At 47.9% G+C, this 71,701-nt stretch overlaps 2 protein-coding genes and 1 non-coding gene across 4 annotated transcripts; 2 read left to right on the top strand and 1 right to left on the bottom strand.

The window, feature by feature from the left end:
• Positions 1 to 8,259: 8,259 nt before the first annotated feature.
• LOC132389363 (NACHT, LRR and PYD domains-containing protein 3-like) lies at positions 8,260 to 31,230 on the top strand. 2 transcript variants are annotated; one of them, XM_059961881.1, is made up of 7 exons: positions 8,260 to 8,672; positions 9,507 to 9,681; positions 16,700 to 16,862; positions 20,112 to 20,203; positions 23,731 to 23,897; positions 26,616 to 26,787; positions 30,429 to 31,230. In XM_059961881.1, the coding sequence occupies exons 4-7, from the start codon at positions 20,194 to 20,196 to the stop codon at positions 31,217 to 31,219; spliced, it is 1,140 nt and encodes a 379-aa protein (XP_059817864.1). In that variant the 5' UTR covers positions 8,260 to 8,672; positions 9,507 to 9,681; positions 16,700 to 16,862; positions 20,112 to 20,193; the 3' UTR covers positions 31,220 to 31,230. The 2 variants fall into 2 exon arrangements, with proteins under 2 accessions (XP_059817864.1, XP_059817865.1); XM_059961882.1 differs by lacking the exon at positions 8,260 to 8,672 and having other exon boundaries at positions 9,196 to 9,681.
• Positions 31,231 to 31,588: 358 nt separating this feature from the next.
• Positions 31,589 to 41,271, top strand: LOC132389364 (ribonuclease inhibitor-like). The gene is made up of 4 exons (XM_059961883.1): positions 31,589 to 32,180; positions 38,891 to 38,977; positions 39,133 to 39,300; positions 39,461 to 41,271. The coding sequence occupies exons 1-4, from the start codon at positions 31,603 to 31,605 to the stop codon at positions 39,582 to 39,584; spliced, it is 957 nt and encodes a 318-aa protein (XP_059817866.1). The 5' UTR covers positions 31,589 to 31,602; the 3' UTR covers positions 39,585 to 41,271.
• Positions 41,272 to 70,252: 28,981 nt separating this feature from the next.
• trnav-uac (transfer RNA valine (anticodon UAC)) lies at positions 70,253 to 70,325 on the bottom strand. Its single transcript has one exon. It is a non-coding gene; the product is annotated as a tRNA-Val (tRNA).
• Between the last annotated feature and the right edge of the window lie 1,376 nt (positions 70,326 to 71,701).

The following is a 71,701-nucleotide window of genomic DNA, read 5'->3' on the forward strand; positions in this document are numbered from 1 at the left end:
CTACCTGCACCATGTCCATATCCTCAGTCTTCCTTACATCAATGTGCCTATCCAAACGTCTCTTAAAAACCTCTAATGTCTCTGCCTCTCCCTCCACACCAGGCAGCACATTCTCTGAACACGACTCTGAATAAAGAAGCTTACCCCTCACATTCCCCTTGAAGCCACCCCCTCCTGCCTTCAATGCATGTCCTCTGGTATCAGACATTGCAACCCCGGGAAACAGATAACCCCTGTCCACTCCATTTAAGCCTCTCATAATATTTTCAACCTCTATCAGATCTCTGCTCAGCTTTGTTGCTCCAGTAAACAACACATTTATTCAGCTTCTCATGATAACTCATACTCTTTGTACAGGGTAGCATCCTTGTAAGCCTCTTCTGCACACTCTCCAAAGCCTCGACATCCTTTCTCCAGTGGAGAGACCAGAAATGTACCAGTTCTCCAGATGTGGCCTTATTAGAGTTTTATAAATTTGCAATATAATCTCAAACTTTTGAGCTCAAGGCCTCGACTGATATTGCCAAGCGTTCCATAAGCCTCCTTAACCACCTTAGAATATAGAACAGTACAGCACAGTACAGGCCCTTCGGCCACAATGTTGTGCCGACCCTCAAACCCTGCCCCCCATATAACACTCTACTTAAATTCCTCCATATATCTGTCTAGTAGTCTCTTAAACTTCACTAGTATATCTGCCTCCACCACTGACTCAGGTAGTGCATTCCACGCACCAACCACTCTCTGAGTGAAAAACCTTCCTCTGATATCCCCCTTGAACTTCCCTCCCTTTACCTTAAAGCCATGTCCTCTTGTACTGAGCAGTGGTGCCCTGGAGAAGAGGCGCTGGCTGTCCCCTCTGTCTATTCCTCTTAATATCTTGTACACCTCTATCATGTCTCCTCTCATCCACCTTCTCTCCAAAGAGTAAAGCCCTAGCTCCCTTAATCTCTGATCATAATCCATACTCTCTAAACCAGTCAGCATCCTGCTAAATCTCCTCTGTACCCTTTCCAATGCTTTCACATCCTTCCTATACTGAGGCAACCAGAACTGGACACAGTACTCCAAGTGTGGCCTAACTCGAGTTTTATAGAGCTGCAACATTACATCGCGTCTCTTAAACTCTATCCCTCGATTTATGAAAGCTAACACGCCATAAGCTTTCTTAACTACCCTAGCTACCTGTGAGGCAACTTTCAGGGATCTGTGGACATGTACCCCCAGATCCCTGTGCTCCTCCACACTACCAAGTATTCTGCCATTTACTTTATTGTCTTGGAGTTTGTCCTTCCAAAGTGTACCACTTCACACTTCTCCAGGTTGGACTCCATCTGCCACTTCTCAGCCCACTTCTCCATCCGATCAATGTCTCTCTGCAATCTTCGACAATCCTGTACACTATCTTTCTGAATACGCCTACCGTGTGGAACCTTGTCAAATGCCTTACTAAAATCCATGTAGATCACATCCACTGCACTACCCTCATCTAAATGCCTGGTCACCTCCTCAAAGAACTCTATCAGGCTTGTTAGGCACGATCTGCCTTTCACAACACCATGCTGACTGTCCCTGATCAGACCATTATTCTCTAAATACCCATAGAACCTATCTCTAAGAATCTTTTCAAACAGCTTTCCCACTACAGACGTAAGGCTCACTGCTCTATAATTACCTGGACTATCCCTACTACCTTTTTTGAACCTTATCGACCTGTGTAGCCACTTCCATTGAGTTATGACTTTGGATCACGGATCTCTCTGCTCAGGAAAACTGTTAAGGATCTTGTTCCTGACAGTGTACTGTCTTCTTGCATTTTGCCCTATCGAAGAGCTGCACCTCAGATTTATCTGGATTAAACTCCAAGTGCTATTTCTCAGCCACATCTGTGACTGTTCTACATCACGCTGTATTTATTGACAGTCGACAATTCCACCGGTCTTGGTATGATACGTAGATGTACTAACCGACTCTTCTGCATTTTCTGCGGATCATTTATACACAGCACAGACAGCAGAGGTCCCGATGCAGATGCCTGCGGAGTTCCACTAATTCCAGACCACCACCTCGAGTTAGTCTCTTCAGCCGCTACAACCTGTCGTCCATGCACAAACCAGTTCTGAATTCAAACAGCGAATTCGCTGCGGATCCCGTGCATCCTCCTCTTCTGGATTAGCCTCCCATAAGGGATGGTCAAATGGTTTACTAAAATCCATGTAGACAACATCCAGTGCCCCACCGCCATCAATCTCTCTCATCATCTTGTCAAAAGCTTCAATCAATTTGGTACGACACGACCTAACAAACACAGAGCCAAGCTGGCTCTCCTAAATTAGGCCATGGTTTCCTAATGCTCAAAAGCCCTAACCGAATAATTTCCTTCCGCAACTTCATTCCACCTGACGTGAGACCCATCGGTCTACAGTTCCCAGGATTTTCTCCTTAATCCTTTCATAAAGAGATTTGCAAAATTATCGGCTTGCCTGTTCTCCGGGGCCTCGCCGGTGGCTTGAGAGGACAGAAAGATACTGGGCAAGGACCCAGCAATCTCATCTCTTGCCTCGTAAAATAAAATGGAGTAAATCCCAAAAAGCTCTGGGGACCCATTCACCTATCAAATGTTATGGGTAGTACACCAGGGAGTGGGGTTGAGGAGGGGTGAAAAAGGATCAGACATGAGTAAATGGCAGAGCAGTCTTGAAGGGCCGAAAGGCCTAATTCTACTCCTATGTCTTACGGTCTTTAGCCTTAATACTCATTAGGAGGCCCAACACCCCCTCGTGTGTTTCTCTTTGATCAAAACTTCTGGAGTTTAACTTTTCCTTCCTGACTATTTTTGATCAGATTTATTCCAGTTGAGTGTGAATACATTTAGCCGAACGAGTTTGATTTAATTTCAGAAGAAAGTCAGTTCCCTGTACCTGAACAGGTGAGGGACGTTTGAGCTGAAACGGTACCTACGCCGGTCAGTCCTGTTTACACACGGGGCGGAGCTCAGATCCTCCCAGAACCGGGACTCGATCAAATCCGCATCCTGGGATTGGCTGAGTTAAACAGAGAAACTCCGCCCCACTGGTTGCGATGAAAGAAAAAGGAGAGATCCACACGGAAATCCGGACAGAAAGGTTAACGCAGCCTGTTTGTTTTCCTCTTCGGGGTTGCTACATTGATCCCACTTCCGCCTCCTCCCGCTTTCAGACCCGTCCTGAGCCGGTGAGAGTTAGTGTGACCCGGACTGCGGCAGTCCCGCTCTACCCCGGCTCACCCGGCCCTGTCCATCTGTAATGAGTGACCAGCCCCGCCTCCTCCCGCTGTCAGACCCGTCCTGAGCCGGTGAGAGTTAGTGTGACCCGGACTGCGACAGTCCCGCTCCACCTCGGCTCACCCGGCCCTGTCCATCTGTAATGAGTGACCACTCCCGCCCCCTCCCGCTGTCAGACCCGTCCTGAGCCGGTGAGAGTTAGTGTGACCCGGACTGCGGCAGTCCCGCTCTACCCCGGCTCACCCGGCCCTGTCCATCTGTAATGAGTGACCACTCCCGCCTCCTCCCGCTGTCAGACCCGTCCTGAGCCGGTGGGAGTTAGTGTGACCCGTACTGCGGCAGTCCCGCTCTACCCCGGCTCACCCGGCCCTGTCCATCTGTAATGAGTGACCACTCCCGCCTCCTCCCGTTGTCAGACCCGTCCTGAGCCGGTGGGAGTTAGTGTGACCCGGACTGCGGCAGTCCCGCTCTACCCCGGCTCACCCGGCCCTGTCCATCTGTAATAAACGGCGGGCACATCACAGCCGAGTGGCCTCGGGAGCAGCAGCTCAGACTGAACTCTCCGTACAGGGTGAGCACATCGGTGCAGGAACATTGTCGGTCACCCGGGTAGTCAGACTGTGATTTCCCGGGACCATATTGAACGCCGTCCGGTTACAACATCAGAGGTAAATGTTGCCTATGATTCTGTAAAATTATTCAGCGTTTACAGCGAGGCTCAGCTTTGGTCGGGATCGGGAGTGAATTTCGTGGGAGAAGGGAGTTCATGATAACGAGTCAATTACTGACCAAATGGATTCAGAGAAACGAGGGTGGTTTCTACCGATTGGGAGCAGAGGGCGTCTTTCACCCCGGTAGTGAGATGTGAAATATCCCACGGGCCAGTGACCCGTCACCGATTTCTCTCAAACAAGAGGAAAAAGCAAATGCTAGAAATCCGAACAACAGACACAAAATGCCGGAGGAACTCTGCAGGCCAGGCAGCGTCTATGGAAAATAGTACAGCCGACATTCGAGAGCCCAGTAATGTTATTTACATTGTGCCTTTGGTTCTACTGTTCTTCCCTGTAGAAGAAGGGGTTAAATGCAATATTAAACTTTCTTCATATTTGAATAACAGTGTTTTGTTGAACCGGTTTGGATTTGAATTCAGTGGAACGGCCGCTCCCTGTTCTAAGGAATGTGACAGACAGGCAGCTGCTTGCTCGCAGACCCTGAGCACCGAGTCTCACAGAACAAGCCGCACCTTCCAAATCAGTCAATCATCTGCCCTCTTCCCCATTCCAGTCCAGTCCTGATGAAGGGACTCGATCCACAACGTCGCCTGCTTACGTGTGGGGTTGTGGGCGGGATTACTTGTAAGAAACGGTATACAGTATTTACACTGTCAGAAAGCTCTCACACTCTTGGGGAATTGGCTTAAGAATAATTCAGCTTCGGATATTTATTTCGGATCTTTATTTCCAAACAAGTTGTCCCTGTATTGAATCAGCGATCAAGGAGATATTTGTTTATTTTGAGCCATTTCTGGCGGCTTTGCTTTTTCTGTTCCCAGTGTTAGAATTTTCTGAGCTTGTGACTCAACACATTTCTGAAGTAAGAAATGCAGATGTAGTGTATGTGCATTTCAGCAAGGCATTTGATAAGGTAACCCATACAAGGCTTATTGAGAAAGCAAGGAGGCATTGGATGCAAGGGGACATTGCTTTATGGATCCAGAACTGTCTTGCCCACAGAAGGCAAAGAGTGGTTGTAGCCGGGTCATATTCTGCATGGTGACCAGTGGGGTGTTTCAGGGATCTGTTCTGGGACCCTTACTCTTCGTAGTTTTTATAATTGACCTGGATGAGGAAGTGGAGGAATGGATTAGTAAGTTTGTTGATGACACAAATGTTGGTGGTGTTGTGAATAGTGTGGAGGTCTGTCAGAGGTTACAGCGAGACATTGATAGGATGCAGAACTGGGCTGAGAAGTGGCAGATGGAGTTCAATCCAGATAAGCGTGAAATAGTTCATTTTGGTAGGTCTAATATGATGGCAGAATATAGTATTAATGGTATGATTTTTGGCCCCGTGGAGGATCAGACGGATCTTGGGGTCCGAGTCCATAGGACGCTCAAAGCTGCTGCGCAGGTTCACTCTGTGATTAAGAAGGCATTTGGTGTGTATTGGCTTTCATCAATCGTGGAAATGAATTTAGGAGCCAAGAAGTAATGTTGCAGCTATATAGGACCCTGTGCTCAGTTCTGGTCTCCCCACTACAGGAAGGATGTGAAAACCATAGAAAGGGTGAAGAGGAGATTTTCAAGGATGTTGCTTGGATTGGGGAGCATACCTTATCAAAACAGGTTGAGTGAACTCTGCCTTTTCTCCTTGGAGCGACGGAGGATGAGAGTTGACCTGATAGAGTTATATTCGATGGTGAGATGCAGTGGTCGTGCGGATAGTCAGAGGCTTTTTCTCAGGGCTGAAATGGCTGCCACAGGAGGGTACATGTTTAAGTTGCTTAGGAGTAGGTAAGAAGAGATGTCAGGGGTAAGTTTTTTTTGATGCAGAGAGTGGTGAGTGGTGTAATGGGCTGCCGGCAACGGGGGTGGAGGTGGATATGATAGGCTCATATAAGAGACTTTTGGATAGGTACATAGAGCTTAGAAAAATCAAGGGTTATGGGTAACCCTTGCAATTTCTAAGGTAGGATAAATGTACGGCAAAACTTTGTGGGCCGGTTTTCTCGGTTCCATGTTTTTCAATGTTACTTGTTTGCACGATTGACATTTTCCACAGGTTAAGTAAAGTTTAAGAACATCTCTGGAACAACGGCACCTGTTTCAAAGCAAGGATGCGGGATCGGTGCAGCAAACACCGTTCCGTTTTCAGAATTTCTAATTTCAGACAGATACATGTAGTTCCTGTGTTGACTGAGGGTGTTCTGAACTCTTCTCCTCAATGGCCAGTGGAAGCAAAGCCTTTGATTCTGTTGAAGGCCGAGATTCCTGATAAACAGTGGGTTACAGGGATGGACATGGGGGGATACGGAATGAAATTTCAGATCAGATCAGCCGTGATTTCATTATCTACAGCTTCAATTTTGAGGTATGTGTGGTCCAGTTATGCGTACGGTATTGATATGTCGACTGGAAAAGCTCTGACCATTCAAATAATGTAAGCTGGTATAGTGACTGCATTCGAAGAGAGACATAATTTTATTTATATGGTGAGCTGAAAACAAGCATTAAATTGATGAACGATTTACCTCCAACTTTGTGCTTTAAGTATGTGCCCCAGCTACGTCAGGGGATTCAATTTATGACCAACTCGGTGAGTTGGACAACACGGTGTTGGACCGACAGGCAAGCTCCTGTCCATGACAGAGTTGCCGATGGCCCTCTATTTTTCTGAGCTCCATGTACCTATCCAGGAATCTCTTAAGTAATCCTATCGTATCCGCCTCCACCACTGTCGCCGGAAACCCATTCCACGCACTCACCACTCTCTGCGTAAAAAAACTTACCCCTGACATCTTCTCTGTACTGACATCCAAGCACCTTAAAACTATGCCGTCTCGTTGTAGCCATTTCAGGCCTGGGGGAAAAAAAAGCCTCTGACTGTCCACACGATCAATGCCTCTCATCATCTTATCTAGCTCTATCAGGTCACCTCTCATCCTCCATCTCTCCAAGGAGAAAAGGCCGAGTTCACTCAAACGCGCTGCCTGGCGGGCTTTCAGACGTGTAAACGGCTGAGGTAACAATCACGTCATTCCACCCCCACCGTCACTATCAACAGAGTATTTACAAACTACGTTATTTTCATTGATGCGAAGAGATGTCAATCACTGGTTACACCCAACTGCAGAGGCGGACCAGCCGAGAGGGTGGTACCACCTGGGAGACGGGTCTCCCGCTCCCGTTCTGAACTCACTGTCAAAGTGGAACAAACTTCAAACTAAATGTCCCCCTTTTTTATTTATCTCCATTTCCCTCTGAGGGAAGTTGGGGGCGTTTGTGAACCGTCTTCTGCAGCCGGTGTCTGATGTATGTTTGAGAAGCAGGAGGAGACCGCTTGTCCATCGGCTTGCTGACGGCTCCCCGGAGTGGGAGAGATCCCGCCTGAAGAAGTAGGTTCAGTGATCTATTCTGATCATTATGATCTTCCAGTGATACAGTTTTATCCCTTGCAATCCTTTTGCTCGGATCCTGTTTGTGGAGTTCTCAATAACTCTCTTGTCTATCAGAGGAACTTCATGTCTTCCTTTAGTTGCACGGATTTCGCTTTTGAAGTCATCACACCTTCCAAGTACACTTTCGCCACAAACAGCGGCCTGTCTCAATCCACACTTGCCAGATCCACTCTGATACCACCAAAATTGTGCTTTCTCCAATTCAGAATTCCAACCCACGGGTCAGACCGAACCTTCTGTATATTTAGGTGCATATTATTGGCATCGTGGTCACCGGATGCAAAGTGTTACTATGCACAAATTTCTGAACCCTGCCCTGACTCATTCCTTAATAGCAGATTCAGTATTGCACGCTTACTTTTGGGCTTCTGCGTACTGATGAAGGAAAAGTTCTTCGACACACTTGACAAACTCTATCCCACCTGGTCCATTTACAGTATGAGATTCCCAGTCATTATGTGGAAAGTTAAAATCACCAAGTGTAACAACCTTAAGTTTCTTGCAACAATATACGATCTCACAAATGTGTTCCTCTAAATCCCTAGGACTGTCGGGTTGTCTTTAATATCGCCCCATTTCCGTGGCCATACCTTACTTATCTCTCATTTCCACACGGAATGCCTCATTAGTCGGGTTCGACAATTTGTCCTGACGGAGCACTGCCGTGACATTTTCTCTGACTGGTAACGCCACCCCTCTTTCATTAATCCTCCCCGCTCTGAAACGCCTTAACTAATTTTATCTCGAAATAGCTGTGCTGGATGTGGAATGTTTGAGCTGAAATTCGCCCTGCAGCTGACAGCCACGTTGACAAAGAGGGTGGAGCCTGAACCTGGCTGGATCAAATTCACAGCCAGGGATTGGCTGAATAAACCGGAGAATCTCCGCTCAGCGAGTTGGAAAAGTGAGATCGACACGGAAATCCAGACAGAAACTTCTTGCGACGGTGAGGGAACGTTCACACAGCCTCTGTAATTCTGTCTGTTTTTGCTGCATTTGTCCTAGTCCCCTCTCCTCCCGCTGACCGACCTGTACTAGGCTGGTGAGGAGGTGTGGGATCAGAACTGCGGAGGGCTTCATTTACCCCGGATCATCCGGACCTGCCCATCTGTAATGAGCGACTAACGCATTCTAACCGAATCGCCCCGGGAGCAGCAGCACCGCCTGAGTTCTCGGTGCATGATCGGCTATCCAGGACCGCGATAAACCCCGGCCGGTACCAACATCAGAGGTAAATGTTGTCTCCGATTCTGCAGATCAGTGAGCGCTTACAGCGGGGCTCGGCTGTTGTTCGGAGTGTGAGGGAAAACAAGGGGAGAAGGGAGTTCTGACACGTTCAATGAACCAGTTGTTGACCAAATGCATTAAAAGAAACGACGTCGTCACCTTCAGTCAGACACATTTTCTAGGGCGGTTTGTACTGAGTCGGTGCGGAGGAACCTTGCTCACGGATAATGACATCCAAAATGTCTCTCAGGGCAGGGCCGGGTCCCTTCTCCGATTTCTCTCTCTCTCTCTCTCTCTCTCTCTCTCTCTCTCTCTCTCTCTCTCTCTCTCTCGCTCTCTCTCTATCTCTCTCTCACACACACACACACACAGTCTGGGGTGAAGTTCGTTTTGTATTTTCTTTACTTTTAATTGCCATCGTGCACTCTGTCCCTCTCTCTCTCTCTCTCTCTCTCTCTCTCACACACACACACACACACACACAAAATAAAAAGTCACCACTCAGAATAACAGAGCGACCGTGAGAGTTTACTGTTTTACTGTCCGGGACGTCGCAGTGGAGAATGCCACAGAGCAATTTATTTAATTAACTCGCAAAATATGATATTAAAATTTCAAAAGATGGGAGTTTGGTGTAAAATTAAATGCTGGAATCTCACAACATCTGGTAGCAATTGTAACAAGTAGTCATTCAGATTGCAGACACTGTGGGACCTCTTCTTTTCTCTACCATCTGGTGTTTGTTGCTTTATTTTCTGTAACAGAAGTAATTAAATACAATATTAAGCCAACTTGGTGCAGATTAAGAGGAGTGTCAAACTGGTCTGTTTGGTTTCAGCAGAGAATCCGCCCTGCGGACAGGCAGCCGCTTGACACAGTGAGTCTCACAAACAGCAACCCGGCCCCTCCCCCGCAGCTACTAACTGAGGTCCGCCTGATTCTCTGATACGAAATTGGAAGAAAACGACTTGAAAATATATCCACACGGAGACTGAACATTCTTGGTGAATTAGGTGAGAATAATTCAGCCTCCGATATTTATTTCGATCTTTATTTCAAATCATTCTGTGCTTTGGATTAGTGATCAATAGCTCATTCGCTCCATTTTAACCCCCTTCTGTCCGCGATTGTATTTGTGATCCTGCAGTTTCCTGTCAGCGCCATTGAGATTTTCCACAGTTTATGTCAAGATTAAAAACAGATCTCTAACCAGGGTTGACGTTTTCAAAGTAAGCATGTGAAAAACCTATTCGGACAACACGAGTTCCATTTCCAGTACTTGTCACTTCAGATGTTTGAGACAGTGTTTGCTGTGGGTGTTTCGAAATGATCACGCTGACATCCTGTAGCAGCAAAGATTTTGATTCCTTTCAAGGCCACGGGAGACAGTAAACTGCGGGTGTGGGCCGGTGGTGGGAAAAGGTGGTGTGACCGGTTACAGAAAGAGGCAGGCGGCAGGCGGGATTGCGGAGCGAAAACCATGATTTCATTGCAAGGGATAGAAGGCTGGATGGGATGAGTGGCCGATTTCTGCGTGGTATATTTACAGTAAAGGTCTGACTCCAGAGTTATTGGAAAACAATTTAAAAAGTACGGACTATCTCTCATGCAAAATACCTGTCTCTGAACCAAAAATAAACATTGCAGCAATTAAATCAACCAGAGTGCTAACAGAGTTTATAAGCAACAATGGACCCAGCACCGATCCCCGAGGAACCCAGTCAATGGTCTCCAGTCAGAGGACCAAAAGATTTTCTACCGCTTACTGGCTTCTCCCAGGAAGCCGATGCCGAAGCTATGTTACCATCGCTTCCTTAACGTTAAGCCACTGAGGCTTCTTAACTAACCTCCGATGTGGGAACCTGCCGAATGCCCTGGTAATTTTTTCTAAATGATTCAAATTATTTTTCATTCGGTGAATTACCTCTTCCTTTACCCCCGGAGCAGGAAGTGTCACGGTGTTCCAGTCTGATAATTCATGAACAACATTTTTGATTATTCGCGCACAGTTGCACTCAGACCCCACCCACTGCCTTAGTGTGTTTACAGAATTCACGTTTATATACCCTACTACTGCACCCCTTTCGCCACGAGAATTATCATGATCTGGCTCTGTTTTCCCCGCCCTCCCTCCATTCACACAGTTTTCTGAACTTGCCAATTAGCGTCCTCTCCGTGTTTCTCAAAATCAAAACCCTACTTTTTATTTTGTTCTTCTTCGTGTCAGCTGTATGTTATGCAAAACTGTATCTAAACTCTTCTGTGTGTTGATATGGAGGCCTCGATAGAATTTTTTTACTATTCCGAAATCGTCATATTTGAGTTGGGCCTGTTTGCGAATACGGAGATACGGCTGTAAGATGCCCGGGTCTGGGTGCTCATTATTACAGATCACACGAACGCTGTGAAGGAACAGCAGCCCAAAAGCAACGATGCGACGTCGACATTAAGTGAGGGTTCCGAGTGTTTTCAATTTTGATATAAATTTGATGCAAAGTGGGTGTGATTGTAAATCAATGTCAGCAGGGAAATGATGCTGCGACAGGAGTGAACACCAGAGAGTCTGCAAGAGATGTTTGAGATTTGGAACAGTTCTCTAACTGGGTGTTACAACTGCAAAGCAAGCGTGCAAAGAGCTGTTTGAGTTGGAACATGAGTTCCCTTTTATCAGAACTTGCCGTTTCCGATAAATGTTCGTTGTTCTCTCTTTGAGAGTGTTTATTGTGGGTGTTTTGAGCTGATCTCCTGAAAGTCCTGTAGAAGCAAATACTCTGATTCTGTTCAAAGGCTCGATACACAGCAAACAGTTGGGGAGGTGGGGGTGTGACCAGTTACAGAAAGCAGCCGGCGGCATTGCGGAACGAAAGCCATGAGTTCACTGCTTGGGGCAGAAGGCTCGGTGGGGTAGTGGCCAATTTACTCCTGCTATGTTTATAAGAAATGTTCTGACTGCAGGCTGATTGTAAACCAATTTAAAGAGGTCGACCAAGCCTCAATAGTTTTCTTTACTTTTCAAAAAGGGAAAAATAACTATTTCGAGGATGATTGTACTGGCGTGGATGTTATGTAGCCTCTTCCCTGATGGACTGATGTGAGTGGGACAAACAATCCCGGACTAGGGTGTGTGGGACCTATGGTACATTTTCCACCACCTTTCTGTGAATATGTGCTTGATGGCAGGTCGGTCTTGCTCAGGAGTCTGGATTCGCAATCGGGTGAGCAGAGTGGACAGCAATGGTCTCAGCACAAGGCTGAGGGTCACAGAGGTTGACGATGATGGGAAGCCAGTACCAGTTGTGCACTCTGACTGTCTGTCGTCTGTTGGTTAAGGAGTCCACCACCCAGTTGCACAGTGGTGTGTTTAGACGGAGGCGTGGGAATTTGTTCACCAAGGTTTGTGGGACAACAGCGTTGAATGCCGAAATGAAATCCAGAAACAACGTTTTGACCTAATTGTCTTTTTTAAGGCATATCAGGCCAAGGAGAATGAGAGATGCAATGCCATCTGCCACTTAGCAATTCAGTCGGTAAGCATACTGGTGAGTGACCAGTGAACAAGAGTGACCAGTGAGTTTTTGATGTGTGCCGTTATCAGCCGATCAAAGCACTTAATGCTGGTTGGCGACAGCTCCACTGGGCAGTAGGTCACTTTGTTCCGAATATGTAGAGTTCCGTGGTACAGGGATAATGGTGGTTGATTTGAAGCACATGGGAACAGCAGCCTGGATGAGTGAAGTGCTGACGATAGCTGTGAAGACATCAATGTGCACATGTACACTCTTTCTGTGATCTCAGTCTGGATGCTTTCTGGCCAGAGTCCTCATTAACTTTGCTGTTACCGACATTGGATGCTCAGCTCTGAGGGGGGTAGCTTTCCTAGCTGGCTTGTGTTGTGTGCTTCGAGGCATTGCTTGGAGTGCCAGTGAGGGGGTGTCATTGGTACAGTCAAGCCTTGTGTAGTCTGTAAACCCTTGATGCCCAGCCACATACACCAGTGTTCGTTTCCCAGGGTTAGTGAGTCCAGCCTTGTGTAGTCTGTAAACCCTTGATGACCAGCCACATACACCAGTGTTCGTTTCCCAGGGTTAGTGAGTCCAGCCTTGTGTAGTCTGTAAACCCTTGATGCCCAGCCACATACACCAGTTTTCGTTTCCCAGGGTGAGTGAGTCCAGCCTTGTGTAGTCTGTAAACCCTTGATGCCCAGCCACATACACCAGTGTTCGTTTCCCAGGGTGCGTGAGTCCAGCCTTGTGTAGTCTGTAAACCCTTGATGCCCAGCCACATACACCAGTGTTCGTTTCCCAGGGTGAGTGAGTCCAGCCTTGTGTAGTCTGTAAACCCTTGATGCCCAGCCACATACACCAGTGTTCGTTTCCCAGGGTGAGTGAGTCCAGCCTTGTGTAGTCTGTAAACCCTTGATGCCCAGCCACATACACCAGTGTTCGTTTCCCAGGGTGCGTGAGTCCAGCCTTGTGTAGTCTGTAAACCCTTGATGCCCAGCCACATACACCACTGTTCGTTTCCCAGGGTTAGTGAGTCCAGCCTTGTGTAGTCTGTAAACCCTTGATGCCCAGCCACATACACCAGTGTTCGTTTCCCAGGGTTAGTGAGTCCAGCCTTGTGTAGTCTGTAAACCCTCGATGCCCAGCCACATACACCAGTGTTCGTTTCCCAGGGTTAGTGAGTCCAGCCTTGTGTAGTCTGTAAACCCTTGATGCCCAGCCACATACACCAGTGTTCGTTTCCCAGAGTTAGTGAGTCCAGCCTTGTGTAGTCTGTAAACCCTTGATGCCCAGCCACATACACCAGTGTTCGTTTCCCAGGGTGAGTGAGTCCAGCCTTGTGTAGTCTGTAAACCCTTGATGCCCAGCCACATACACCAGTGTTCGTTTCCCAGGGTTAGTGAGTCCAGCCTTGTGTAGTCTGTAAACCCTTGATGCCCAGCCACATACACCAGTGTTCGTTTCCCGGGGTTAGTGAGTCCAGCCTTGTGTAGTCTGTAAACCCTCGATGCCCAGCCACATACACCAGTGTTCGTTTCCCAGGGTTAGTGAGTCCAGCCTTGTGTAGTCTGTAAACCCTTGATGCCCAGCCACATACACCAGTGTTCGTTTCCCAGGGTTAGTGAGTCCAGCCTTGTGTAGTCTGTAAACCCTTGATGCCCAGCCACATACACCAGTGTTCGTTTCCCAGGGTGAGTGAGTCAAGCCTTGTGTAGTCTGTAAACCCTTGATGCCCAGCCACATACACCAGTGTTCGTTTCCCGGGGTGAGTGAGTCCAGCCTTGTGTAGTCTGTAAACCCTTGATGCCCAGCCACATACACCAGTGTTCGTTTCCCAGGGTGAGTGAGTCCAGCCTTGTGTAGTCTGTAAACCCTTGATGCCCAGCCACATACACCAGTGTTCGTTTCCCAGGGTTAGTGAGTCCAGCCTTGTGTAGTCTGTAAACCCTTGATGCCCAGCCACATACACCAGTGTTCGTTTCCCGGGGTGAGTGAGTCCAGCCTTGTGTAGTCTGTAAACCCTTGATGCCCAGCCACATACACCAGTGTTCGTTTCCCAGGGTGAGTGAGTCCAGCCTTGTGTAGTCTGTAAACCCTTGATGCCCAGCCACATACACCAGTGTTCGTTTCCCGGGGTTAGTGAGTCTGAACCGAAGGGCACAGAAACAATAGAGCAGACAGATCGAATAGACCTGCGAGTTAACCTCAATACACAGAGGCGGTGAGTACCTGGAGTGAGCTGTTCAGTGTTTGCATCACTGGTTATCTACCTCGGGTTCAGTATCCTCAACGTGTTTGGAAATTCACACTCACTGTCGCCTGTGAGCAGCTGTATATTAAAAAAAAAACACTCAAGATGCTGGAGACCGGAAATCAAATCAAAAAAATGTTCAAAGCCATTTCGATTCAGGGTGTTGGACCTGAAAAATCATCTTTCCACAGATGATCTTTATCTGTTGAATATTCATTTCGTTTTCAGCTTTTTAGTACATTGCTTTGGAAGGGGTTAAGTCTCTTGGGAAGCGAAGTTGAGTGGAATTGGGAAATTGGGTTGAAACCTATCAGGTTGAATCTGTGTTGATGCCACCCAATGTGGAAAATGGGAAAGATGTCCTAAACTCTCAGTGTGGGCTGTGACCCAGTAAGGTTGGGTCCCGGGATAGATGCCACTAATTTTTTAACCAGATAAAATTAAGTCGGGGATCAAGTTTCCCGGGTTTATGAAATGATCAGTTAGAATTTCTGTTCTGTGGTCAGATATTTGACTCTATAGTCCCTTTGGAAGAAAAGCAGGGAATTGAATTTCCAATTCTGTCCCTCGCAGGGTGAGCCTGTGATTAAACATGGTGTTTTTTGTTTGCACCGGTAGAAATAGAACAGAGTTTCAGAATTCAATTCACATTTGGAAATTCCCCCTCACTCCCACCTGTCTATCTGCCAGTGGGAGTCAAAGTGAAACTCAAGATGCTGGAGATAGAACAGAACATGGAACAGTGCATCACAGGAACAGGCGCTTCAGCCACAATGGTGTGCTAAACCAGCTAAAAAAGAAATCAAGCCCCCCCCAAAAAATAACTACACAATATCTTACACAATATCCATATCCTCTCGATCTTCCTCACACCCATGTGTCTTCAAAGACTCCGATGTATTGTCTTCCACCACCACAACAGGCAGCTCATTCCATGTATTCACCACTCCCTCCCTGAGTAAAACAACTTACCCTCACATTCCATTTGCATCTACTCCCTCACACCTTCATTGCATGTCCTCTGGTATTAGACATTTCTAACCACTGAAAAGATACTCCCTGACTACTCTGTCAATGTCTTTCACAATCTTACAAACCTCTAACAGATTTCTCCTCAGTCTCTGCTGCTCCAAAGTAAACAACACAGGATTTCCAGTAAAAACTGGGTAATATTTGTAACCATTCTGACGAAAGGTTAGGAAACCGAATTGTTAACTTGGTCCTCTCCCCACGGCTGTTCCTTACCTGCTGAGCATTTCTAGTGATTCCAGTTTCTCTTTATTACACTCACTCTGGAACATGTTAAATTTCCTGTGAATGGAGCAGTGCAGCTGCGCTCGTTTTGTGATAGTAGGACAGTAATGAAATCAGATCTTTTCCCTGTAAATTATCCTGGTGCCAGTTATCTGTCCTTTTAATCCTGGACATCTGTTCAGTACAATTGTTGATAACAAGGTTCACAAAATAAGCCAGGAAAAGATGAGCTTTATGCATGTGGAGCATGTTATAGCCCTGGGCCTGTGTTCAGTACAGTTCAGAAGGATGGTGGTTGTGGTGGGGGGGGGGTGGTGGGAGTGATTATTTATACCTACTAAATAACAACAAGCCTGGATACATTGGGAATGGAGAGCATGTCTTGATTAGCCGGAGTGTCTGGGATCTGAGTGCAGCCTCAGAATAAAGAAGCTTCACTTTAAAACTGAGACGAGACCAATTACTTTAGCCAAATGTTGGTTGATCTGTGGAATTCGATGCGACAGAGTGCGGTGGAGGCTATCGTTGGGTACATTCATGTTCTGATTTGCGAAATAGGTTGAGTACTGTCGCAGGGAAGCAAGAATACGGGGTTGGAAAAATAATCCTCCATGATTGATTATTGAGCAGACGAGAATGACCGAATCACCTAATTCTACTCCTATGTATTATGACTTGTATCTTACACCATGACTGAGCCCCGGTATGTGTATCCCATCACAATCAAGAGAAAATCTTCATCTGCTGCGAAGCAACACACACAAAATGCTGGAGGAACTCAGCAGGCCAGGCAGCATCTATGGAGAGAGTCGAGTTGACGTACAGATGCTGCCTGTCCTGATGAGTTCCACCAGCATTGTGTGTGTGTTCCCTTGTATCCCTTGTTAGGTTTTGTAAACTGTGAGGGACAGTTCCAGATTTCTTCACTCGGATCATTATATATGCATTCAAGATTTAAATTTCAGTTTAATGCTTGGTTCTCCTTTGTGTTGTTAACGTGCTTCATCGTCTCTCTGGTTAAAGTTAGACCTACAGTGAGAGATTTACTGGAAGAAAAGCCCACAACTGGAAAGAAATCACAACTAAAGACAAGGGAAGATCAACAAGTGCCCGAGTGCTGAGAGCATCAACTGGAGAGAACCCATCTGACTCAGAGTTTCCATTGATTCAGTCAGGAGAAAATTTGGTGAGTCTCATTTATTCAAACACCGGTCCTTCAGACATTACATATCTGTACCAAGGAAGGTAGGAAATAGCTGGACAGGGACTGAATACATGTAGAAGTGCCAGTTATTTCAGTTGCAATCACTGCAGATTTGCTAATTTCTGTCAGCATCCCAGCTCTGTGAAGCCACACACATTCCCTCACATTGCTTGCTCATTTCAAACTCTTATCAGTTCTGTTGTTTCGTTGCTTGGCTGTGTTAGGTGGCAATCATCTCAAAATGCGTTGAGAATTTTCTCCCTTTATGAGACCCGCAGCGCTTCCTGCTGTAGTGATTGCAGAAATGTTGAATTACCATGAATTGCAGCAACATGTCATTGACTCCTCTGTCTATTGCAAGCTGCAATGATACACTTGCCCTCGAGTATATCGTCGTGCAAGCCTCTGCCAAGAGCAAACCCTCTTGAAGCCAAATGTTCCAGCACCACATTTCATTCAGTCCTAACTCGCAAATGGCAACCAATAATTTACATTTACATAGCCTGGCGACATCAAGTAGTCTTCTTCCAATAAATTGCCAGAACCTATGAACCTGTGCTTAAACAGAACTAAGTTTTGTAATGTTCCCTTTTGACCCGGTACCAAAGTCACAGGTAATACCTTTACTTGACATGAACAAATGCCCTTGCAACCGGAATCAGTTTAAATTCAGTCATTTTTTGATGGGAGGCAGAGTGTTGGGTCAGATGATGAAGGAGATGATATTAAGGTAGATGCAATGTTCAGAAAGACTGTGGAAGTATTTGCTGTGGAAAGGGCATCGTGCAGTGAAAAGCAGCAACAGTTTCCCCTCTCCACTCCCTCTTTCAACCTCCCATTTTATTTTTGCTGGAGTTAATCGGGGGAGTTAGGAACTCGTTCAACTCACTGACCAGTGAAAGAAAAGCCTTTGTTCCATTCGAAGCCCAGCTTCTTCATAAAAAGTGGGATTGAAGTGTTATCGAGATGAACATGGGGCAATTCGTAACGAAAGTTTAAATCAGATCAGCAGCAGTTTTGAAGGACCGAGTGGTCCACTTATGCATTTTGTGTGTTGATTAGACAAGTTCTGACAGTTTAATTAGTGTAACACAATATAACATCAGCAAATTAATTATATTGTGGAACTGACAAGAAACATTACATTGATTAAGTATATACATTGGGATTGGTGTATTAATGTTGTACCCCAGCTGGTTGCGGATAGACCATGACTCATTCGGTGAGCTGGCCAGCACGGTACGGGACCAAGAGACGCGCTCCCCGTTCCCTGTTACTGACTCTACAGTCTCCTCATCTACCGCGTGCACCATCCCACTGCTCATGCGTCTCACGGAGCGCCATCACGCTTGCGCTCCCGTGCTGACATTTAGACGATTTAAGCATGCTGCGCGTGCCCGGTATCTCGTGTGAAGTGATGTGAGATTTACTTATCCCTCACTGGTGACAGCAAATGCCAATTTAGTATACCTACCAACGGGAATATGGGTTTCGTCATTAAGGAGTTTCCTCCCTAGACCCCACCACGCGTTTCCTAACCTGACTCTCGGGAAAGATCCAACAAGCTCGTTTTTTTAATGCTGCTCTTCCTCTCCAAGGAGTTAGCGGAGCTGCAATGGCGACAGTCGGAGTACAGGGGGTTTATTTCCTCTGAAGTGGCGAGGATGAAGAAGGCTTCAGTATATTTGTAGCGGACACCGGTAAAGTGTTAACCTACAAGTGCGGTGTTGAGTGATTTTGTGAACAAGTCACGATCTTACTATCTGACACGGTGGGCTGGAGGGACCCAGCGGATGCCTTTTGTTTGAGGTGTCTGGGTTTAAACAATGGAGTAAACAGACCCACCTTCGGCCAGCAGGCTCACCAAGGTGGTGTTATGGGGACGGATGCTTGGTGCATTGTTGCTCCCTGTCTGCATTAGCGATTTATCTGAGGAACAAAATGCAACAATTATAAGTCTGTTATTGACTGAAAATATTTATATTTATTATTGCATTTAGTTTATGATAAAATCGTTGTCCAATTTATGTTCAAACTCGATAGTCAGTCAACCATACATGAAAGCTGATGAATACAGTGAAATAAAACAACGTTACTGCACACCAAGCTGCCTTGTTGGAAACTGCCTATCCAAGATTTCACAAGGTCAGGCTCATTGTCTGAGTAGTATTATCTAGCCATCATCATCTCTGGTGTCCTCCCCTTCCTTTACCTTCTGTTTTACCATCATGGAATACTGTTTTCTCTTGATGTGGACAATTTATCTGAGTTTCTCATGAGGCACAGCAGATGTCCAGGTATCTCCATTTCCTTATGGATTTGCTGTAGTTTATTATGGTCCACACTGTTGAAGGCTTTAGAGTAGTCAATAAAACACAGATAAATACTTTTCTGGAAGTCTCTCAATTTCCCCATTATCCAGCGTAGGTTAGCAATTTGCTCTCTGGTGCCTCTGCCTCTTCTAAAACCAGCTTGTACATCTGGCAGTTCGGGTTCCATATATCGCTGGAGTATTGCTTGCACAATCCTTAGAATTATCTATCTAGCTTGTGAAAATGTTCAGTAATTTGAACAATCCTTTACATATCCCTTCTTGGGTATGGGGATAAAAACACATCTTAATCCAGCTTAAAGGTCATTGTTGTTTCTAATTTTTTTCCCAGATCTTCTGGAAAATTGTATGCAACACATTTACAGCATCATCGTTTAGAGTTTTAAACAATTCAACCGGAGTCCTGTCACATCCTGCAGCCTTATTATTGGCAATGTTTTCTATCACCCATTCGACTTCACTTTCCAGAATGCCTGACTCTAGATCGATGAGGGAGTCATTGCAGGTGTCTTCGCTGTTGGATCTTTCTGCAATTCTTCTGTGTGTTCCTGCCAACTCCCTTTGATGTCCTTTGCTTGTGTAAGGTCCTTTCCTTCTTTGTCTTTTCCTATGCTCATTTTACATGAAATGTTCCTTTGATTTCCCTAACATTTAACAAAAGATCTCTTGTGTTTCTTTTTCCAATTCTGTTGGCTTCTTCAGCTTCAGTGCATCGCTCCTTTAAGAAAGTTTCCTTATATTTCCTTGCTATCATCTTGAACTTTGTGTTCAGTTGGAGGTCTTTGTTCCAATCGTCATTTGCTCCCTGCAATGTAGGAGAGTGAGCAGTGACCTTACAAATATGGTTTATATTATGAAGGGCAGAGTAACTGACTCACTCCTTTATTTGTGTAATTCAGCTCATTGCCAGCAGGTGGAGCTTTCTGCCACCCAGACGGCAGATGAGAAGACGACAATCAACCAACCTCAGTCAGACTCAGAATGGACACAGGTATGTTCACTGAGCTCGTTCTCATTAAAACTCTGTCCTTATGGTGCACGTGTTGTCAAATTATCAATAGATCAGAGGGACAAACTTGGGCGATAAGGGGGCAAAAGCAAGTGCCATCAAACGGGGTCATTGTTCCACCTGGTAGAGCGACTTTGAGCACTGGAGCAATTCAGCAGCTCCAGCGCAGGGACCTAACAAGGGGAATGATCGAATTGCTCCCCTCACCACACAAATCTTCACCTGAGAGAAAGGAAAAGGAGCCCCTGAATAAGGTGGGAGTGGGTAACACTCAGACAGGAATACAAAAGTGGGCAATGTAACAGTCGAGAGAATAGATAGTATTTCCGTCAGCATTTGGTACGCCCTGATGTGGGAAATGCCTCCGACAGCCATTGAGAGAAACAGATGTTGTTTTCTGTTTGGAAGGGCAATGGTGAATTCTCCCCAGATTAACGGGTTGTTGCACAATGGAGGTGAGGGGAGTTCCCGGTGCTTGTTTTCTGTGGCCGAGTTAAAGAACGTTATATTGAGGGAGGACGGGCTGGGTGCAGGAGACGGTGAACAAGAGAAATTGTACACAGGGAATCTGCGGGGGGGGGGGGGCTACTGAAGCAATGAAATGTCCTTGGCGAATAGGATTAAAGTAAAACAAAATAATAAGTGGAGAGGGCACCGTACAAAATGCTGGAGGAACTCAGCAAGTCCGGAAGCACCTACAGAGAAAAAATAACCTTCAACGTTTCAGGCTGAGGATCTGTAAATTGATTTCAAAGTCATCTTGGGTACATAAAATGGAGTCAGCACTAGAGGAGCGTTGTTCTGGCTGAAGGTCCGTGACCAGCAGTGTTCGCAAGGATCACTGTTTAGCCATGCGTCGTGTGTGTGAATCAAATAGGTTAATCATATGATATACTGGGTGGACTTATTCGTTGATTTACAGAGTTGGAGGAGTTGAATAAATTTGGGACTGTTGTCAAAGTGTTCAGCATCCAGTTAGAAACAGGAACAGAGAGTCACCAAGTACAGTTTTGTATCAGTTCTTACAGTAGAGGACACTCAAAATATCCCAACACTGGATAAACAGGGGGCTCTAGGGGTAGAGAAGCTAACTACGATTCAAATCACGAAGGAAATGGTACTTGATAAATTAATGGGACTGAAGGTGGATAAATCCCCGGGACCGGATGGCTTGCATCCTAGAGTCTTAAGGGAAGTGGCGGTCGGGATTGTGGATGCATTAGTGATAATTTTTCAAAACTCGCTGGACTCGGCAATGGTCCTGGCAGATTGGAAAAATGCTAACGTAACTCCTTTATTTAAAAAGGGCAATAGACAGAAGGCTGGGAATCATAGGCCCGTTAGCCTAACATCTGTGGTTGGCAAAATGTTGGAATCGATAATTAAGGAAACAGTAACGGGGCATTTGGATAAACATAGCTTAATAGGACAAAGTCAGCATGGCTTTACAAAAGGGAAGTCATGTTTGACAAATTTGTTGGAGTTCTTTGAGGACATAACATATAGGGTAGATAAAGGGGAACCAGTGGATGTTGTGTATTTGGACTTCCAAAAGTCATTTGACAAGGTGCCATACCATAGATTATTACTTAAAGTAAAAAATCATGGGATTGAGGATAATATTCTGGCATGGGTGGAGGATTGGCTTTCTAATAGAAAACAGAGAGTTGGGATAAATGGTTTATTCTCAGACTGGCAGTTGGTGACTAGTGGTGTTCCGCAGGGGTCGGTGTTGGGACCCCAACTCTTTACAATCTATATTAATGATTTGGAGAAAGGGACTAAGTGCAACGTATCGAAGTTTGCTGATGACACAAAGATGGGAGGGAGTGTAATGAGTGCGGAGGACATTGAAACCCTGCAGGGGGACATAGATAGGCTGAATGATTGGGCAGATATTTGGCAGATGAGATATAATACTGACAAGTGTGAAGTCTTGCACTTTGGCAGGAAAAATAATAGAGCAAGTTATTATCTAAATGGAAAGAATCTGGAAAGTGCTTCTGTGCAAAGGGATCTGGGGGTCCTGGTGCAGGAAACACAAAAAGTTAGTATGCAAGTGCAGCAGGTGGTCAAGAAGGCAAATGGAATGCTGGCTTTTATTGCTAGGGGGATGGAGTATAGGAACAGGGAGGTCTTACTGCAGTTGTACCGGGTATTGGTGAGACCACACCTGCAGTACTGCGTGCAGTTCTGGTGTCCATATTTAAGAAAGGACATACTGGCTCTCGAGGAAGTGCAGAGAAGGTTCACTGGGTTAATTCCGGGGATGGGTGGGTTGATGTATGATGAGAGGTTGAGTAGATTGGGACTCTACTCATTGGAGTTCTGAAGAATGAGAGGCGATCTTATTGAAACATATAAGAATGTGAAGGGGCTTGATCGGGTGGATGTGGGGAGAATGCTCCCAATGATGGGTGAAACTAGGACTAGGGGTCATAATCTTAGAATAATGGGGTGCCGTTCCAGGACTGAGATGCGGAGAAATTTCTTCACTCAGAGGGTAGTGGGGCTGTGGAATTTACTGCCCCAGAGAGCTGTGGAAGCTACTACACTCAATAAATTCAAAACGGAGATAGACATTTTCCTGGATAAAAATGGCATTGGGGATACGGTGAGCGAGCTGGTAAGTGGACATGAGGCTGGGTTTAGATCAGCCATGTGATCTCCTGGACCAGTTTTTGATAGCCTGGATGGGTCGGAGAGGAATCTTCCAGATCTTTTCTCCTCAATTGGCAAATTGTTTTTCTTTCCCCCGGGTGATCATATGGGTTTGGGCGGGACGAATAATAAAATAAAATGGTTGGCATAGTGCCCTGTTGGTTGGCACTGCTGCCTTGTGGGATTCGGTGAAAACTAGAGTTAAGATCGGATCAGCCATGAACTTGTTGAATGGCGGAGCAGGCTTGAGGGGCCGATTGGCCTACTGCTGCCCCTATCTCTTATGTTCTTATGTACAGATAATTCAGGCAAATGTGAGCAGTTGCATTTTGAGAGGTCAAATTCGCGAGCAATGTGCACGGTGAATGTTGGGACTGATAATAAGATTGATGTACTGTCGGGTCTTGTGATGGATGTGCACAGCTCCCTGAAAGTGGCAGCACAATTGGTAGTGTGCTAACGATGAGTTGAGGTATTTGTTAAAGTTAGACTGCAACTGGATACGTGTTGGTTAAGTGACAATTTCAGTATTGTGCACAAATCGAGAATGATGTGGACGAGTTTCACCACAAAAACCTGAGGTAACAGGTTTAAGTTTAGATGCTAAAGTTTAAAGGGGATTTAGGGTGCATGTTTTCCACAGAGAGTGATCGGTGTCTGGAATGAGCTGCCGAGGGTTGGACTGGAAACAGATACTCAGCAGCGTCTGAGAGGCGTTTGAACTCATGAGTTGGCCGCGAACGGAGGGACATTGATCATGTTCCTGAAGATGGGATCGGTTTAAATTGGCATCTTGTCTGCTTACGCATGCTACACTCTACTATTTTATGTTCTATGACCGACTACAGATCTGAAGTCCGCCATCTCCGCCTTCCTGTCAAATTGTGAGGATCACCAACTGTTCCAGTTGACGAGTTTCTACATGGAGCGACTGGAGCAGGCGATTGAGCAGGGCGTGGAGGAAGTCAATTTCATGTTAACTCATGATCATCATTTCAATGAGCGAGAGTATCACGTAAGTGGTTGGAACATAGGCTGAGTGTAGATTCTAAAGAATCTATCACAAACCGACAGAACCGGTGTAATGGCACCTCTCGGCTGTGAAAATCCTGTAATGCTTGTGGTGAACATCAAGAAAAGAGTTTTCCTCTGCGAAAATACGGAACCTTTATCCGGAACCAATACAAGCCTCTCTCCAGTTTTCTTATCACATTCATTTATAGACAGATTAGGATACAGGCAATGATTGACTGGTGAATTTAGTGATATGATACTTGACAGACATTGCAAGTGGACAGAGAACCACTTTACACCACTCTCTCTGACATCACACCATGTTCCCAATGTTCGACCTTAATGGCCATTCACCAATCTATGTTCTTCCCATGACCCACGGGTTTCCCACAAATCAAATATATAGTGACTTATTTCTCAGCTTATTCTCAGTCTACCTTCAACCCCATTTTCAACTCAGGCAACACTGACTATCGTCTCTCATTTGAAATGCTGACCCTTTTTTGATCAATATCCCAACATGCCTCATGTTTCTGTTACCTTGTGACTTCCAATTTGAGTTTGTAATTACCACAGCATATATTGTTAACATGGGAAGTGCAACATTAGTGCCACTGAAAATATCTCAAGCATCTACAGCTAACATAGAATTACAAAGAAACAGCTTTCTAACGGTCCTCGTGCTACTGGTGTGCGTTCACCTATTACCACCCAGAATGAATATTAGTGAAGAGCCAGACACCATACCAAACACGACATCCCACGTGAGGCAGCTGACAATTTCAGTCCAAACTTCTTACACAACATTATCACCAGTCGGCTTTGGACTGTCACACATGCACAATCATCCTGAGTTTGCTGGCTGCTACTCACTGCCAGTTTCCAGCTGTTGGCTGGCACTGGACCCCTCATAGAGCCTGGCAGTGAAGGGTGAAGCTGCTGCTGTTCACCAGGGATTACCCTGGCGAAAATCAACAGTGAACCGGCCAAAGTTTCACCTAGTCATAGTCATCAAACCTTACAGTACAGCAACAGGCTCTTCTGCCCATCTAGTCCACACCGACCTATTATCTGCTTAGTCCCATTGATCTGAACCCGGACTGGAGACATCCAAAACTCCCCCATTGAATGAACGTATCCAAAATTATCTTAAATAATCAACTCGAATGTACATCGACTAATTAAGATGGCAGCTCATTCCGTGCTCTTCAGAAAACCTCTGAGTGAACAAATTCCCCCTCATATTGCCTTTCACCTGTCATCATTACCCTATGATCTCCAATTTCTGTCCCACCCAACCTCAGTAATAAAAGCATTTTAACTCTCACACTAACTCTCTCTATAGCTTTTTATAAACGTGTGTATCTCTTTCACATCTCTCATGGTCCTCCTACATTCTATGGAGTAATGTCCTGACCTATTCACACTTTCTCTATATCTTAGATCTTGGCAACAATCTGTATTTTATACTGCATTCGTTCAATCTTATTGATATCCTTCCAGGAGGTAGATGTACACATTGCTTCAAATTAGCCTCTGCAACATCAGTTTCGACATAATATCCCAACTTCTGTATTCAATATTTTGATTAATGAAGCCCCATGTCCGAAAAGCTTTACAAAGCCATCTACCTTCAATAACACTTTCAAGAAATGTTGGATCTGTACCTCTTTACAGGATCTCATCACACTTCCTACTTTTGTAATTGGTACCAGCGTGAACCAAGACCTGCTCATACTGCCCTGAGGACAGTTTCAGAGTCGATACAAGATATCACTGACCTTGGTAACACACCATCCAAAAATCCTGTTCTCGTAAATAGAATCTCCAGTCTATTCTCCTGATCATTGTAATCCCCGTCAGTGCATCTCAGCACTTCTCATCCCTTCCGTGCCACAAAGCCAAACTCAGAGCCAGAGGCATAATCAACGTGGCTTTCCTCTGCGAGGCCATACCCCGAAACAGAAAGCCATATACCTGTTATAGAGGGTGTTCTTCAGTGGCTGTCTATCCTCTTCTTACACATTCCCCCGCCTCCCCCGCTGACATCACCCAGTTGCCTGTGTCCTGTTCCCTTACCCCGCTGATGTCACCCAGTTGCCTGTGTCCTGTTCCCTTACCCCGCTGACGTCACCCAGTTGCCTGTGTCCTGCGTCCAGCCCCCTCCCTGTACAGTCTGTTTGTCAACCTCATCCCCCCGAGTGATCCCGGGTTCGTCCATCTCCAGCTCCAGTTCCTCAGCACAGTCTGTAAGAAGCTGCAGTTGGATGAAATTCCCGAAGGTGCAGTCGTCAGGGACACTGGAGGTCTCCCTGTCTTGCCGCACCCAATAGGAAGAGCATCCCACTATCTGCTTGGCATTCCCACTGTTATAACCGTGAAAAAAGAAAAGAAATATTACCCAAGATCTACCTAAATCCTCCGCCTCTCCTCACTGAGCCCTCCCTGACACGAAGTATCAATAACCTACTCTATCTCTGGCTCACTAACACTATGTCTGCTCGTTTTAAACCTTGCCAGATGGGTGTACTCTGCAATCTGTGGCATTCGGAAAGTCATGACTGACCACGCTAACTTCTTTTAAAATCTCTTTCCTGCAATGAAAACTTCAATGGCTCTTCAATCGTTGTCCTGCAAAATATGCTGGGTCAGTCCATGCTCAGGGTAGATTTGTACCCATCCCTCTGCTCCTTAATATATTTCCCATTGTTCATTACAGAGCGTGACTGAGCTCGCGGAGAAGGGAAACCGAGCGGGCGCTTCCAAACTCCTCCTGGATCTAGTGATGGAGAAGGGCTCCGGGGCCCGGAAGGTGATGTGGGAATCCTTTGTGAAACTACATCACCACTTACCGAAGCTGAGCAGAATATTGGACGAAATACGGGAACGAGGTATGGTGAACAATACACTGTGTGTTAGAGATGTAAATGCTGATGAATTTATAGTATTATATAGACCAGACTTCATGCAGGTTAATCTGTTTGAACAGTTGACGGCCAGTTCGCCTACATGGACACTGAGCGGGGTTTCTCTGAAGTGCCCGTGCCTCTGAAAGGTAAGTAATGGACTGGAAAGCTCAAAGCCTTTATTTCGCTCTGAGAGTCTGAATATGTCTCTTTGGAGGCCTGTTTAGAGACTGTCAGAGTCTGGGAGACAGGTTTTTGTTGTTATTTCACACTGAGAGTCTGACCACATGTCTTTACATGCCTGTTTAGAGACGGTCAGAATCTGGAAGACAGGTTTTTGTTGCTGTGGCTGAAGGACAGGAAGCAATTTGAATTTGTCACAACACCCGGCAGCTTCCCGATCTCGGGATCTGTACCCAGAGTCTTCTATGAGTTTGATTAACAGACATTCCCGTCGGCCTCTGTCCTGTTGCAATCGCTGTACCGACCTCTCCACCTATCTTTGTATCATCCGCAAACGTTGCCACAAATACATTTATTCCATCATCTAAATAATTGACAAACAATCTGAAAAACAACGGTCCCAATACCGATCCCTGAGGAACACCACCAGTCACTGGCAGCGGATCAGAAAAAGGCCCTTTTATTCCCACCCGCTGTCTGCTGCCTGTCAGCAATTCCGCTCCACGTGCCGGTATCTTTCCTGTGACGTCATAGATTTTTATCTGGGTAAGCAGGTTCGTGTGCGGCACCTTATCAAATGCCTTCTGAAAATCCAAGTAAATGGCATCCACTGACTCTCCTTAGTCCAACCTGATTCTTACTTCCAACTTGAAATCTAACAGAACCATTGCTAACTTATTTTGTCATTAGTCTCAAAGTACCTTGAAACTTCAACCTTAGTAAGAGACTCCAACTCTTTCACATCGCTGAGGTTTGGCTAACTGGCCTATATTTTTTCTTCTTTGCCTTCCTCCCTTCGTAAAGACTAGAGTGACAATGTCAATCTTCCAGTCCTCCGGGACCATGCCCGAATCAAGTGATTCTTCAAAGATCATGACCAATCCATCTGTCATCCCTTCAGCAACCTCTCTCAGATCTCAGGGATGTAGTCCAACTGGCCCAGGTGACTTTGCGCCTTAAGAGCTTTCAGTATGCTGAGAACTTTTTTCTTTTGAAATAGCAATGGCACTCACTCCTTTTGCCTGTCCCTCGCAGACCACTGCATGTTGCTAGCGTCCTTCACAGTGAGGATATATGCAAAGCACACATTAAGCTATTCTGCCATTTGTGTGTCCACCATTACTATCTCACCGACATCATTTTCCAGTATCAACTCTCACCTCCCTTTTACTCTTTATATTCCTGAAAAAGGTGTTTATTATCCTGCTTTATATTATTGGCTTTCTGCTCTCATATTTCATCTTTTTCCCTTCTTATCGCTTTTCTAGTTGCCTTTTGTTGGATTTTAAAGGTTGTCTATTAATACAACTTTCCCTCACTTTTGTTATCTTGCATGCCCTTTCCTTGGCTTTTATGCAATCCTTCACTTCCTTTGTCACCCATGGTTGCCTGCACGTGACACTTGAGAACTTCTTCCTCCGTGGGCCGTATCCATCCTGCAACTTGAGACCTATTCCCAGAAGCTTCAGCAATCTCCGCTAGTATCCTTCTCCAATCTACGTGGGTAAGCTTCTCTCTCGTGCCTCTGTAATTCACTTTATTCCATAGCGATACTGATACCATAAGTTATGCATCTCCCCCTCAAACTGCAGTATGAATTCAATCATATTATGATCACTACCAGTTCTGTGTTCTTTTGCATTAAGCTCCCTTATAAGATCCGAGCTATTACATAACACCCAATCAAAGACAGAAATTTCCTGAGTAGTCTCAAGCACAAGCTGCTCTAAAACGCTCTCTCGTAGGTATTCAATAAATTCCCTCTCTTGTGATCCAACTCCTGAAGTTTTTTTGGATTTTCTAATTCCCCGTGCATATTGAATTATGTCATCACCTTGATGACACGCCTTTCCCAGCTCCCTTTGCAATCTCAAACCCACACCTTCGCTACTATTTGCAGACCAATATAAGATTCCCATAAAGCTTTTTTAACCCCTGTAGTTTCTCATCTCCACCCACAAAGATTCAACATTCTCTAACCCTATGTAACCTCTTTATCAAGATGTGACTCCATCTTGAACCAACACAGCCACACCACCACCGACTATGCCTTCCTGCCTGTTTGTCGACAAGACGTTTATCCTTTAACATTAAGCTTCCAACTATGGTCTTCCTTCAGCCACGACTCAGTGATGCCCACAACATCATACCGACCAATCTCTAACTGCGCCAAGAGTTTGTCCACCTTATTCTAAATGATGCGTGCATTTAAATACAATGCATTTAGTCCTGCATCTCCACCCTTCTGAATTTTGTCTATGCGGTACAATTTAACATTTTGCTCTGTCTGTATTTGAACCCATTCATTGGCTTGTCCACCCTAACATTCATGTTAAACCCATCATCTACTTGTAAAACTGCTGGTTCATCCAAAGCTTTATCGTCCTAGTTCCAGTCCCCCGGCCATTTTAGTTTAAAACACTCCCAACATCTCCAGTAAATCTGCCCATAAGAATATTGGTCCTCATTGGATTCACGTGCAACCCGTGCCTTTTGTACAGGCCCTACCTGCCCCGGAAGTGGTAACAATTATCCAGAAATCTGAATTCGTACCCCCTGCTCCAAATGCTCTGCCACACATTTCTCTTGAGTTCCTGTTCCTCAGCTTTTTTCCTAACCCCCTGTGTTCTGTTTTCCAGACCTCCTCCCTTTTCTCTTCCTATGTCGTTGTTAACAACGTTTGTCTTGACTTCTGGCTGCTCAACCTCCCTTCTCAGGATATTGTGGACGCGTCCAGAAACATATCGGACAATAGCACCTGAGAGGCAAAGTATCATCGGTGTCCACAGAATCGCATACCTGTCTCCCTGACTTCAGAGTTCCCCATTACCGCTGCCATCCTCTTCAGCTTCCTGCTCTTCCACACATCATCGGGGAATTGCCTGAGGTCATTTACCAGCTCCTCGGAGAATTAGAGACTGTAGACCAGTGCGGGATGTGTTACATCGCGACTGGCTCAGCCTGGAAAAGGAAACAGAAATTATGTTCCTTTTCTGTGGCTCAGCACTGACAGCTTAATCCTAAAGGAGTCTCAAGAACATAGGTTAGACTGTGAGAGAAGTAAAAGTCAGTACAGCAAGTAAATGCCCCTCCCCACTGTTACCCTCTCCAGGGTTGCACAGTTCAGCAGAAGCTGAGCAGTGAAAGCAATGAAACCACTCTCTCCACAACACTCTCCTCTCCAGAATCACGTGTGCTCGCTGGAGCACCGGGGAGTCTGCAAACTACCAACAGAGGGGAGAGTGGAGACTTTAACAGCGGATCTGAGTCAGATCAGAAATGTTTCTGGGCCGTCATTCATCTTCAGACACTCTAATCTCTGATCTCCGAATTTCACCCAAACAATGTCTTTCACAAGATTTTTTTTTTATTTAAAGAAAATATGTTGTATGCTCCATGTTCATCAGATCAGGCATTGACAACCTATTTCTGTCCGTCCTAAGATGTTCGAAGGAAACACATGGAGACTCTGCGGGCACAAACTGAAACACTAAGAGTGAACAAGATCCTGATGAGGGAGAAGGTGAAGGTTTTCCAGCTGGTTGATCGATACGCTGAGCTCACGGTCATTTCTACTGTTCGAGATCGGACACTGGTGGAACATGAGCTGCGGGCAAGAGGCAGAGACCACGAGAAGTGGAAAGAAAAAGGTCTCCGTGGTAAGCTGGAAAAAATCCGGACTGATCAGTTATTCAAGAAGAGTTTGAATATTGAAAAATTGAAAAGATCTATCTTTAGAAACAAATCAGGGATGTCCGCAGCAGTGGCTGGAGTCCCAGGGATCGGGAAAACAACAATGGTACAAAAGATTGTTTACGACTGGGCCACGGGGAAGATATACCAACAATTCCAGTTTGTCTTCAGTTTCAAATTCCGGGATTTAAACTCCATTAACTGCAGAATAAACCTGAAGGAACTGATTCTGCATCAGTATCCTTACTTTGGGAATATCCTGGGAGAGGTCTGGAAACACTCAGGGGGACTGCTGTTCATATTCGATGGATTGGATGAATTCAAGGACAAAATCAACTTTGCTGATGGTCGGAGAGACACAGAATCACCGTACACAGATCCTGAAATCAAGTGCAACGTGTCTGACATTGTGTACTGTTTAATCCAGGGCAAGCTGCTCCCAGGGTGTTCAGTGCTGGTGAACACCCGCCCCACTGCGTTACAGTTATTGGAAAAGGCAAACTTCAGTGTCTGGGCTGAAATCCTGGGATTTATTGAATAGGAACGGAAGGAATATTTCATCAGACATTTTGAAGATCAGACTGTGGCCGGAGCTGTTTTCAATTATGTGAAGGAGAACGAGATCCTGTACACCATGAGCTACAACCCCTCTTACTGCTGGATCCTGGCCCTGGCACTGGGCCCCTATTTCACACAAAGAGTCAGGGACCCGCAGCGAGTTCCCAAGACCATCACCCAACTGTATTCCTACTATATTTACAACATCCTGAAAAACCACGGCCGTGAGATTGAGACCCCCGTGATGTGTTGCTCAGGGTTGGTCAGATGGCCTTCAGAGGAGTGTCCTAGAGGAAGATTGTGTTTACAGATGGAGATTTGGTCAACTACAGTCTGCAGCCTTCCCAGTTCCTGTCCGGGTTCCTGATGGAGCTTTTGGAGAGAGAGGATTCTGCCCAGAACGTGGTGTACACATTCCCACACCTCACCATCCAAGAGTTTGTAGCTGCAGTCGCACAATTCCTGAATCCACATCCCGAAGATATCCTGAAATTCCTCACTGAAGCCCACAACACGACTGATGGACGATTTGAGGTATTTCTCCGTTTTGTTGCTGGCCTCTCCTCCCCAATGACAGCTCGGGGCCTGGAGGAGTTTCTGGGTCCATTTCCTCGTCAAACAACCTGCCGGGTGATTGACTGGGTGAAGGAGGAGGTTAAACGCCAGAGTGGAAACACAGAGAGTGAAGCTGGTAAAATGAGCCTCCTGAACACATTGCACTACCTGTTTGAGTCTCAGAATCGTGGACTGGCTCAGGCCGCACTGGGATCTGTGGAAACACTTTCATTCTGTGGAATGACACTGACCCCGATTGACTGCGCGGTCCTGTCTCATGCCATCGGACTCTGTGATACAATAAAACAGCTCAACCTGGAGAACTGCCACATTCAGTGTGAAGGAATGCAGCGGCTGGGACCTGGGCTGCACAAGTGCCAGATGTTGAGGTAATTAGACATCTCTCACTCTGAACTGTGAAACTGTCTTATTGTGTTGTTTCAACGTAAAGGATTTTCGGTAAATTTGTAGTAAATCAGATTGTGAAGAATTGTGACAAATTCCCAGGGGATCATTCAGAAATTCCCCAAGGACTGGAGGGTTCTGTGGTTCCTTGTGAAGGGATGTTGGGAGATTTCATCAAATCAGTGAACAACGGCCATTGGTTTAATGGTGGTAACTTGCAGGAATGGCCGTGTTTCTCGCTGCCTGTGACACATCCATTGACAATGTTCCTTCTCACTGTTACTGACACCCAGACCGACACTGACTGCAGCTGGTGGGTGAGAAATTCACAAGAGACCATCAGCAGACTGTCCCAGTGAGGAAATAAATACCATTGTGAGAATGTCCTCCCACTGCCATTCCCCGTGTGTGACTTTGCTCACTTCCAGATACGCAAAGAGCGAGTGCGCATCTCCTCTGGGACTCTGTTCAGACCCAACACACACGTATAAAAAATTTCTGCATCCGCTCGTCTTGTAGGATTATAATTTACCCTTGGAATTCTCCTGTGGGATCTCTCATCCCAATCCCCCTTCCATTATTTGAAATCTCGCCCCCATCCCCATTCCTCCTATGGGCTCTCTATTAATCTTTCCTCATCCTCCTGTGGAATGTCTTTTCCACACAACACCCCCCCCCCCCCCTTCCTGTGAGATCTCTCTTCCCCATCCTCTCTCCTCTTGTGGGATCACTCCTCCTCATCCCCCTTTCACCTATGAGATCATTCTTTCCCATCCCCCTTGCTTCTATAGACTTCTCTTCCCCATCCCTTTCTGCTGTTGGAACTCTGTTCCCCATAAACTTTCCTCTTGTGGTATCCCTTTCCCCTATCGACTTCTTCCTGTCGGATCTCTATTTGGCATGTCCCATTGTCCTGTGGAATTTCTCTTCCCCAATCCCCTTCGTCCCGTGAGATTTCTCTTCCCAATCCCACATCCTCCTTTGGGAACTCTCTTCCACATCCCTCCTCCTCCTGGCCAACCGCTCAACCCCTTCCCTCTTCATCCTGTTTAATCTTTCTCTATATCCCCGTTCCTCCTGTGGGATCTTTCTTCTCCATGCCTCATCCTGCTGTGGGATCTCTCTTCCACACTCCCATGCCGCCTGTGGGATCTCCCTTACCCATCCCCTTCTTCCTGTGGGATCTCTCTTCCACATCCCCTTCTTCCTGTGGGATCTCTCTTCCCCATCCCCCTTCCTCTTATGGGATCTAGCTTCCCCATCCCCCTTCGTCCTTTGGGATCTCTCTTCCCCATCCCCGTTCCCCTTTCACCTGTGGGAACTCTCCTCCCCATAGAATCATAAAATCATAGAACACTACAGCACAGAAAACAAGCCATTCGGTCCTTCTAGTCTGTACCAAAACCTTATTCCTCCAGTCCCATTGACCTGCTCCCAGTCCATAACCCTCCAGTCCTCTCCCATCCAAGTATCTATCCAATTTATTCTTAAAGCTTAAGAGTGTTCATATTTTCCACATCAGATGGCAGCTCGTTCCGCACTCTCACCACCCTCATAGTGAAGACGTTCCTCCTAATGCTCCCCGTGAACCTTTCCCCTTTCACGCTGAAGCCATGCCTTCTCATATTTATCTCTCCTAATCTATGTGGAAAGAGCCTATTCGCATTTACCCTGTCTGTACCCTCATAATTTTGTAAACCTCTGTCAAATCTCCCCTCATTCTTCTATGTTCCAAGGAATAAAGTCGTAACCTGTTCAATCTTTCCCTGTAACTCAACTCCTGAAGACCTGGCAACATCCTAGTAAATCTTCTCTGCACTTTTTCAAACTTACTGATATCCTTCCTACAGTTCGGTGACCAGAACTGCACACAATACTCCAAACTTGGCCTCACCAATATCCTATACAACCTCACCATAATATTCCAACTCCTGTACTCAGTACTTTGATTTATGAATGCTAGGATGCCAAAAGCCTTCTTTACAAACCTGTCTAGCTGTGATGCCACTTTCAGGGACTTGTGTATCTGAACCCCCAGATCCCTTGGTTCCTCCGCTCTCTTCAGTGCCCGACCGTTTATCGTGTATGTCGTACCTTGATTTGTCCTTCCAAAATGAAACACCTCACACTTGTCTGCATTAAATTCCACCTGCCATTTTCTGGCCCATTCTTCCAGTTGGTCCAGATCCCTCTGCAAGCTTTGAAAGCCTTCCTCGCTGTCCACAATGCCTACATCTTAGTGTCATCCACAAACCTACTGATCCAATTTATTACATTATCATCTGGATCATTAATATAGACAACAAACAACAATGGTCCCAACACAGATCCCTGAGATCCACCACGAGTCACAGGCCTCCAGCTGAGAAGCAATCATCCACTACTACTCTCTGTCTTCTCCCACACAGCCAATTCAAATCCGGTTTACAACCTCTCCATGGATACCTAGTGTCTGGAACTAGAACTAATCTCTTATGTGGGACCTTGTCAAAGGCCTTACAAAAGTCCATGTAGACAACATCCACAGCCTTTCCTTCATATGCATTCTTGGTAACCTCCTCGAAAAATACTACAGGATTCATTAAACACGATCTACCACACACAAAGTCATGCTGACTATCTTTAATCAGCCCTTGGCTGTCCAAATCCTTGTATAATCGATCTCTCAGAACACCTTCCCATAATTTACCTACTACTGATGTCAGGCTTACTGGCCTGTAATGACCTGGTGTAATTTTGGAGCCTTTTTCAAACAACGGAACAACATGAGATACCCTCCAATCCTCGAACACCGCAACCGTGGCTGAGGAAATTGTAAATATATCTGCCAGGGCCCCTGCAATTTCTACACTAGTCTCCCTCAAGGTCCGAGGAAATATCATGTCAGGCCCGGAGATTTATCTACCTTTATTCGCCGGAAGGCAGCAAGCAGCTCCTCCTCTTTAATCTCTATTTGTCCCATGACACTGCTGTTTGGTTGCCTTAATTTCATATCCGCTATGCCAGTTTCCTGAATAAACACTGATGCAAAAAACGGTTTAAGATCTCCCCCATCTCGTGAGGCTCCACACCGAGACGACCACTCTGATCTTCTAGGGGACCAATCTTGTCCTTTACTATCCTTTTACTCTTAATTTACTTGTAGAAACCCTTCGGGTTTACCTTCACATTATCTGCCAAAGCAACCTCATGTCTTCTTTCTGCCTTCCTGATTTCCTTCTTTAGTATTCCTTTACATTTTCTATACTCTTCAAGTACCTGATTTGTTCCTGGTTGCCTATACCTGCTAAACATCTACTTAACCAGATCGTCAATATCACTTGAAAACCAAGGTTCCCTATGCCTGTTAACTTTGCCTTTAATCCTGGCAGGAACATGCAAATTCTGCACTCTCAAAATTTCACCCTTGAAGGCGTTCCACTTACTGAACACATCCTTGTCAGAAAACAACTTATCCCAATCCACTCTTCCCAGATCCTCTCTCTTTTCCACAAAATTGGCCCTTCTCCAATTCAGAACCTTAACTGGTGGACCAGTCCTATCCTTAACCATAATTATCTTGAAACTAATGACATTATGGTCACTGGACCCAAAATGTTTGCTTACACATACTTCGGTCACCTGACCTGTCTGGTTCCTTAATAGAAGATCAGGTATTGCATCCTCTCTCGTTGGTACCTCAATATATTGATTTAGAAAACTTTCCTGAACAAATTTCACAAACTCCACGCAATCTAACCATATCTCAGAGTGGGAGTTCCAGTCAGTATGTGGAAAGTTGAAACCCCCTGCGATTACAACTTACAGTTTCTTACATTGGTGTGCTAACTCTCTACAGATTTGCTCCTCGAATTCTCTCTGCCTATTGGGCGGTCTATAATACAACCCTATTAGTGTGCTCACACTTTCCCCGTTCCTCAGCTCCACCCATATGGCCTCTGTAGACGAACCCTCCGGGCTGTCCCGTCTACGCACAGCTGTGATATTCTCCCTGACTGGTAATGCCACTCCTCCCCCTTTCATCCCTACCCCCGATCACGTCTGAAACAACGGAACCTCGGAAAATGAAGCTGCCACTCCTGCCCTTCCTGCAACCAAGACTTAGTAATAGCAATAATGTCGAGATCATCACGTGCAATCCACGTCCTACTCATCTGCCTTGCCGACAATACTCCTTGATTGAAATAGATGCACCTGTGAACATTTCTATCACGTACAAAACTACATAACTTTGATATCTGTCTATACAAGCAGTCCTCGCTTGACACTTATCCTCCTCCACCTCACTATCTGCTCTAAAACTCTGCCCTCTCCCCCTGCAATCTAGTTGAAAACCCCCGGAGCAGAACTTGCTAACCTACCGGCAAGGATGTTAGTCCCCTCCAGTTCAGCTGCAAACTGTCCAATTCGAACTGGTCCCACCTCCCCTGGAGGAAAGCCCAACTGTCCAGAAACATGAACCCTTCCCTCATGCACCATCCCCTCAGCCATGTGTTTAGCTGCATTATCTTCCTATATCTAGCCTCACTAGCACGTGGTATGGGTAGCAATCCACTTGTGGATCTCGCTTTCCGAACCCCCTTTCATCCTCTGGACTCTCTGTTCCCACACCCCCTTCCTTTCAACTGTTGGATCTCTCCTCAGCATGCACCTTCCTCCTGTGGGATCTCTCATCCGCACACCTGTTCCTTCTCTGGGATCTCCCTTCCCCATTCCATTCTACTGTGGGATCTCTCATCCTCATACCCCTTCCTCCTGTGGGATCTCTGTTCCCTATCCACCTTCCTCCTGTGGGATCTCTCATCACCAGCTCCTTTCCTCCTGATGAATCACTCTTCCTCATCCCCATTCCTACAGTGGAATCTATCTTCTCCACCCCTCATCCTCCTGCATGATCTCTCTTCCCCATCCCCGTCCTCCTGTGGGATTTCTCTTCCCCAATTCCCTTCCTCCGGTGGGCTCTCTCTTTCCCATCTCCCATCTCCTATGAGATTGCTCTTCGCTCCCTCCTTCCTCATGTGGGATTTACCTTCGACATCCCCTTTCTTCCTCTGGGATCTCTCTTCCCCATCCCCCTTCCTCCTCTGGGATCTCTTTTCCCCATCTCCCATCCTCCTGTGGGTCCTCTGTTTCCATCCCTCACTGTGCTTCTGGGATCTCCCTTCTACATCCCCATTCCTGCTTCTGGTTCGCTTGTCCATCTGTGGGCTCTCTCTTCACCATCTCTCTTCCTTCATTTGGGCCTCATTTGTTCCCATTCCCCTCTTCCTGCGGCATCTGGCTTTCTCATCTCCCTTCCTCCTGTGGGATCTCTCTCCATCCCCGTACTCCAGAGGGAACTCTCTTCCCCTTCCCCCTTCCTCCTGTGGGATCTCTCTCCATCCCCGTACTCCAGAGGGAACTCTCTTCCCCTTCCCCCTTCCTCCTGTGGGATATCTCTTTCCCATCTCCTTTCCTCCTGAGGTATATCTCCTACTCATCCCCCATCCTACTCTTCCCCGTTCCTCCTCTTCCTGTGGGATCTCTCTTCCACGCCCTTCTTACCGTGGGATTTATCTTACCTACCCCCTTTAATCCTGTGGGATCTCTATTACCCATCCCACTTCCTCCAGTGAGATCACTCTTCGCCATCCGCCTTCCTCCTGTGGTTTCTCTTGTCCCCATCCACTTTCCTCCTGTGGGGTCTCAGTTCCCGTCCCCCCCACTTCCTGTGAGAACTCTTTCCCCAACCCCATTCTCCTGTGGGGCCTGGGTTCGAATCCCCCATTCTTTTTGTGGGATCTCCCTTCCAAATCCCCCTTCCTGCTTCTGGATCGGTCATCCCTCTGACCTCCTCCTGTGGGCTCTCTCTACTCCTTCCCCCTTCCTCCTGTTGGATCTCTCTTCCCCATCTCCTTTCCTCCGGTGGGATTTCTTCTCCATCCCCCTTTCTCCAGTGCGGCCTCTATTCCCCCCCCCACTTCCTGTGGGGTCTCTTTTCCCCATCCGCCTTCCTCCAGTGGGATATCTCTTCTCCATCCCCTTCCTCCTGTGGGAACTCTCATCCCCATCCCCCTTCCTGCTGTGGGCTCTCTCCTCCCTATCAAAATCCTGCTGTTGGATACCTCTTCTCCAACCTCCTTCCTCCTGTGAGATCTCTCTTTCCCATCCCCCTTCCTCTTGTGAGATCTCTCTTTCCTCCTGTATGAACTGCCTTCTCTGTCCCTCCTCTTCTTGTCGATTCTCTCTTCCCCATGCTCCTTCCATCTGAGGGATTTATCTTTCCCACCTCCTTTCTTCCTGTGGGATCTCTCTTCCCCATTCCTTCCTGCTATTGGATCTCCATTCCCCTTCCCCCTTCCTCCCTAGGGATATCTCTTCTCCATCTGCCTTCATCCTTTGGGATCACTCGTCCATCCCCCTTCCTCCTGTGGGTCCTCCGTTCCCATGCCCCCTCTACCTGTGGGAACTCTCCTTCCCATCTCCATTCCTCCTGAGGTTTATGTGGAGTTTACAGGGTCACACCGACAAACAAAATTACTGACATTCGGTGAATACCCTGGAACTGGGCAGTGAGGGACATTGACAGTGATGGGAACTCCGATCAATTATGTACTGAAGAGTTTAATGTTTCCTGAAATATCCGAGTGAGAGAAATTCCCCCAGACCCACGGTTTGAATCACTTTGTTCATCAATTTGTCCGTTTGTGTTTAGACTTGGGGAGAACCAACTGGGAGATTCAGGAGTGAAACTGGTGTCTACGGCTCTGAGGAACCCGGAGTGTAAAATACAGACACTGTGGTAAGTAGTTGACCGTGGGAGATTGTGTTTACAGTCACTGGGTGTCTGACACTGAACATTAATGTGATCAGTAATTGTGTTACTGATAAACACTGGGGATTTGTACCGTCTCCTGTCTCTCTGTGTCCTTCACCCTCACTCTCTCTCATCTCCAGGCTGGCCCGTGTCGGACTCACAGATTCTGGTGCCGAGGATCTCGACTCCGCTCTCAGTACAAACCCATCACTGACGGATCTGGACCTGTTATCAACCTCTCTGACAGACCGATCTGTCCCCGCTCTCCGCCGCCTCATACTGACCCTCCCGAGTCTGGAGTGGATCGAGTGAGTGTTTGTGTTAATGTTCAATGTGATAAAATATCAGCGGATCCGCGGGTTTTCTGGTGATATTTGTGAGTGTTGTTGAAACATTAACCCCGGTCCCCTGTTACTGACACTGTTGTGTAATCTGTTTATTTCACCTTTATTCTCCCATCTGTTTCAGGCTGCACTGGAATCGGTTCAGTGAGACCGGAGAGAAGGAACTGAGATCTCTACAGGAAGTCAGACCCGGACTGAGAGTAGAACTGAGAGCTCCAGAGGAACCCACACCCGGACTGAGAGTGTAATTGTGAACATCTGAATGTGTGAACATCCCCGCCCTCCCCTTTAACTCCCGCCCTTACCTTTAACGGCCGCGCGCCGGGGCTGATTCCCAACGGTTTTAACGGAACCGGCTCAGGCCTCGCGATGTGTGCGTCGCTCGCAGTGGTCCCGCCGTGATGTGTTTCCGCCTGTTGTCCGGCGGGGCAGCTTCCACCGGAAGTGCGTGTACGAGACTCCCCACGTGACTCCCCGGGGAATTACGCGGACAGGAAGAGCCCGGGGGTCCAGGGGTCAGTCTGGGACACCGGTGTCCCGGGGTGGGGGGGATGATCCCGGGAGAGAATCCTTTTGCTCCCTTTGCTGAGGACGGTACATTTGGCAGCCTGGCTGATATAATGATGTTAAATTGACAAATCCTTCGGCAGTGACCCTGGATCTGCAGCGATCCGGGACACGGCCCTGAAGTGTGATTTTATAATCATCGGTTCCCCAATACAGAGTGACGGTGAGAAATGGGACTGATTATTCAACCGGTCACTCCTTGTCGCCGGTCAGTTATTTGTGTGAGACTGTGAGCAGATTATTTATTCCCGCACGTCAGCAGCTCACACATTGTTTCATTTACATTTGTAAATTTACTCACACATGGGACCAGACACAAAGTGAATCTCCCTCCGCACCATCCCATCACACACTCCCGGGGTCAGACACAGAGTGAATCTCCCTACATACCGTCCCATCACACACTCCCGGGGTCAGACACAGAGTGAACCTCCCTCCACATCGTCCCATCACACACTTGCAATGCCAAACACACAGTGAAGCTCCGTCTGCACCGTTCCATCACTCAATTAATTCCAAACTGCAAAATCTCATTTCAGGGAAGCAGGCTCCATCAATTTATGGGAGACTCCCGGAACTCCCGGGAGAGGTGGGATGTCTGCAATAGAGTAGCCCCTTAGCAGCCAGCCAGCCAGTTGAAATAACGTTAGCTATGCTAATGAACGAATGACACCTGTTAAACTCACCTCAATAGTGATTTAACCCCCCCATGGGCAACAGAAAAGTCACTGTTACAAACAGTGCAGCGAGCAACACTGTCATTATTCCTGACCCCTATTCGGCAGAGGAACACTTCAGTGTAGTCTGGGGTGAAGTACGTTTTGTATTTTCTTTTTTTTAATACTCTGCCATGGAGCGCTCCCCCTCTCTCTCCCTCTCTCCCTATCTCCCTCTCCCTCTCTCTCCCTCTCTCCCTATCTCCCTCTCCCTCTCCCTCCCCCTCTCCCCCTCTCTCCCCCTCCCTTCCCCTCCCTCCCTCTGTCAAAAAATCGATTTGCGGGAGATTGAATATAATTCGCGGGTGGCAGGGAGCAGCGAACAATATGCGGGAGACTCCCGGAACTTCCGGGAGAGGTGGGATAGCCGACAGTTCACTTGAAATGGCTGCTGGGGAGGGAATGGCGGCTTTGGTAGAAGTGAGCACAAGAGAGGGAGGGTCGCACTGATTTAAAATGGGCGAATCCTTGGTGAATGTGGCCGCCAGGGATGGAGTGAGACAATGACTTACAATGGCCACTGTCACACTCAGAATCTATGGCGAAGGAACATGCGGTGCCCATGGATACAATCCCGGGATCGAGTGTGTTATTGATTGTAATAACAGTATTTTAATTTGTGTTTTATATTGTCTTGGGCGTTGTACATATGTTTTAATTCTAAAGATGTTGTAATTGAATAAACTAATGTATTTATCTCAGATATTCACACATACACATATACATGTGGGTTTTTGGGAGGAGAGTGAGGGGTTTGGGAGGAAGAGGAGTGACGGGACGAGGAGTGGACTGATGAGACGGTGAGCGTTGCGAAGTCACTGACTCAATAGGGGACGGAGGCAAAGGGGCGGAAGTTCCTGTCACAAACTGGTGGCCGACACGGAGAAGATAAAGACGGGGTGAGGAGTGAAAGAAACAACAGGAAGGGAGCGGGAGTGATGGGACGTGGAGGGAGGGGATGTAATGGGACGGGAGGGAGTGGGGAGTGGTCTGATTGGACAGTGTGGGAGAGTGACTTTTTCAATAGTGGAGGATGAATGGGTGGGAAATAAGACGAGCTGCAAGAAAGGGGGCTTGGAGACAAGGGGGAGCGGGGGGGGGTTTCGGGGACGCGGCCAGGGCTGATGAGATGGAGAGTTGAGTGTCCCAACAGAGGGAGAGAGGAGCGACTCATTCAACGACGGAGGGAAGGGAGTGGGTGAGGGAGCAGAACATCCCATCAGAAAATGTTCACCACCCAGGATGTGGTGGATGACGGGAGAAAGGACATGGGGCCAGAGAGGGGAGGGTGTCAGGAGTGACGGGGTGAGTAGGGGAGTGTCTCACTGAGTAACAGAGAGAGAGAAAGAGGGTGATGAGGAGAGGTGAAGATTGGCATCGAAATATGGCAGCCCCATCCAGCTTACGATGCAGAGCATCGAGATGGCGGGGAGAGGAGAGCGAGGGGAGGGAGGGAAGGGGTTTGCGAGTGATGGGATGGGAAGGAGGGTGACAAGATGGTGAGTGTGAGGGAGTGGGAAGGAGGGTCTGACACTGTCAGAAAATGGCTGTCGGCAGAAGGTTAAATGGAGAGTCAGGAGATCGGGCACCGAGGGGAAGGAGAGGCGGGATGAGGAGATGAGATTGAATAAACGGGGAGGGAAGTGAGTGGAAGGTGAGGAAAAGGGTTTGCCCCATTCTATGATGCAGGGAGAGCGGTTGTCAATGGTAACCATCACAAAATGGCCACCAGCCAGGGTGGGATGGGCGGTGATAGCGAGGGGACAAAGAGCAGAGTGTTTCAGGAGTGACAGGATGCCGAGGGTGGGAGAAGGCGGATCGTAACAGGGGAGCAAGAACTGGGGGGTTCCCATGGGGGAGGAATGTGACTACGGGAAGAGGCTAGCACCGTTACCCACCTCTTCCCTCCTCAGTCTTGAAAGTCCTGCTTTGACTTTTCTTTCGGGCTGGGCCTCAGATCGCTCGGCCCGAATCCTTCAGGCTGTCCCGTGGAGTAGGGGGACGTGTCGTCACTGGGGCCCGTCTAAGGTAGGAATGGGCGCCGGCTTGCCGGAGAAGACGGAGGCGAGGTTTGGCGGTGCGGGCTGGCTGGCGTGAATCACCACCATTTTCTGCAGGGTGGGGGAAAGGGAGGGGTCAGATTGAGGAGGGGAGGGGAGAAAGAGAAGGTGAGGAGAGTTGAGACCCACTCAGCCTCTCTCTCAGTCCCCACTCTCCCCTCTTTTCTCTCCATCTCTTCCCCCACCTCTCTCTCCGCACCCTATCCTCTCTCCACACCTCACCCCACCCTATCCTCCTCTCTGCTCCCCTCTCCCCCCATCCTCCTCTCTCCACCCTCTCCCCATCCTATCCTCCTCTCTCCTCCCCTCTCCCCACCCTATCATCTCTCCACCCCCTCCACCCTATCCTCCTCTCTCCAACCTATTTTCTTCTCTCCACCCCTATCCCCACCCTACCTCTAACCCCCACCCTACCCTCTCTTCACCCTATCCTCCTCTCTCCATCCCCTCCCCACCCTATCCTCCTCTCTCCATGCCCTCCCCACCCTATCCTCCTCTCCCCACCCTATCCTCCTCTCCAACCCTCTCCCCACCCTATCCTCCACCCCACTCTCCACCCTATCCTCCTCTCTCCACCCCCTCCGCACCCTATCTCCACCCCTCCTACCCTATCCTCTATCCACTCTATCCTCCTCTCTCCACACCCTCCCCAACCTATCCTCCTCTCTCCTCCCCTCTCCACCCTATCCTCCTCTCTCCACCCCTCCGCACCCTATCCTCCTCTCTCTGCACCCCACCCTATCCTCCTCTCTCTGCACCCCACCCTATCCTGCTCTCTCCACCCCTCTCTCCACCCTATCCTCCTCTCTCCACCCCTCTCCGCACCCTATCCTCCTCTCTCTGCACCCCACCCTATCCTCCTCTCTCCACCCCTCTCCACACCCTATCCACCCCTCTTCCACCCTATCCTACTCTCCCCACCCTACCCTCCTCTCGCCACCCTATCGTCCTCTCTCCACCCCTCTCTCCACCCTATCCTCCACCCCTCTCCCCACCCATTCCTCCTATCTCCAACCCCTCCCCACCCTATCCTCCTCCCCTCTCTACACCCTAACCCCTCTCCACCCCTCTCTCCACCCCCTCCCCACCCTATCCTCCTCTCTCCACCCCTCTCTCCACCCCCTCCCCACCCTATCCTCCTCTCTCCACCCTTCTCTCCACCCTATCCTCCTCGCTCCACCCCTCTCCGCACCCTATCCTCCTCTCTCAACCCCTCTTCCCACCTTATCCTCCTCTCTCCACCCCTCTCCCCACCCTATCCTCTCTCCACCCCTCTTCCCAACCTAGCCTCCTCTCTCCACCCCACCCCTCACCCTATCCTCCTCTCTCCACCCCTCTCTCCAACCTATCCTCCTCTCTCCACCTCTATCCGCACCCTATCATCCTCCATCCACCCCTCTCCCCACCGTCCTCCTCTCTCCACCCCTCTCCGCACACTGTCCTCCTCTCTCCACCCTCTTCCCACCCTATCCTCCTCTCTCCACCCCTCTTCCCACCCTATCCTCCTCTCTTCACCCCACTCCCCGCCCTATCCTCTCACCACCCCTCTTCCCAACCTAGCCTCCTCTCTCCACCCCTCCCACCACCCTATCCTCCTCTCTCCACCCTATCCTCCGCTCTCCACCCCCTCCCCACCCTATCCTCCGCTCTCCACCCTATCCTCCTCTCTCCACCTCTATCCGCACCCTATCATCCTCCTTCCACCCCTCTCCCCACCCTGTCATCCTCTCTCCACCCCTCTCCACACACTGTCCTCCTCTCTCCACCCTATCCTCCGCTCTCCACCCCTCCCCACCCTATCCTCCGCTCTCCACCCTATCCTCCTCTCTCCACCTCTATCCGCACCCTATCATCCTCCTTCCACCTCTCTCCGCACCCTATCCTCCTCTCTCCACCCCTCTCCACCCTATCGTCCTCTCTCCACCTCTCTCCCCACCCTATCCTCCACCCCTCTCCGCACCCTATCTCCACCCCTCCCACCCTATCCTCTATCCACCCTATCCTCCTCTCTCCACCCCCTCCCCAACCTATCCTCCTCTCTCCTCCCCTCTCCACCCTATCCTCCTCTCTCCACCCCCTCCCCACCCTATCCTCCTCTCTCCACCCCTCTCTCCACCCTATCCTCCTCTCTCCACCCCTCTCCGCACCCTATCCTCCTCTCTCCACCCCTCCTCCCACCCTATCCTCCTCTCTCCACCCCTCTCCCCACCTTTTCCTCTCTCCACCCCTCTTCCCAACCTATCCTCCTCTCCTCACCCTACCTTCCTCTCGCCACCCTATCATCCTCTCTCCACCCCTCTCCCCACCCTATCCTCCTCTCTCCACCCTTCTCTCCAACCTATCCTCCTCTCTCCACCCCTCTTCCCACCCTATCCTCCTCTCTCCACCCCTCTCCCCACCTTTTCCTCTCTCTACCCCTCTTCCCAACCTATCCTCCTCTCCCCACCCTACCTTCCTCTCGCCACCCTATCATCCTCTCTCCACCCCTTCCCACCCTATCCTCCTCTCTCCTCCCCTCTCTACACCCTATCCTCTCTCCACCCCTCTCGCCACCCTATCCTCCTCTCTCCACCCCCTCCCCACCCTATCCTCCTCTCTCCACCCTTCTCTCCAACCTATCCTCCTCTCTCCACCCTATCCTCCTCTCCACCCCCTCCCCACCCTATCCTCCTCTCTCCACCCCTCTCTCCACCCTATCCTCCCCTCTCCACCCCTCTCCGCACCCTATCCTACTCTCTCCACCCCTCCTCCCACCCTATCCTCCTCTCTCCACCCCTCTCCCCACCTTTTCCTCTCTCCACCCCTCTTCCCAACCTATCCTCCTCTCCCCACCCTACCTTCGTCTCGCCACCCTATCATCCTCTCTCCACCCCTTCCCACCCTATCCTCCTCTCTCCTCCCCTCTCTAAACCCTATCCTCTCTCCACCCCTCTCTCCATCCTATCCTCCTCTCTCCACCCCCTCCCCACCCTATCCTCCTCTTTCCACCCTTCTCTCCAACCTATCCACCTCTCCACCCCTCTCCCCACCCTAACCTACTCTCCACCTCTCCCCACCCTATCCACCTCTCCCCTCCCCTCTCTACACCCTATCCTCCTCTCCAACCCTCTCTACACCCTATCCTCCTGTCTCCACCCCCTCCCCACCCTATCCTCCTCTCTCCACCCCTCTCCACCCTATCGTCCTCTCTCCACCCCTCTCACCACCCTATCCTCTCTCCACCCCTCTCCCCACCCTAACCTACTCTCCACCCCTCCCCACCCTATCCTCCTCTCCTCTCCCCTCTCTACACCCTATCCTCCTCTCTCCAACCCTCTACACCCTATCCTCCTGTCTCGACACCCTCCCCACCCTATCCTCCTCTCTCCACCCCTCTCCGCACCCTATCCTCCTCTCTCCACCCCTCCTCTCACCCTATCCTCCTCTCTCCACCCCTCTCCCCACCTTATCCTCTCTCCACCCCTCTTCCCAACCTATCCTCCTCTCTCTGCACCCCACCCTATCCTCCTCTCTCTGCACCCCACCCTATCCTGCTCTCTCCACCCCTCTCTCCACCCTATCCTCCTCTCTCCACCCCTCTCCGCACCCTATCCTCCTCTCTCTGCACCCCACCCTATCCTCCTCTCTCCACCCCTCTCCACACCCTATCCACCCCTCTTCCACCCTATCCTACTCTCCCCACCCTACCCTCCTCTCGCCACCCTATCGTCCTCTCTCCACCCCTCTCTCCACCCTATCCTCCACCCCTCTCCCCACCCATTCCTCCTATCTCCAGCCCCTCCCCACCCTATCCTCCTCCCCTCTCTACACCCTAACCCCTCTCCACCCCTCTCTCCACCCCCTCCCCACCCTATCCTCCTCTCTCCACCCCTCTCTCCACCCCCTCCCCACCCTATCCTCCTCTCTCCACCCTTCTCTCCACCCTATCCTCCTCGCTCCACCCCTCTCCGCACCCTATCCTCCTCTCTCAACCCCTCTTCCCACCTTATCCTCCTCTCTCCACCCCTCTCCCCACCCTATCCTCTCTCCACCCCTCTTCCCAACCTAGCCTCCTCTCTCCACCCCACCCCTCACCCTATCCTCCTCTCTCCACCCCTCTCTCCACCCTATCCTCCTCTCTCCACCTCTATCCGCACCCTATCATCCTCCATCCACCCCTCTCCCCACCGTCCTCCTCTCTCCACCCCTCTCCGCACACTGTCCTCCTCTCTCCACCCTCTTCCCACCCTATCCTCCTCTCTCCACCCCTCTTCCCACCCTATCCTCCTCTCTTCACCCCTCTCCCCGCCCTATCCTCTCACCACCCCTCTTCCCAACCTAGCCTCCTCTCTCCACCCCTCTCTCCACCCTATCCTCCTCTCTCCACCCCTCTTCCCAACCTATCCTCCTCTCCCCACCCTACCTTCCTCTCGCCACCCTAACATCCTCTCTCCACCCCTCTCCCCACCCTATCCTCCTCTCTCCACCCTTCTCTCCAACCTATCCTCCTCTCTCCACCCCTCTTCCCACCCTATCCTCCTCTCTCCACCCCTCTCCCCACCTTTTCCTCTCTCTACCCCTCTTCCCAACCTATCCTCCTCTCCCCACCCTACCTTCCTCTCGCCACCCTATCATCCTCTCTCCACCCCTTCCCACCCTATCCTCCTCTCTCCTCCCCTCTCTACACCCTATCCTCTCTCCACCCCTCTCTCCACCCTATCCTCCTCTCTCCACCCCCTCCCCACCCTATCCTCCTCTCTCCACCCTTCTCTCCAACCTATCCTCCTCTCTCCACCCTATCCTCCTCTCCACCCCCTCCCCACCCTATCCTCCTCTCTCCACCCCTCTCTCCACCCTATCCTCCCCTCTCCACCCCTCTCCGCACCCTATCCTACTCTCTCCACCCCTCCTCCCACCCTATCCTCCTCTCTCCACCCCTCTCCCCACCTTTTCCTCTCTCCACCCCTCTTCCCAACCTATCCTCCTCTCCCCACCCTACCTTCGTCTCGCCACCCTATCATCCTCTCTCCACCCCTTCCCACCCTATCCTCCTCTCTCCTCCCCTCTCTAAACCCTATCCTCTCTCCACCCCTCTCTCCATCCTATCCTCCTCTCTCCACCCCCTCCCCACCCTATCCTCCTCTTTCCACCCTTCTCTCCAACCTATCCACCTCTCCACCCCTCTCCCCACCCTAACCTACTCTCCACCTCTCCCCACCCTATCCACCTCTCCCCTCCCCTCTCTACACCCTATCATCCTCTCCAACCCTCTCTACACCCTATCCTCCTGTCTCCACCCCCTCCCCACCCTATCCTCCTCTCTCCACCCCTCTCCACCCTATCGTCCTCTCTCCACCCCTCTCACCACCCTATCCTCTCTCCACCCCTCTCCCCACCCTAACCTACTCTCCACCCCTCCCCACCCTATCCTCCTCTCCTCTCCCCTCTCTACACCCTATCCTCCTCTCTCCAACCCTCTACACCCTATCCTCCTGTCTCGACACCCTCCCCACCCTATCCTCCTCTCTCCACCCCTCTCCGCACCCTATCCTCCTCTCTCCACCCCTCCTCTCACCCTATCCTCCTCTCTCCACCCCTCTCCCCACCTTATCCTCTCTCCACCCCTCTTCCCAACCTATCCTCCTCTCCCCACGCTACCTTCCTCTCGCCACCCTATCATCCTCTCTCCACCCCTTCCCACCCTATCCACCTCTCTCCTCCCCTCTCTACACCCTATCCTCTCTCCTCCCCTCTCTCCACCCTATCCTCTCTCCACCCCCTCCCCACCCTATCCTCCTCTCTCCACCCTTCTCTCCAACCTATCCTCCTCTCTCCACCCCTCTTCCCACCCTATCCTCCACTCTCCACCCCTCTCCCCACCCTAACCTCCTCTCCACCCCTCCCCACCCTATCCTCCTATCCCCTCCCCTCTCTACACCCTATCCTCCTCTCTCCACCCCTCTTCCCACCCTATCCTCCTCTCCCCACCCTACCTTCCTCTCGCCACCCTATCATCCTCTCTCCACCCCTTCCCACCCTATCCTCCTCTCCCCACCCTAACCTCTCCACCCCTCCCCACCCTATCCTCCTATCCCCTCCCCTCTCTACACCCTATCCTCCTCTCTCCACCCCTCTCCCCACCTTATCCTCTCTCCACCCCTCTTCCCACCCTATCCTCCTCTCCCCACCCTACCTTCCTCTCGCCACCCTATCATCCTCTCCACCCCTTCCCACCCTATCCTCCTCTCTCCTCCCCTCTCTACACCCTATCCTCTCTCCTCCCCTCTCTCCACCCCCTCCCCACCCTATCATCCTCTCTCCTCCCTTCTCTCCAACCTATCCTCCTCTCTCCACCCCTTTTCCCACCCTATCCTCCTCTCTCCACCCCTCTCCCCACCCTACACTCCTCTCGCCACCCTATCCAACTCTCTCCACCCCCCTCCCCACCCTAACCTCCTCTCCACCCCTCCCCACCCTATCCTCCTATCCCCTCCCCTCTCTACACCCTATCCTCCTCTCTCCAACCCTCTCTACACCCTATCCTCCTGTCTCCACCCCCTCCCCACCCTATCCTCTTCTCTCCACCCCTATCCGCACCCCCTTATTTCTTTTCTGCCTGCATCTCTCTCTACCCCTCCCACTCTCTTGCTCCCTCCACACGGTGTTCACCTCCCCCACCTCTTGTACCCATGCCCCATCCCTCGCCGCCCACACACACAACCTCCGTGCACAGGAAGATCCCACTCACCACCGGAGGCTGTGTGGCGCAGCACTCGAGGTCCCTGCAGTTGGCGATGGCCGTGAGGACGGACATCACCAGCGAGACCAGGCAGTTGACCAGCAAGATCACCGAGATCCCGCTGACAAACCTCTGCAAGATTCGGGGTTTGGCGGAGGGAGCATGGAAGGGGGGAGAGAGCCAGACGGAAAGAGAGGAGTGGAGAGGGGGAGAGAGAGAGAAAAATGAGGTGAGAGGTGAGAGATAGAGAGAGACAGGGAGGAAGGGGCATGGGTGGAGATGGCCGGGGAAGAGAGAGGAGAGAGTGAGAGTGGGTATTGGCGTAGGCGTAGGTGGGGAGAACCAGACCGGGAGGAAGAGCGGAGGGGTAATGGTTGAGGAAGAGTGAAGGTGGGTGGGAGAGAGATGGGAGTAGGGAAGGGGGAGAAAGAAGAGAGGTGGCAAAGGACAGTTGATAGAGGGAGAGACATGAGAATCAGATAGGGGAGAGTGATGAGAGAGTTCGGACAGGGAGGGGAGAGAAAGGTGGAAAACAGAGGAGGGGGACAGAGACACAGAGGGTGAGACATGGACAGGGTGAGAGACGGAGGGGTGAGAGATAGAGGGGCGAAAGAGAAGGATGTGCATGGGTGGAGATGGCCGGGGAAGAGAGAGGTGTGAGTGAGAGTAGGTATTGGGGTAGGCGGAGGAGGGGAAACCCAGACCAGGAGGAAGGGAAGGGGGGCAATGGGTGAGGAAAAGAGGGGGTGGGTGGGAGAGAGATGGGAGTAGGGAAGAGGGAGAAAATAGAGAGGTGACAGTTGATAGAGGGAGAGACATGAGAGTCAAATGGGGAGAGAAATGAGAGAGGTCGGACAGGGAGGGGAAAGAAAGGTGGAAAACAGAGGGGGGGCAGAGACACAGAGGGTGAGACATGGACAGGGTGAGAGACGGAGAGGGGTGAAAGAGGCAGAACTTTAGCCTTCGATTGAAGGAACGCGCCATGTTTTGGTTGTTAACCATATAACCATTACAGCACGGAAACAGGCCATCTCGGCCCTTCTCGTCCGTGCCGAACGCTTACTCTCACCTCCTCCCACCTGACCCGCACTCAGCCCATAACCTTCCATTCCTTTCCTGTCCATATAGCTATCCAATTATACTTTAAGTGACAATACCGAACCCGCCTTTACCACTTCTACTGGAAGCTCGTTCCACACAGCTACCACTCTCTGAGTAAAGAAATTCCCCCTCGTGTTACCCTTAAACTTTTGCTCCCAACTCTGAACTCATGTCCTCTTGTCTGAATGTCCCCTACTCTCAATGGAAAAAGCCTATCCATGTAAACTCTATCTATCCCCCTCATAATTTTAAATACCTCAACCTTCTACGCTCCAAAGAATAAAGACCTAACTTGTTCAACCTTTCCCTGTCACTTAGGTGCTGAAACCCAGTTAACATTCGAGTAAATCTCCTCTGTACTCTCTCTATTTTATTGACATCTTTCCTATAATTCGGTGACTGTACACAATAATTCAAATTCGGCCTCACCAATGCCTTGTACAATTTTAACATTACATCCCAACTCCGATACTCAATGCTCTGATTTATAAAGGCCAGCATACCAAAAGCTTTCTTCACCACCCTATCCACATGAGATCCCACCTTCAGGGAACTATGCACCATTTATTCCTAGATTCCTAGATTTTCCTAGAATTATGGTTCCCTGAAAGTGGGGTCACAGGCAGACGGGGCGGTGAAGGCGGCGTTTGGCATGCCCGCCACCGTCGGACAGGGCACCGCGTACCGGAGGCGGGAGCTCACGAGTATTTACGAGGGTTTTACCGGGACTCGAGGGGCTGAGTTACGGAGAGAGGTCGGGCAGGTAGGGACTTCATTCCCTGGAGCGTAGGGGGGTACCTGACAGGGTGTAAAACCACGAGGGGCACAGATAGGGTGAATGTGCACAGACTGTTCTCCAGGGTCGGGGAATCTTGAACCAGAGGGCACAGGTTTTAGAGATTTAATAGGGACCCGAGGGAAAGGTTTTCACCCAGAGGGTGGTCCGTCTGTGGAAGGAGCTGCCGGAGGAAGTGGTCGAGGCAGGTACATTAACGACACTCAGACAGGGACACGGATAGGAAAGGTTCAGAGGGATACGGGTGGTCCGTCTGTGGAAGTAGCTGCCGGAGGAAGTGGTAGAGGGAGGGAGGGGGAGAAGAGGAGAGAGGGGTCGCTACAACAGAGGGGAGGGGGGGTTCGTAGGGGCGACGTGGGGAGAGGGCGCAATACGGCGAGGGCAGCAAGGTAGCGCCGCGGGAGAGAGGGTAGGCCGTGGGTACGAGGTGGGGGTATGTTGATGAGGGCTAGCTCGCTAGCGTATATGTGTGTGTTGGGGAGCGGGCGGAACACTCACCATCCGGCATCGGGTGTAGCAGTACCCGATGCAGGGGAAGATGCGGACGTTCAGCGAGTGCAGGATGACGGCGAGAGTGCAGGCGAGGGCGCAGATCATATTCGCAACCAAGCAGGCGATGGTCTGCTGTAGAGAGAGAGTGTGTGGGAGGACAGAGCGATGAATAAATTGAGAAGAGGTAGAGGAGGGGCGAGGAGGAGAGAGAGAGAGAGAGAGAGAGAGAGAGAGAGAGAGAGAGAGAGGGGGGGGGAGCGAGAGGGATGGGGACAGACAAGGAGCGAGGAAGATAAGTTTTAAAGGGACAGTGGAAGTGACAAAGGGAGGGGAGACCAACTGAACAGGGAAAGCAGCGGGGTGGGGGGGAGCGAGGGAGTGTGTGTGTGTGTGTGTGTGTGTGTGTGTGTGTGGAAACGGTGCGGAAGGAGGGACACAGAGAGAGAGTGGGAGAGGAATTGAAAAGGGAGGAGAGAGGGAGGATCGAGAGTGGGTGAGAGTGAGAGGGATGCAGAAAGAGAGAGGGGCAGAGAGATAAGAGAAGGGGGCGATGGAGAGAGAAAGGAAGGGGGAGAGAGAGAGGGAGGGGGAGAGAGAGAGGGGGAGGGGGGGAGAGAGAGAGAGAGCCAGAAAGTCCAAAGGAAGAGGAGATAGTAAGGGAGAGATAGAGAAATTGGAAGGGAGGTGGGTGGAGGGGGAGAATGACCTGTTTACTATGGTGAGGAAGGTGGAGTTATCTGATGGACAATGAATGTTTTTCACTGCGGCTTGTTTTGAATAGAACACGACAGTACAGTACAGACCCTTCAGCCCTCCATGTTGTACCGACCTACATAATCCTTAAAAAATAGTACTAAACCCACACTACCCCGTCACCATTTTTCATTTCCTTTCATTTTTCAATCTTTTTATTGATCTTCAAATAAAGAAGCTACAAATCAGAGGAGACGGTTAGCAAACTGATAATATAAAAGACATATAAACAGCAATAAAAATCAGAACGTATATAATGTTAAAATCAGACAGATGAAATATTACGCCGTTATATATACAACGGTAAAAAACTACAGTTCATCATAGCAATCATAAAAAAATGGAAATTTTATTTGATAAAGGTGAAAAAAAAACCCGCTAAATGAACTGAAACAAATAAAAAGAAAAAGAAATATTGGGCAGTCCAATTGAGGATAAAATTTTAAAAAGAAGAGAGAGAGAAAAAAAAACATCCTTCCAGTCATCTCCGAATCTTCACGGATGAGGATTTTCCCAAAAGAGAATAGAAAGAAAGAAAGAAAGAAAGAAAGAAAGAAAGAAAGAAAGAAAGAAAGAAAGAAAGAAAGAAAGAAAGAAAGAAAGAAAGAAAGAAAATAAATAGATAGATAGATAGATAGATAGATAGATAGATAGATAGATAGATAGATAGATAGATAGATAGATAGATAGATAGATAGATAGATAGATAGATAGATAGATAGATAGATAGATAGATAGATAGATCAATCAAACGTTAAATCCATTTTTCTTTCATCGGTGTGCCTGTCCAAGAGGCTCTTAAATCCCCCTAATGTTTTAGCCTCCACCACTATCCTGGCAAGTCTTTCCAGGCACCCCCAACACTCTGAGTGAAAAGTAAATACCCCTATATATCCCCTAAACTCCCCTCCCTTAATTTTGTACCTATGCCCTCTGGTGTTTGCTATTGGTGCCCTGGGAAGCAGGTACTGACTATCCACCCTATCTATGTCTCTCATAATCTTGTAGACCTCTATCAAGTCCCCTCTCATTCTTCTACGCTCCAAAGAGAAAAGTCCCAGCTCTGCTAACCTTGCTTCATATGACTTGTTCTCCAATCCAGGCAACATCCTGGTAAATCTCCTCCGCACCCTCTCCATAGCTTCCACATCCTTCCTACAATGAGGTGAACAGAATTGAACGGAATACTCTAAGTGCGGTCTCACCAGAGATTTGTGGAGTTGCAATATACAAGGACACAGTCAGAGTAGATATGGCTTCGGTTAATGAAAGACACCAGTGCGTGGAGTGGCTGGTTTAAACTTTCAGGAGTTTAAAAGGGGTGAGAGGAGATCGATCCAGAGTATTGATTAATGACTCTCACAAGCGCTGCAGCTAGAAGAAGTTTGCAGAGAGGAGTGGAAGGTTTGAAACAGAGAAAACCTAGTGACAAAGAGATCATTGTTTGGACTCTCCCTCCAAGTAGTCCGTGAGGGGTGACTTCGATTCCGTTTGAATACGGAGGTGTGATCGTCACACCGTTAATCCACAGGAGTGGGGTTCTCTGGTGAGGCGGAATCCATTGTGAATACCACTTACGTGTTTACTCTTGTCTGGGCGTGATAGTTCACTGAAGATGGCAAATCACTTTTGGAGTTAGTTCGTACGTCACGGAACTGGACCAGTGGCTGTCACAGTGTGGGAACTACCGGTGTGTTTAACAACTGTCTGGGTCAGTCGCTTTACCACCTGAAATGGTACCCTTAGTGTAGTCAGCATTTGACTCACCTGTAGGATTCGGAGAGCAATGGAAGATCGGCGACACCTGTCTATTCGGATTGCAAATACCTCTCTCTCTCGCCTCAGTTCTGTGGAGTGAACGGAACTTCCTGACATAACATCGTAAGACTGTAACTCCTGTCACCTGAGCTTGAATGAGATTGAGAACTTTATTTACACCTCCAAATATGCATAACGTTGCCAATTCTTGGGCTGCATCCACTCTAGGCCGGATAATTTTTGAAACGCCGGTTTCGCATAAAACGAATAGGTGTCCACACTGTGCGTTTTTGAAAATATCTTTATCCACACTGAAACGGAGATTTCTCCGAATCTCCTCCTGTTGCGCATGCGCAGGACACATCGACTGAAAACAAACGACGTGTTTGGTGTCGAATCTCGCCGTAGAAGTGCGAGTTTGTGTAGTTACAAACTAGAAAAACTTAAAACGACGTACAGCTGTTGGCTCACGCACAGGAGAACTTAAAACTTTAAAAAAGCAAATTCTGGAACATATGGCAACAACCGACAGGGAGTTCACGGACAGATTGACCCGGCTGACGACGAACTTTGAAAAACTAACTAACTTCGTTGCGTTAATAAAGCCCCTTGTTAAACGTATAAAGCATGACTGCATCAGCGTTATTTTTATTTTCCATACAATGTGACATTAGACTGTTACACTTCTATTGTCAGAGAAGTACTTGCATAAAAGGTAAACCACCTTCTTACAAGCAAGGACAGAAAACAGGGCAAAGTGACTATACTGTCACGTACCCCGTGACTGGGTTACCAAACCAGCAGGAATGGAATGATATGTTGGAGTCTGGTGGTACTGTAACTAAAGGTGTTTATTAGTAAACTAAGGAATACAGTGTCAAAAATGCAAATATACTTTTAATTCAGGTTAGCAATGATAAATATAGAAGCATAGAAATAAGAATCAAAACCTAGCTATATTGCATTCTAGGGGTAAATGAATAGTCTTAAGATGATGCAGAGTTTAGTTCACTTAATTTTAATTCGAGGCAGTTGCTGTTGTGACTTTGGAGAGAGAGAGAGAGAGAGAGAGAGAGAGAGAGAGGAGAGAGAGAGAGAGAGAGAGAGAGAGAGAGAGAGAGAGAGAGAGAGAGAGAGAGAGAGAGAAATGTGAGCAGCTGCAGCAGGGAGACCTTCCGTCGGTTTTCTGTTTCGTTGTACTGATGTGGTCGTTCGGTTATGACCCCTCGTTCTCGGCTGGACTGTTCTTCCGTGGTGGACTCGTCCGTCTGGCGTGAGTGGACACGCACACAAACCCCACCGGTCTTGCCGTCACGCTGTGAGCTTTGTGACCGATCTCCCGATTCGGTCCTCCAAGCCCACACCTTCCTGTCGGTGCACAACACTCTTGCAGTGTCTCGTGGCGTGTCTGCCAGTGTCTCAGCAGACCCGTCTTTTATCTCCCCTGACGGGGTATCAGCCATCCATCAACTGATCATGTCCATCGAACTGGCCACTCCCTCCGGTCTCAGCAGACACCTGGCATCACTCTGCTGTGTCAGCAGAAATCCATACAAACAGGCCAAATGTCCTTGCCGTTAAAGTCAATAATTAGCGAAGAAGCCAGAATTCTAAATCATCCATTTTAATCTTTCTCTCTCTCTCTCCCATCTGCAACAGGACACTTCACCCCTCTTCATCTCTCTCTCTCTCGTTAAAGGGGTAGGCCATTTAGAACAGAGATGCGGAAAAACCTTTTCACCCAGAGAGTGGTGGATATGTGGAATGCTCTGCCCCAGAAGGCAGTGGAGGCCAAGTCTCTGGATGCATTCAAGAGAGAGTTAGAAAGAGTTCTTATAGATAGCGGGGTCAAGGGATATGGGGAGAGGGCAGGAACGGGGTACTGATTGTGTATGATCAGCCGCGATCACAGTGAATGGCAGTGCTGACTAGAAGGGCCGAATGGCCTACTCCTGCACCTACTGTCTATTGTCTATTGTTAGCAGCATAGTTCACAGGGGGGACAACTCTGGACCCCATCTCCAACTGGTTTTCTCGTCACATATAACACCCTCACCCTTAAAAGAATTTTTACCGGCGGCACATTACAGAATCTAATATAATACAGAGTCAGTCATTAACTAACAGAGTAACACAGATATAATTTCATATCTAGCATCTAGATAAACGATCAACAAGTACATTGTCAGTTCGCTTTACATGTTGCATTTTAATGTCAAATTCTTGCAACACCAGACTCCAACTTGATAACTATTTATTTTTATCCTTCATGTTAGTCAAAAACACCAATGGGTTGTGATCAGTATAAACAATCAATGGCTTCTGTGCCAGAAAAATGTAAACCTTAAAATATCGTAACACCAGAACAAGTGACAGTAATTCTTTTTCTACAGTGCAATAATTTCTCTGGTGCACATTGAACTTCCTAGAGAAATAAGCCATTGGGTGTTCAATTTCGTCCTCAGCTCTCCGCAGTAGGACTGCCCCTGCAGCTTCGTCACTTGCGCCGGTTGCCAGGGAGAAGGGATTCGAAGTCAGGTGCTTTTAACTCAGGGAGGTAACACAGCATAGGTTTCAGACTCTTAAAGGCTTCTTGGCAAGGATTGCTCCACACAGACGTTTCATCCTTTTGCAAGAGCTTTGTAAGAGGGAGGGCAATATCAGCAAAGTTCTTACAAAACTTCCGATAGTACCCCACCATTCCCAGAAACCTTCTCAATGCCCTCTTACCAGTCGGGACGGGAGCTTCAGAAATAGCCTGTACTTTCGCCTGCACAGGAGCCAGCTGCCCCTGTCCGAACACATACCCCAGGTACGTGACCGTGGCATGGCTGGACTCACTTTTGGCGAGGTTCACGGTGAGATTGGCTGCAGACATCCGTTTAAATAGTTCCTCCACAGCCTCAATGTGCTCCTCCCACGTATCACTCCAAACCACTAAATCGTCAGTGTAAGTCCCTGTGTTCTGTAACCCTTTAATCACTGAGTTAATCATTCTCTGAAATGTCTCTGGAGCGTTTTTCATTCCAGAAGGCAAGACATTATACTCATATAACCCTGATGGAGTGACAGATGCTGAAATTTCTCGAGCTTGTCAGCTAAAGGGACACACCAGTATGCTTCAAGCAAGTCAATCTTGGTGATGTATCTCGCCTTACCCACTTTATCAATGCAATCATCCACCCTTGGGATAGGATAAGCATCAGACTTTGTGATGGCATTCACTTTCCCATAATCTGTACAGAACCTTACACTACCATCAGGCTTCGGGACAACCACACATGGAGATGCCCACGCTGAGGAAGATTCCTGGATAATAACAGCAGCTGGCATATGTTCAATTTCTTTTTCCACTGGCTTGATCTTTTCCAAATTCATCCGATGGGGGGGGGGGGCTGCTTAATAGTCTCGGATGAAATAACAATAACATCATGTGTTGTTCCCTCGAATCTCCTCGGAACGTCTAGACATAAATCTGCATGCCGGACAATTAGCTTTGTCAGCTGTTCCCTCTGTCCAGGCTTCAGATGCGTGACCTTCTCAGCAAAATTGGCCAAAATAACAGAGTTCTCTAGTCTGGTGGGCACTATATTTATCTGTTCAAGATGCTCAGGCCCCTCATTATTAATCCTTACAGCCTCATTTGTTTTCGTGACAGCACCGACTGGAGCAGCTTTTGAATCACGATAACCTTTCAGCACATCAACGTGTACCAACTGGCTCGGCTTCCTCCTGTGAGGGGTTTCGATAACATAGTTCAGAGAGTATATTTTCTGAATCTTGTACGGACCTTGGAAGTTCGCCTGTGGGGGTTGGTCACTAATGGGAAGAGAACCAAGACTTTATCGCCTATGTGAAATCCCTGTTCTCATGCTCGTCTATCATACCACTGCTTCATTTTAATTTGGGAGTCTCGCAGATTTTCATCGGCAATATCACATATTCTGCTGAGCCTCTCTCGGAATTTCAAAACATAGTCAATCACATTGACATGCACGGTCGTGTTAGACCATTTAACTTTAAGTAAGGCCAGAGGTCCCTTGGGCCTGTGACCGAAAACAATCTCAAATGGGCTGAAACCCAGGGTCTCCTCAATTGTGTCCCTCTTAACCCAATGTACCGTTTCCCTTGTGGGCCATGTTCAATATGTCTTCCCGATGAAACTTCGGAACCACCAACTGGTTGACCACCGCCCATTCCTCATCTGCTGGCATGGTGGTCGGCCTCCACTTTCTCATTAATACTCCCTCCTTCATATAGTAGCCCATTGGTTCCTTCTTAAATCCCGCTTCAGAGAGAGCTGTCTCCTTCAATGGCACAAGCTCCTCATCACGTCTCTGCTCTTTTATAAGTTCCTTCCTCGCTAATGGTAAATCCATCACCTCTTCTTACTCAACTCCACTATCCTCTTTCTTCTCATCCTCTAACCCCTTCCGATACAGGGTCGGTAAAAACGTCTCAGCTTAATCCACGTCTGCTGCAGACACCTCAGGGCCTTTTCCAGCCGCCCTTTTCACCGTGCTTCGGGTGACTGCGCAGGCGGGATAAACTTCAGAATCTGTAGGCGGGTCCTCAGCAGCCACAAGCTTACTCGTCAGCTGAACCGTTAAATTGACTTCTCCCTGACCAGGTGCCAATTTAATATTTACCACACTCAGCACTGTCATTAAGCTTAGAAAGACCATGTTTTACATTCTGAAAGTTCCCAAACAGTCCATCAATTCCGCTTTTTCGACCTTTACTTCGATTCGTCCCCATAGTAACCCAGACAGGTGGTTTCTCAAACCCAAAACCAAAACAATTCTTGTTCTCTGTATTGTAATCTTGAACAACAGCCCCTTTCTCACTGTTGTCCATAAAATTCACATCACCAGCTTTCATCTGATCACTACCGTTTAGAACACCTTCTAACACAAGTGACTGAGAATCCTCAATTTCCACTGGTGCCAGGGTTAACCAATTACTCACTGAACCAAGTCCATCTGACCCAAAAGGACTGCATTCCTTTTTGACCAAATCAGACACCTCAGACCTTTCCCGAGTTTCAACAACAGTACCCTGTGAATCCATAGGTACCACCATAAACTGAACACAGGCAAACGGGACACCTGCCTCTTCTAGGCTATCAATACCAGTCCCAGCTTCAAATTCCAAATTCCCCTGATCCTCCCAGTTACTCTCTGGGCAACTCACATCGGGAGTAAACTCAACCTTGCGGGTTAAAACAACCTCGTCTGCTAACCCAGCAGACTCCCTCAAGATAGCGGCATTCTTTTCATCTCGGACTGCCCTTACTTCATCGGGAACACACTCCTTAAAATTTTCAACTACAACCAACTCTTTCAGGCAATATAAATCATGAGTGTCCAAAACTGGACCTTCAGATTGTCACATCTTCCTCTCGAATTGTCTCTGTCTTTCCCTTCCCTCTCTCTGTCTCCGTGCTTCTTCCACCCTTAACTTAATTATCTCATCTCTTCCAGACAGGTCTGGACCTCTAGAGGAAAATTTTCTACCTCCTTTTCACTAAAGCACTTAGTAAAAATATTGTGCTCCATTATTATCATTCGGAGTTCCTCCTTCGTCATACCTGTCTGTGGCTTAAGTTGCAATGCATTAACAACTTCCCACAACTCATCCTTCTTAGCTTTCCAAAACCCTACAGGGACTGGACTTAACAGAAATCCCTCAACTTCCCACAACTCATCCTTCTTAGCTTTCCAAAAGCCTACAGGGGCTGGACCTAACGGACATCCCTCAACATCAAAATCCATCAAATCCAATAAATCAGGCAGACAATTCAACAGGTTTGAGTGACAGTGAAGCTTGTGGAAGGGAAAAGCGAGATTGCTTTGGCTCAGTCGGCTTTAGACCAGGTGAGAATCAGCTTCTCGTGCTCCTTGTTAATAACCTGAGTAAATCAGTTTTTCAGTCCCGGGATTTTGGGGATGGGTTTGCTGGGCGTGCTGTGGAGCGTTGGTGAGAGTATGGCCTCCCTGAAATATGAACCATATTAGATTTTTTTTAGAAAGTGAATGCGGGTCACCTGTACATGATTTAATAAAATCAGTTTGAAAAGGAATACATCGTGTGATTATTTATTAGTTTTCACAGAAGGTACTCAAATATTTAGGCATTGATCTCTGACTCCTGTAAGGGCTGATTTCCGTAACTAGGCATACCGCGGGGTAACATCGAATATAATGTCTACAGGATCAGGAACAGAAGATCGCCTTCTATTGCCGACGGGTGGCTGGTCAATTGAGGAGGTTCTGGTACAGCTGAGCGGAACTGCCGATCACGAAATAAATTGAACCACACAACGTAAGCTAAACTAACACAAGATCTTTTGAAAGGCGATGTAACTTATTTCCAACTTTGCATTCTTGTACTAATTATTCGAAAAGTTTTTGTCCCTCTTTTTCGCTATTTGACATGATACAGTTTGACAGATCGGGAAATATGGAATAAGGGTGTTATTGACCGTAGCTCTCTGATGTTTAACAGAGATCCAATGTTGAGTGCAAATAGTTTGGTTTCTTTAACATTGAAATGAAGCTTGTCTAATTCAATACTGTGTTCCATCCGGCCCATTCCGCGCATTCATACATTTTATTTCTACCTTGAGCTAATTCTTATCAGACACAAACGAGACACGTTCAGTTACCAGCATCGGGATGTTTTAAATGAGAATCTTTATCTTATTATCGAACTAAAAGCGCGGATCTTTTACAAAATGTTGCCTGTTGTAAGACGTGTACGAGCTGGAACTGAGTTCTACTCATGGGAGAAAGCATTAGATGATCTTACATTTGTCTTGATCAATTCACGGATAAGCGTCCAAGGAGACAGTATCAACGTTTTCAACTCTGCCCTGAAGTTAGTTTGTGTCGCTGCATAAATACACGTGTTTGTACAGGAACTCATGTTCGTGAGCAGAGCCCCGGCTTGAGCAGCGATATATCGGGCAGAGTTATAGTCGCGATCAAAATACATGGTTATGCTGGCGATAATATCGGTCACTGCCGACGGCAACCAAAATAGCATGAAGCTGCCCGATACACAGAACAGTAATATGATGCTCTTTTTTCTGTTCTCCATCTCCGGGTCACGTTCAATCTTACTCTTATGGGTTCGGAAGCCCCTCCGGGATTTGCTGGTCACTAAGATATGCCTGGCCGTCATCCCATTAAACAGAATTATTAAACCGGATGCGCACAGGTTTTGAAAGGATTTGAATCTGCTGAGCGCGACAAACGTTAGAGAGTTGAAGATGTCCAATTTCGGGCGGACACCCCACGAAATATTTCCAATTATTCGTTGAGGCTGAAATGCAAACAAGAAGTGTATATTCTCCATGCAAAGCCCCGCCAGTATTACTGCTGCCAGGATTCTGGCTGTCTTCACTCTGCAGTATTTTGTTTAAAACTTCTGACAACATATGGCAACATATCGATCACAGGTGAAGGCCACCGTGTACCGCCGTGATAGTTCCAGAGTGACCGCCAGCACGTAGATCGTGGCTTTAAGGACTTCCGTATAATGCAGAAATGAACTGGACAGGCGGAATATTAAAATCTCATAGACAAGGACATTGATGAGAATGACCGATAGATGTGACACAGCCATCATCGTCATGTAGGCAGAGATGCATTTGGAAAGACCGCATTTTCCCCGGGACAGAATAATAATTGTTAACAAATTAGCTGCAACAGAAAGAAACACCAGCAGATAAAGACATCACTGAAGGAGGAAAAGAGGGGAATCTTACAACTTATTTCTGAAATACGTTCGGATGTATTTCTGTTTAGTCCGGTGGTCTGAGAGTGAGCATTGGCAGGACGGAAAGGCACTTCACAGTGTGATCTTCACCAGTGGGAAACGGGCTGAGAAACAGCCTGTGTAATTTACTGGGAGCCTGGGTAATGTGCCGCCCTGCAGGAGGATAAACCAGGTTACCATTGCGTGGTGAATGCTAGGCTGTGAGGTGCTCCGCATAAAAGAAACGGAGCTGTAAATACAGACCCGTCATTCATTTAGAGTAAAACACTGGGTAAACCGGGCGGCACAGAGATCAGTTTGCACATCGGCCATCACAAATCAGGACTTTGAGCACTGCGGTGGAGTTATTGAGTTGAAGTTATACAATACGTAATTGACGCCTTCCTGTGTCCAGAGGAAAGTCTCCTCACCGGCCGTGTGGACACGGAACGATACAGCGACTATTGAGCATCTTGTATAATGGACACATCGCGGCGCATCTTCTGATCATACTTCATAAAAAATAACAGTGTCCTGCCGAAGGCCGATAGCTGTTAGACACTGTATTAATACGACTTACCGGGTAAACCAAACACCGCTAGAACAGGGTAACAAAAGTCTTTCACCTGTAGGATCGCCGGTCGACTCATGTTCGATTGCTTGAATTATCTCCCGTTGTGCAGTTCACATCAGCGTGTGACTCGGACCACGATACCCTGCTAATTTATAGGGAACACGAATTCTCCGTCACGGGTAGGCGGGTTGTGCAATGAAGGAAGTTACTTACAGCCAATGAACAAACAAGGGTTGATGTTCCGCTCCAGTGCCACCTGTTCCCCAGCTGATGGACTGAGCAGCTGGATCATGAAGCTCCTTCATTCACATTCCACAACAGAACACCCCCACCCCCGAGGGAGCGACATCAGCGCTACCCTCGCCTACGGAGAGCATCGCTCCAGGAGGGTCCTTTCGTTGTCCCATAGTAACTCAGTGAAGAGGTCCCGCTCCGTTCCGTAACTGCTTTTGCTGCACAGCGTTTCGTTGATTCCCACTGACTGTAACATTACTGATGCTGCGCTTGACTTTACTTTTCACAGAATAATTCTTCAATAACCTTTCCCATCATGGGTCCAGTCTAATGTCAACCCGTTAGTCTTTGTCCAACATTCCAGGTTGTGATTCCTTCCTGAATGTCACGTCATTGAAACCAAACAATTGATGCAGCATCCCGACAATGCGGTAGTGACGCGACTCTAACGTCACTGATGATACATTCTGTTATAGGCGGTGGAGAGTCAGTTATATATGATATGGTTACTCCAAACAAGCAGATATAAATCACCTCCATCAGCACTGAAAACGCTGATATTTAAGCGTTTGGAGCCGCCTGTGCCTCCACATTACTTCGGTGTGGGGACCGAAGCCGCTTGTTCCCATGAAACTTCTCAGACTTCGTCGGAGAGATTACAAAGTTGCACCTTCACTGGGCAATCGACATTACCAATGAAATAGAAGAGGATGTCAGGGGGGTTTTCCTGCCGTTAGCAGAGATTTGTATGACACGAGTATTCGCTACGATATTCAGAGTTTAAAAAGCCATGTGGAAGATTGTCTTACACCTTCCATCTACAAGTATATGGGTGATAAGGAACTTCCTCCATCACGCTCTGTTGGAGGTAGGGAGACACTGAATGCTGTTTTTTTTGTTATGATCTCATAAAATATTATATACCAAGTTGCCGGCTCAGTGCTGGGACTGGGGATTAATGTGTTTGAGCGGAGCGACGTCGGCGCCTCAGAAGGTGTCAGACTACAAGTTTGAGCGGTGATGCACACTGAAAACTACCAGTGATCCCCACTCCTGAAAAGTACATTTTGTAAATTAGATACATTCGCGCAGTGAAGTAATGAACCACAATGTGAATGTGCGCTGACAGAGATGTGATACGAGAAGAGAGTACGCCAACAAACATGCAGATCGGTCACTGTTCGTGAGCTAATGTCCACAGTTCATCAATGTACACATGCGTATGTCGGAGTACATCGGAATTAGGTCGATGATGTATGATATTCTGTCTGCCTTCTGTATTCTTTCAAACTTATTTACATCTTTCCTGCAGGTAGCTGCAGCCAACCTCACACAATATTCCAAATTAGACCCCGATGAAGAACATCAACACAACATCCTCACTCCTGTACTCAGTACTTCGGTCTATGAAGGCCAACGTGGGAAAAGCTTCCTTATTTACGACCCTGTGTAACTGCGACACAACTTTCATTGAATTATGGACCTGCATTCCCAGATTCGTTTGTTCTATCGTACTCCTCAGTGCCCTATTTCTCATTGTGTCAGACCAACCCTGGCTGGTCCGCCCAAAGAGCAACATTTAACATTTGCCTGGGCTAAATCCGGTCTGCCATTGTTCAGCTCATCTCTCCAGCTGGTCCACATCCGCCTCCTGCTCCGGTAGTATTCCTCGCTGTGGACTACACCCAGAGTGTTGGTGTCATCGGCAAAATTGCGGATCCAGTTAACGACATTATTATCGAGATCGTTGATATAGATTACAAATAACAGCGGACACAGCAACGATCCCTGCGGCACCCCTCTCGTCACTGACCTCCAATCAGGCAGACAACCATCCATTACCACACTCCCGCTTCCCAACATAGCCAATGGCGAATCCATCTCACTACCTCATCGTGAAAGCCAAACTTCTCGTGCATCTTCCCATACTGAACCTTGCAATTTCCCTGCTGAAGTCCTTGTTCCGGGGTTATTTACATTAAGTAATTCTCTAAAAACTTATCAGATAGTTTTGTAAATCAGCACGTTCGCCAATTTGAGCATCAGCCACTCTCAATGTCCTTCATCATTCTAAGAGATTCAAAGTCTGTTACAATTGCGAAGACATCAATTTTCAGGAAAGATGCAGGAAAGATACAAAAATGCTTTGTGAACTGGCTGACCGGAAGAAGGCAGTAGTGGCTGGCTACCACTGATTAGTGGTGTTCCTCAGAGGTCAGTATTGGAACCGCTACTTTTCAAACCTTTGTCAGTGATTTGGATAATGGAATTGATGGCTTTGTGGCAAGGATTTCAGATGATACAAAGATCGCAGGAGCGGTAGGTAGTGCCCAGGAAGCAATGCGATTACAGCAGAACTTATACAAATTGGAAGAGTGGGCAAACATTGGGCTGATGGAATACAGTGTGGAGAAAGGAATGATAATCGTTTTGGTGAAAGGAACAATAGCGCGAACTGTTATCACAATGGGGAAAAATTCAAACTTCAGGATGCAGACGAACTTAGAAGTCCCCATGCAAGACTTGCTGAAGGTGAAGCTACGGGCTGAGTTTGTGGTGAAGAAGGGAAATGCAGTGCCAGTATTTACTTCAGTTGGAACAGGATATAAAAGCAAAGAGATAATGCTGAGCCTTTATGAGTCAGTAGTCAGGCCGCACTTGGAGTGACGTCATCAGCTATGAGCCCCAGATCACAGAAAGGATCTGTTGTTATTGGAGAGAGTCAAGAGGACATTCACAAGAATGATTCCGGGAAGGACTGGGTTGGCATATGGAGAGCGTTCGGCAGTTTTGGATCTGTATTCACTGGAATTTAGAAGCATACACCGCGATCTCATTGAAGCATAACGAATTTTGAAAGGACTAGATAGGTGGATGTGGCGGGTATGTTTCCTTTCGTGGGGGTACCCAGAAGAGGGCACATCATCAAAATTGATGGACCACCTTTTGGAACCGAGGCAAAGAGGATGTTCTTCAGCTAGAAAGTAGAAAGTGTAATGTCCTGCCACAGACTGAGGTGGAAGCCAAGTTCGTGTGTGTATATTAAGACAGAAGTTGATCGTTTCCTGATAGACCAGGGCTTCGAAGGATGTGGTGAGAAGGCAGGTTTATAGAGTTGTTTGGGATCCGGGGTCAGCCATGATGAAATGGCGAAGCAGACACGATGGGCTGAAAGGCCTAATTAAGCTGATGGTCTTATGGTCTAAAGATCGCGTCAGAGTGAAATACCGAAATTGCTCAACACTCAAGTTCAATTTAAGGCTGAATTTCAGATATATTTTTATTGATCTGTACACATGTATGCAGCAACACGAAATAGAGACCAAGGTGCAGACTCAGAGTATTGTTTCAGACTAAAGGGCTTTATTTATAAGTGATATAACGGAGAGTCTCTTTACTTAAGAGCGATGCTTGGGGTTTCTGTTTGTCTTGCAGACCTGCTTCATTATATAGACGCAGATTACGTGACTAAAAGCACTTAACAAGAGCATTGCTTGACTTTGATCTTAGGACTAGATTTCAACAAACAACGTGACTCTGATCTTAGAACGAGATTGCAACAAACGGGAGCTTTACGTAGCTGCGAGGCCACAACATCTTTCTTAGAAGGGCTTTAGCTGAATTCCAAGACCTACAAGGATTTTAGCTAAATTTTAAGAGAATTCACAAGCGATTAGGTTAACCCCTACATATCCAAAGAGTTTTAAATTCTTCCACAAATTCCCTTGTTGTTGATTCTTTCAGATCAACACTCCTCATGAGGTATTTCCTCCTCTTTCTCATAAGGGTTCATATCCCTCCGGAAAGGCTACTTCTTTGCCAGGATGTATCTCCTTTGCCCACCAGTTTCGCTTACTGCGCATTTCTCTCATCCTCTGGGGTATCATAGGCTCTTTTCATTGACTGGTAACAATACAATAGTAATGCTCCACATGCACAGCACCCTAAAACTCATATTATTGCCACTATAATTATCCCATGGGTAATCCAGCTTCCCCAGCCAGAAAACCATCCCTCTATTATTTCTCACAATTTCGTTCCTGAACCAAAATACTTAAACTGTTTCCCTATATTCCTAATCTCCTTAATCTTTTTCCTTATGTGTTGACTGATGTTAGTTATGTTTCCTGAAGCATCGGGAATATAAGTAAAACATTCCCAACATTCCTGCCCTCCCACTGCGCATGCCCCTCCTTTTTCGGCTCAGAGCAGGTCCAGGGCCATTCTATTTTGCAAGGCTACCATTCTAAGTGCAGCTACCTCGGTTGATAGGTCTTTCAGTTGCGTCTGCAGGTCAGTTAGGGGCATCGGCCGTGTCATTGGCCAATTTCTCTTGAGCCGTTGCCATGTTAACAATTTCTCGCGAATTTCGGACCACATTATATGAGGGAAATGCTACCATCCAAAACCTTTGACTTTCACTTATCCCTCGCTTACTTCGCCTTCAAAAAGGATGTTGCGATATATCTTTTATAGGATGTATGGAGGCACTATATAGACCAGATAACAGCAGCCCGTGCAATTTCCTGCGGACACATTCCCACTTCCGCCTGACGGCCCTGGATGCCAAGCAAAAGCTCTTTCCCCACATACCCAGTAAGTCCCATTAGGAGTGTGCCGAGGAGGACCCACCTTCCGTTCAGTACAAGAGCTATTATCCAAAAATGTCCCATTTCCCCCGCCGTATTACAATGACAAATCCCATTTACAGTTTCCTGTGCATTTACTAACTCGAAGAGGGGCATCCTTTTTCCCTCCGTCGGGGTAGGGAGGTACCATCATTTGAAGCAGGGGCATCCACAATCCCCTTCACTATCATCACTGCCAATCTGTCGTCCTAAAGCTGGAACAGGATGTGTTAAGTAGGTTCACACGTTGCACAGAAAGCATTTCGCTTCCGCTCTTGGGGACCCCTTCCAGGGACATTCCCTGGGCGACATGCGGATGTACCTGAACACACACCCATAAAAGCATCCGGTTTGTCATCTTCATGCTTTCTTGTATTTTTGCACACACCCAACAAGAGTCCAACTCTTCACCTTAATGACTGGCATAAGTGTGACATAAAGACAAAGAGGTATTTCTGGACAAGGTCACATTGACTCCCCACAGTATCAGTCTCCATAAAAGCAACTGGCTTTTCAGCTTCATGCTTTATTGTCTTTCAACTCCTGATACCGTTTGCACCTCGTAGCGTGAATCCATTCTCCATTTCCTTCGGCCTTCACCGCGGTACGGGTCCGCTTTCTCTGGCGGACCGAGCGTAGGTGTTCAGCGAAAGTAGGATCTCCCAGTGGCCACACATTTTAATTCTACGTCCCATTCCCATTCTGATATGTCTATCCACGGCCCCTCTACTGTCAAGATGAAGCCACACTCAGGTTGGAGGAACAACACCTTATATACCGGCTGGGTAGCCGCCAACCTGATGGCACGAAGATTGACTTCTCCGGCTTCCGTTAATGACGCTCCTCCCCTTCTTACCCCATCCCTGACAAATTGAGCTGTTTGTTTTTTTTTTCTATCTCTTCGCCCATCCCTCTGCTTGCTCTCCACCTGCCTCTGGTGTCCCCCCCCCCTTTCTTACTCCCGAGGCCTCCCGTCCCATGGTACTTTCCCTTCTCCAGCTCTGTATCACTTTCGCCAATCACCTTTCCAGCTCTTAGCTTTACCCCACTCCCTCCGGTCTTCTCCTATCATTTCGCACCCCCTCCCCCAACTACTTTCAAATATCTTAATATTTCTCCTTTCTGTTAGTCCTGACGAAGGGTCTCTGCCCGAAACAACGACAGCGCTTCTCCTATAGATGGTCCCTGGCCTGCTGTGTTCCACCAGCATCTTGTGTGTGACTGTCAATATACTACCCATCTGTTCCGTAACGTCCAAAGGCGAGGTGTTGTTTTCCAACTGGACTCCACTGATATCACAGGATACACTTTCACTGATCACTTTTCAGTGGCAAACATTTCAAACATTTCTGTGGGGATCCCGGAGTAAAGCATCACTGGTCAATACGCTGCCGAAAAGTTAAACAATATATTTCTGGCCGGTTTGATCAGAATGACGGGCAGTAAGACTTTAATAAGGTGATAGAGTTAAAAGTGTAACCGGAGAAAGACTGGGAGTTATTTCGGAGTAACTCTACACGGGCTGGTCTGCGCGTTGAGTCAGGGGCGAAGCGTATTCCGAGATAAGTATTTATTCCTTACATTCATGTTGCGGATGAAGCTCCAAGGGCAGTTACTGACCCTTATGCAGGCGTGAGATATTCCGCCCGTCTTTTAATTTTGGATGGAATCACAACGAATTCGATATATTGAAAAGGACCTTGATCCTAACTCTGTACCAATATGCGATCTCCCACCGTCACCTCAACACAAAACTAAACAGTACCCAGTTTTCCTGTTCTACATTACCGTCTTTATACAGGAAGGTTTTAAACATACTTTTCGACATTCCCGCAGAACCACGATGTCAGCGTTGTTTCTTGGGCTTTTAACAGGAATGGAAAGTGCGATACCAATGGTAAGATATTCGACATCTGTTTGCGCTGTAATATTACCGGAAGATCGCAGATTCGAGACCTGAAAAATTAGGTGTTGATGTTACCAACTGTTTCCACCACAGTTTAAACTGTACGAAGCAGAAATATTTACGCGGCTGACGTGGGGCGGTTGTGGTGCTGCTCGCGACAGAGAAAACAAACAGAAACAGAGAGATTCATTGTGTGTGTGCGTATGTGTGTGTGTATGTGTGTGTGTATTTGTGTGTGTATGTGTGTGTGTATGTGTGTGTGTATTTGTGTGTGTATGTGTGTGTGTATATGTGTTTGTGTGCGCGCGTGAGAGAGAGATAGAGAGAGAGAGGCGTGAGGCAGACTGAAAAGGTGGAACCTAGAAGACTTGAGGCGGAGAATTTGAACAGAGAGTCTGTATGGTGGGACTAGGAAGGAGTGGAATACAGGAGGGAGGAAAAAGAAAGCGATTTCACATTTTAAAGTAGGTTTGAAATTTTGCAGCACACGGTTATTCTTCCTGATGTTTGTCTGGATGGGAACATTTGAGATGTGAGCTCCGTTGAAACCACAATGCATCCTCATGCGACAATACATGGCAATACGTTTGAAGGCTAATTCGCCCGTTACGCAGTGTACGTTATCCACGAACCTCCTTACGTTGAAATCCGTTTATGTTCTCTTGGAAATTATATATCATTTCTATTAATTCTTCTTTCTTTAATTTACCTTTGCCAGGTTTGAAATAGAATGAGCTTTGCTAGAAAAGCGAATGTTCATTATATTTACACCTGGATGCTCATGACAATACACTTGAGCACAAACTGAAAAGTTGAGTCTCAAGTTCATTTGAAGCACTGAAGCCCAAACAATGTTTCTGCCCAGGATTGAACTGGGGACCTTTCGCGTGTAAAGCGAATGTGATAACAACTACACCACAGAAACCGGACAAAGCGCTCAATGCTTTGCGCTCTTGAGCAATGACCCGAGGCACCACCTCCCCGCCCTGCTCTGAAGTACAGCAATAAGTACAAAACATTGCCCACTGTTCCTTTCCGTTTTCAGTAACAAGTATTAAATAGGTTAGGACTTTATTTTATTGAGCCTAGAAGAATGAGGGGAGACGATAGAAGTATATAAAATTATGATGGATATAGAGAGAATGAATGCAAGCAGGCTTTTTCCACTGAGGCCGGGGAGAAAAAAAAATAAGAGCCCATCGGTTAAGGGTGAATGGGGAACAGTTTAAAGGGAACATTGGGGTGGGGCGGGTTCTTCACACAAAGAGTGGTGGGAATGTGGAATGAGCTGCCAGATGAAGTGGTAGATATAATAGACAATAGACAAAAGGTGCAGAAGTAGACCATTCGGCCCTTCGAGCCCGCACCGCCATTCTGAGATCATGGCTGATCATCTGCTATCAATACCCGGTTCCTGCCTTGTCCCCATATCCCTTGATTCCCCTGTCCATCAGATATCTATCTAGCTCCGTCTTGAAAGCATCCAGAGAATTGGCCTCCACTGCCTTCTGAGGCAGCGCATTCCAGACCCCCACAACTCTCTGGGAGAAGAAGTTTTTCCTTAACTCTGTCCGAAATGACCTACACCTTATTCTCAAACCACGCCCTCTGGTACTGGACTCTGCCAGCATCTGGAACTTATTTCTTGCCTCGATCTTGTCCAATCCCTTAATAATCTTATACGTTGCAATCAGATCCCCTCTCAATCTCCTCGGGCTCACTTTTAACATTTAATTAAACCTTGGACAGGTACATGGATGCGAGGTGGATGGAGGGATATGGAGCCAGGTGCAGGTCACTGGGACGTCAGAAAAATGGTCCGGCACAGCCAAGGAAGGCCAAAACCCTGTTTCTGTGCTGTAATGTTCGATGGTTCTCTGGTTATGTCCATATACAGAGTTATGAATTAACAATTTCCTGTCGGGTGTTGGTCAAGGCGCGACAGGTGACAGTTAACTAAACTGTGTTGTATTAATAGGCAAGGAATTAAAACACCTTCTGTACTCTAGCTTCCAGTAGTCTCCACAGGGTGGCGCTCGGGCTCACGTGCTAAATTACACAATGCCTTTAAGCTTTCTCACCCTGTCTCTCTCTCGTCCGTTCTCTTAACCTCAGATTTCAAGTTAATTGAAGCAAGTGATGAACCACGTGCCGATACGCTTATAAACAACAGGACACATTACAAGCCAGGGTTACTTGTGAGATGATGCCAGCTGTATAGTATCGAATCACGGCCAATGGTCCCAAGGAGTCCGCACGGAACCAGACACACCGTCACACTGATATTTCATTAATGATCAC

Source organism: Hypanus sabinus, unplaced genomic scaffold (assembly GCF_030144855.1).
Source record: "Hypanus sabinus isolate sHypSab1 unplaced genomic scaffold, sHypSab1.hap1 scaffold_548, whole genome shotgun sequence".
Classification (NCBI taxonomy): domain Eukaryota; kingdom Metazoa; phylum Chordata; class Chondrichthyes; order Myliobatiformes; family Dasyatidae; genus Hypanus; species Hypanus sabinus.

Excerpts from the sequence above, each read along its gene's own strand:
- LOC132389363 (XM_059961881.1), top strand. Across the intron at positions 23,898-26,615 it reads TCAATGAGCGAGAGTATCAC|AGCGTGACTGAGCTCGCGGA; the intron begins GTAAGTGGTTGG and ends TGTTCATTACAG. Across the intron at positions 26,788-30,428 it reads GGACGAAATACGGGAACGAG|ATGTTCGAAGGAAACACATG; the intron begins GTATGGTGAACA and ends GTCCGTCCTAAG.
- LOC132389364 (XM_059961883.1), top strand. The coding sequence starts at position 31,603 with ATGGAGCTTTTGGAGAGAGAGGATTCTGCCCAGAACGTGGTGTACACA. Across the intron at positions 32,181-38,890 it reads CACAAGTGCCAGATGTTGAG|ACTTGGGGAGAACCAACTGG; the intron begins GTAATTAGACAT and ends GTTTGTGTTTAG. Across the intron at positions 39,301-39,460 it reads CCGAGTCTGGAGTGGATCGA|GCTGCACTGGAATCGGTTCA; the intron begins GTGAGTGTTTGT and ends CATCTGTTTCAG.